Below are 72,089 nucleotides of genomic sequence, written 5' to 3'. Positions count from 1 at the left end.
TCGTCGGTGATGTGTTATGAGCGGAGTGGCCAATAAAGAAGATATGAATTGAATTGGTGTAAAAGTCGACATTACAATTTGGCGACGGAGGACGGGCAACTCTGCATGAATCCACATGAGGGGACCTGAAATAAGGTGGAAGAAGCAGTGAAATTGGCCAAAGACAGAGGCAAGCGGAACGAGGAAATATTGAATTCGAGAGAAATGAAATACTGGAATTGACCGTGAGCGGAGGTGAGAGAGATGGCGAAATGTTGAATTGAGCAATTTAAAAGGAAAAGTTAAACGACTTATGCTTGAGGAGTAGCGCGTGAGGTGTTTGAGTGATCGCGTGGAGCGGTGGCAGCAGTGAGAAGCACGTGGAAGGAGTTTGAGCCAACGCGCGCAGCAGCGGGAGCAGCCGTGTCATTGCGCAAGAGGATTGTGACAGAGAGGAAGGAAGGGGAATGCGCACACGCTGATTGGCGAGCGTGTGACATCATCAAGTGGCGGCCATTTTAACGAGTTGGGAAGACTCGTATTCGATTTGAAGCAGGAACCGATCGTAAAAGGGTCGGAAATAGAAATAAAAGGAAGTAAAAGAGACAGCAAGGGAATAAGGAAAAAGAAACATTATTAGAAAGTAGTGTTAGTGTTGTGATTCACAACAAACACTAACGAGGAAGGAAAAAGTGTATTACAAACTTTACTTTTAAAAAAAAGTAGATGATGTGTGCATCACAAACATTTACATTAACGCCACCAATACCATTTTTAACAGAACCTGGAGCACCAAAACTAAGATGGCAAGAATGGAAAGTATATTTCAATAATTACATGTTTACTATCAAAAATGAAGAAATGACACCGGAAATTAAAAAAGGGATTTTGCTACATTCCTTAGGACCAGAAGGAATCAGGCAATATGTGCGGATGCAAAAGAAGGAAAGAGGTGAAGATGAAACGGATATATATGAGAATGAGTTGGACGATTTAGAGAGATATTATGCACCAACGGTATGTGTGGCAATTGACAGATACAAGTTTTTCAGGAGGAAGCAAGAACAGGATGAGAAGATTGATGATTACTTGAGCGTTTTGAAACGAATGGCGGAGAAATGTAGATAATGGACAGATAATGGTCAGATAGAAGAGGAGTTAATAAGAGATCAAGTCATTATGCTCACAAACAATAAAAGGGTGCATGAAAGATTATGGACCATGGGAGATGGAACACCGAATAAGGTGCTAGCGGTAGTAAGAAAGGCTGAAGTATCAGTCAGATGTGCAAAAGCAGCCCTGGAAGAAGAGAAAGGAAAAGATAAAGAAGAAGTGTGTGTTGTGAGAAAAACTATAAGAGCAAGCAGCGTTGGTGCAGAGAAGAGAGATAAATTTGATGAAGAAAAGACGGAGAAGAAATATTTTCAAGCAACAAAAAATGAATATAGAAGAGGAAGCACAACTAATTTAGCATGTTTTAGGTGTTATATACATTTGGCGAACAGCCAAGCATGTAGAGCAAGAGATCAAAAATGTATAGGACCCGTACCCTCCAGATATGCCCCCGCCGCCCAACTACCCTAGACATGCAAGATCCCCACATTTGAAATCACCAGAGATTCAGGTGGGGTTAAAAAGGCCATGTTTATTCACCACATTGTATAAACATGACAAGCAATAACATGCATATCTAAAATCACAAGTTATAACATAACTACATTTATGAGCATATCAGCTCCATCACCTTCCCAACCCTAAGGGAGGAACACCATCTGGTTCGCATCTCGCAACTGGGTCTCCTACGCCAAGTGCCGTGCACCTGCCCCCTTGGAGGGGTGGGTCCTGCCCTTCTATCCTTGTCCGCCATTACCGGGGCCCACCTCTCGACCACCAGGCTGCCCCGGGTCGCCCGGGAGGCTCGAAATCTGTCGCCCTAGCCTCCCCAGCCGTTGGTCACTTCCTCCCAGTGGAGAGCTTTCCATATCCCCCCTCAGAGCTGGCCTATGGAGCCCGGCAAGCGGGCTCCCATCCATCTTGTTTAGCCACTATTTACTGATCGCAGGTCTCTTCTCCGCAGAACGCCCCCCAAACCATTAATCTAAGGGACGGGTGGGTGGGAGTTTCGGAAAGCCGGCCCGGATCACGAGAATGGCCAGGTGCCGGTGTGAGCAGTCAGGTATCCAGGAGTGATAGCGGGAACAGAGACCCCAGTCACAGGGAGTTGACCCTAAATAGGCCCAGAGTCTCCACCCCCTGACCCTCGGGTCACCCGATATCGCCGGAGCGGAAATGGGTCGGCCGGACGCCGATTGGGCCGTCCGCCCGACCAACCACCAGAGACCAGGAGCGGGCAGGGTCCGGAGAGGCCGGGTCCTAAGTGCGCGCGTCGTGATTCTCCACGCTTGTCATAGGACCCGTACCCTTCAGATATGCCCCTGCCGCCCAACTACCCTAGACATGCAAGATCCCCACATTTGAAATCACCAGAGATTCAGGTGGGGTTAAAAAGGCCATGTTTATTCACCACATTGTATGAACATGACAAGCAATAACATGCATATCTAAAATCACAAGTTACAACATAACTACATTTATGAGCATATCAGCTCCATCACCTTCCCAACCCTAAGGGAGGAACACCATCTGGTTTGCATCTCGCAACTGGGTCTCCTACGCCAAGTGCCGTGCACCTGCCCCCTTAGAGGGGTGAGTCCGGCCCTTCTATCCTTGTCCGCCATTACCGGGGCCCACCTCTCGACCACCAGGCTGCCCCGGGTCGCCCGGGAGGCTTGAAATCTGTCGCCCTAGCCTCCGCAGCCGGTGGTCACTTCCTCCCAGTGGAGAGCTTGCCATATCCCCCCTCAGAGCTGGTCTATGGAGCCCGGCAAGCGGGCTCCCATCCATCTTGTTTAGCCACTATTTACTGATTGCAGGTCCCTTCTCCGCCACAAGGGTGGCCAAGGCCCACAGATCTGATACCCTCCCCACCTGCGTTCAGAATAAATGATCAAAGTTCTCGGATAAAAGTATCAGTTTCATAGTCCGACAAATGCACCCCATCCTGGTGGTACATTGCTTCTCCGGAAATCATCCGGTGCTGCAGGTAGTGCAAGCGGCCCTTCACTGAGCACAACCTTGCTAGTTCGCCGTTCAATCGCCTCACCGAGACGTTCAAAGATCTAGGACACACTCCTGGGCCCCATGCCCTGCGTGATATTATGCCAGACCAGACTATTTTTGTCGAGGGGAACTCATGCCCCAGCCAGGCAAACTCTGCTCGTAGGGCTTCCTTGACAGCCAAGCGCCCTCTGTCGACCATGTCGTTGCCACCCAAATGTAGAATAATCCAATCCGGCGATTTGTGCTCTCGTGCCTTGAGCTCCTCAACGATCCGCCTCAAGTGTCGGATACGCATTCCTCCAGCGCCGTGCCATACGAATTCGGTCTCGCCCAATGCGGCCGGTTTCACCAACTCTCTTCGCTGCAAGCGCACCGCCGCGCGACGCACGAAAGAGTGCCCGAGTACCCATACCACGGAATCGGGCATACTAATCAGAAAGGAGAGAGATGAGGCCGTTAGACACTGCACACACATGTTTTTACAACAATTCAGGCCTCACATATCGCTTATAGCAGTCCGAGGTCCATCGACCCACACCTTTTACCACGTTGGGGGCGAGACCGGCCCCTGCCGCCAGAGTAGCGGCACCAATCCTAAAGGAATGAGATGAATAGCCCGCTGCTCCCAGACCCAGGTTCCCCAAGGCCAACCCAAATACTGCTTTAAATTGATACTGAGACAGGCAATCCCCGTTTTCATGGACGAAGAGAGCCGACCCCCCTCCTGCTGGGCGTCGGGCCAAGTACGCCTGCATACGGGATACGGGGCAGGCTGCTATCCCCGGAGCTGGCAGCAAACGGATGGTGACCCCCTTTCCTGTTTGGTCTGTCTTGGAACGTCCCAACCGCAGTACTAAGCCCCCAGAGGAAAGGAAGATATCTTTGAACTGCAACCCTCCACCATGATCTACCTTGGAAGCTCCAACTATCTCACCCAGGCAAAAGGCCCCGTAAAAAGCTAGGCAAAATGCCGCCCCCAGCATGATTCCCTCGAACGGTGACTGGCAAATGACAGGCAGTACCCCCAGAATATCGATCAAGGTCGGGAGATCCATAGGCCTACGACAGTCCCGCCGTGGCCCGTCCAATCGGGCCCAACCCTCTAAGGCCTTCCTGATCAAGAATGAAGCCCCAGGGTCCCGCTTCCCCACCAGTTTAGCGAAGAAGCCTATCGCTGCCAAGGCGGCCCTCGCATAAGACACTGATTTGCCCTGATCTTGCAGAACCTGTAAGAAGGCATACATTGTTTCAGGTGAGAAGATCCTAACCCCTCTGGCTTGTTCCACAAATGATCTGTAAACATTAAACTGTGACTGATAAGTACGTTTGGTCCGGTCACACAGAGCGGCACCTACCAGCCCCGCTAAAGCGGGGCTCCAATTCTCCACAGTGACGTAGGGAACGTTGTCATGCGCTCTTCCGCCTGCGGGTGGAACCTCCGGAAGTCCTGCAACTTGGAACGAGACAAAGCGTCAGCAGCATGGTTATCAACACCAGGTATATGCGCAGCTTTAAAGGTCAAATTCAATTTCAAGCATGCCAACACCAACAACTTCAGCAACCTCAGCACGTGTGGGCAAGTCGCCCCTTGCCGATTGATAACCTGAACCACTGCCATGTTATCCGACCAGAAGGCCACGACCCTGTCCCTGAAGCGCTCTGCCCAAACCGTAACTGCAACCCAGATGGGGAAGAGCTCTAGAAATGCTAAATTCTTAGTCAAGCCTGCTAAGTGCCACTCCGCTGGCCAGACCACCCCACACCAGGCACCCAAGATTGCCCCAAAACCAACACTACCAGCTGAATCGGTGTATAATCCTAGCTCCTCACTGGACACCGGCGGCGCGGGCCACACTACCCGCCCGTTGAAATCTTCCAGGAAGTCACGCCACACCTTGAGGTCCTCCCTCACCCCTGCTTTTAACCTCACCCGGTGATGTTTCTGGGTAAGACCCACCATCGCTCTGGCTATAGACCTCGAGAAAGGGCGTCCCATGGGAATGATCCGCAAAGCAAAGTTTAGCTGCCCCACGAGTACTTGTAACTGATGCAACGTCACCTTTGGACACGCCAACGCTACATCAATGGCTAGGGAAAAGGCCTTTACTTTATCCATTGGCAATCTACATTCCCCCGCAACTGTGTCAATTTCAATGCCCAGGAAGGACATGCACGTGTCAGGGCCGACTGTCTTGCTCGGTGCCAGCGGCACCCCAAATTCCTTTAGCATCGCCACCAGCTGGCTTAGGGCCAACGCTCAGGCATCCGACGATGCGGGACCTATCACCATGAAATCATCTAAGTAATGCACCACATCCGTACATCCTGACTTTTGCGAAAACACCCATTGCAGCATGGAGCTAAAGGTCTTAAAATACTTGCAGGAGACTGCACAACCCATAGGCATACATCTGTCGTAATAAAATTGCTGTTGGACCTGAAAGCCTAACAAATGGTAATCCTCAGGGTGTACCGGTAGCAAGCGGAATGCTGACTCAATGTCGGTTTTTGCTAGCAACGCCCCTCGGCCTAGCTCCCTCACTTTCTGAACCGCAGCGTCAAAGGACGAGTACGTCACTGAGCACACTGCCGGGTCGATGGCATCGTTTACCGATGCACCCTTCGGTGCGGATAAGTTATGGATCATTCTGAACTGTCCCGATTCCTTCTTGGGCACCACTCCCAAGGGAGAGCAGACAAAGTTCTCCCAGGGAGGAGCCGGGAATGGGCCCGCTACTCGGCCTAAGGCCCGCTCTTTCTCCACCTTTGTGGCCACTACTGAGGGATGGGTTCTTGCTGAAACTTGGTTCCTACACTGAGTAATAGGGGGGACATGCGATGCTGGGATACGGAAACCACTGGAAAAACCTTCAAACAACATCCTAGCAGCTGCCCTATCCGGATACCTGTCCAACCAAAAGATCAGTTTCTCAATGTCAACAGGAGTAGGCAGATGAGACTTGGGGAGGCTTAATATCCTTGGGGGCATTACCCCCCCGTTCTTTGGATTTCTTATTGCACTTTGATTCAGGATGGGACTAGTGACCGCAGTAGGCGCATGCGTGCTTGAACTTGCACTGCCCGGGGGCCATTGTGCACCCTTTACAATTGAATGCCCAGCATGTACCTTTCTTCTCGCCCGGCCCTCCCTGGGAAGTCCGAAAGGGCTGCCTAGCCGGGTGTTCCCTAGTGCTCACGCTCTCCAACCAGGCATTGACCTCAGCCTGATCCCAACAAATAGAGGGGGTTTCCTCCTTCGCCCAGCGAAACTCCCTATTGTATGTCAGCCAGGCTGAACCCCCATGAGTGGTGTGAGCCTTTGCAATCTTATTAGTATAAAACACCAGCAGAATCGCCAACTCTGGCCTTTTTTCCAACAACACTGTGACATAGACGTGGAAGCCGAACAACCAATTGGTTATTGTCTCCTCTATCCTAGGTCTCCGATCTCGGAAGGAGTGCTCTTTCCCATCCCTGTCCTTGTAATCCTCCGCTCGTCTCTTCGGCCTGATATGGGAGAATATATCTACGTAGGCACCTTTCCAAATCTTTTCTCGCATTTCCATACTCACATGCGTAGCTAACATCCCCGACTGAGACAACACGTTCCCCTGACTAGCTCCCACTTCGCTGCTCCTCAGTGTAGCGTCACCAGGCTTACTTCCTGCAGGTGGCACCGCTATCGCTGTCGCGGGGGGCTGAGCTCCAATCGCTACACTGGGCAACGCTTTGCGCGACTCGACTAAGAGGGCCAACTGCCTCTGAATATCCTGCAACGCGCCCTGTTCTGTGGCCTGCGGGGGCCCCCACGGTGCCGCCGCCCCAGCGCTCACTCTCTCTACTACTTTTTCCGGGGCTGATAATTGGCCCACTAGTGTGGAAACTGACGCCAGCAAGCTATCCAACGGATCGCCCCCGGCTGCCACTGCGGCCACCGGCTGCGGTGGGAGTGGGGCCGGAGGGACCGTGACTAATGGTACCGCGCCTCCCGGGGCCAACGCCTTCAGCGCCTCCCTAATCTCAGACAAGACTGAACCCACTGGGTCAACTGGCGTAGCCACATTCGGCATGGGATCCGAAGGGAAAACCCGCTCTGTATCTAACGGAGGCGTGGGGACGGGACCTACTGATCCCTCGTTCTGCTTCCCCCTGGCAGGGCTGGGCCTACTCTTCGCCCCTTTTCTGTTAGGCTGCGCCTTGGCCTTCCTCTTTAATGGCGGACAAGCGGCCTTCGGTGGCACCCCCCTGCGCGGCCGCTCCACTACCTCGGGCTGCTCCCCCCTGGAAGAATCGCTCTCATCACCGCTATCGGGAGCCTCCTTGCTCAACTTTTTTAGCAGCAATTTCATAATCTGCGCTAAATCAGGTTCAGAATCCTTTCGCTTTTGTCCTCCCTTTTTTGGTGCCATGCTAACTATATCGCGTTTCGCACAACTTGCTATAGCACCTAACGTGCCCCGAGTTCCCTGTTCCCGCACCCCTAAGCACCGCACACGCAACCCGGCAGGAGCCTGCACCCCGAGGACCCCCGCACACAGCCGTAAGCCCCATAAGGCAGCGACACTCCAATCCCTTCCCAGCACCCACCGTGACTCACGGCTGCCCACGAGGCCCCCCGAGGCACTCGACCCCTTACCTGGCTACACAAACGATGCTCGATCCTTCTGCTTCTAGAGTTTTGGAAAGCCGGCCCGGATCACGAGAATGGCCAGGTGCCGGCGTGAGCAGTCAGGTATCCAGGAGTGATAGCGGGAACAGAGACCCCAGTCACAGGGAGTTGACCCTAAATAGGCCCAGAGTCTCCACCCCCTGACGCTCGGGTCATGCGATATCGCCGGAGCGGAAATGGGTCGGCCGGACGGCGATTGGGCCGTCCGCCCGACCAACCACCAGAGACCAGGAGCGGGCGGGGTCCAAAGAGGCCGGGTCCTAAGTGCGCGCGTCGTGATTCTCCGCGCTTGTCACAGTATGTGGTTTAATTGGTCATTATGCAAGAGTTTGTTATAGAATAGATAAAACTACAAGGATAAAGTATGTGACAAAGGAAGAAGATGAGTTGAGGAAGCAAGCTAAAGAAGACGATTCAGATGAAGACGATGAAATTTTTATGATAAGAGATTTTATTTTGGATGTAAAAAGTAAAGGAAGAAGTAAACCCTGATGTGAAATTGAAGTGGCAAGGGTAAAAGTGATATTAGTGGCAGATTCAGGATCGCCATATACTATAGTTAATTTGGATATGTGGAAGGAAAAATTTGAGAAGGGAATTGATTTTGATCTAATGAAAAGTGACATAAATGCTAGAGGATTCACTGGGAAAAGCATTCCTATGGTGGGGTGTAGAGATGTGACATTTGTGTTTAAAGGGAGAGTAGCAGAGGGAAGAATGTATGTTGCGGAATATGGACTAAGTGTTTTAGGATGGAAAGATCAGGCAAGCTTGGATATAATACTAAATCCGAATGCAAAAGAGCAAGTTATGGTGTTGGGTGGATTCAAACATGAGATAAAATTGAAAGAGAATGATGTTCCTTTAAATTATAAAGTCAGAAACGTCACGTTTACAGGAAGGAATGAATTGGAAAAGGAATTAATAAGGTTGAAAACATCAGGTATAATTGAGAGATTTGAGTCATCGGTATGGATGGGTGCGGTTTTGACAAAAAATGAAGGTGGAGAGAAAAAAGTAGTTATTGGATTTGCATCAAGGAGTTTGACACCAGCAGAAGATCTTTATTCTGTAATTGAAAGGGGGACCCTTGATTTGAGTAGTATGCCCTTACCGATTAAGGAAGTACCTAGGAGTGAGTGGGATGAGTATCAAATTGATGTAGTCGAGGAAGAGTTCGAGAAGTCAATTAATAAAAAAGAGTGGCTTCTGCATTATGGAAAAGATGAGTTGATGGAGGAAATAAAAGAGAAGATTTTAGAAGGTTGGAGTGAAAGGAAACTGGATGCAGAAGAAGATAGGTGCTTTTGGGAAGTGGAAAGTGAGTTGAGTGTAGAATCAGGTTTTGTTTACAGAGGAGGAAAAGTCATACCACCTGGAACACTGACATTGATTTTGTTGGTCAAGTGCAGAGCAGGAATGGAGAGGGTAGGTTTATAATAATTTTAATAGACTACTTTAGCAAATAGGTTGATTTAGGAATTGTCAACAAAGCTTGTGCAGAAACGGTGATAGACTTTCTTAGTGTATTTTTGAGAGAAGGGTTGCCTAAAAGAATTATTAGTGACAATGGCACACTTTTTACAGCAGTAAAGGTAGAGGAGTTTTTAAAAAAATGGAATTACACATTGGGAAGTTGAGATGGAGAAAATGTTGTGGGGTTATCGTCTCACACCTTCTCTCACTGGTTTGAGACCATTTGTGACGATGAGAGGTAGGGAACCGGTAACGAGAGACAATATAGGATGGAGGAATGGTACAAAACATGTAGAATGGTCACCGGAAAGAGTTAAGGGAAATATCATAAAAGCACAGCAAGTGTACATAAAGAACTTTGACAAAAAGAATGTGATATGGGTGGAAGAACTTGAAGTGGGTGATTGCGTAAAAACTAAGAAGTGGGGAAAAGTGGCAAAAGGAGGAAGTGTATTTTCTAAGCCTTGAGAGTTGTGGAGTGTCTAAAGAACTCGATTAGACTTAGTGATGGTCGGGTATGGCATATGAGTCGAATAGCTAAATGTAAAAATGTAAAAAAGCGGAAGAGGAGGATGTTGGGGGAGCTACAGCTATGTTCTAGGATTGGTTGTGGGAAGATTAAGTGGAAGATTAAGTAAGAACTGAAGAAGATAATTGTATAGGAAATGAAGAGTTGTGTGAACAAACATGTACAGGTATAATGGAACTGGGAAGATTTGGAAGAGTCAACCATACTCCTCACTGACTTAAAGACTTTATGTTAGTTTAGTTTTGTGTATTTTCATTTTTATTTTATTTTTGTAGACCATTATGTTGTATTTCGTTTTCCTTTGCTCATTTATTATTGTTAAGAGGGAAGATGTGTTGTGTTGTAGTATTCTTAGTTAAGAATGTTGAAGTGTTCTTAGAATAGGAATGCATGTGTGGGGTTCCAGGGAGGGACAGTTGATGGGGAATGAGGACATGTAGACATCGTCGGTGATGTGTTATGAGCAGAGTTGCCAATAAAGAAGATATGAATTGAATTGGTGTAAGAGTCGACATTATAGCATCAGACGTCGTTATTGAGCTTGATATCCAGTTAGGAGAAAAACTGAGAATTGTAATCAAGAACCGACATGACAGAGTTCCCAGGATCTAATTACAAATCCTTTGTGCAAATGTTGGTCTACATTTCCAATGATGAAACGCCTAAATCTTCATCGTTCTTTTCTTATCAACTGACAACCAGGTTGCTGCTATGTTTTCAAGGCTCTTTCAGCCTCCTTCAGGAAAGATCATTGTTAGGGGATGTTACAACTGCTGGGTGAATATCCTGAGCAAATGACAAACATAAAAAGTTATGCAATATGTGGAATCACCAAACTTCTTCATCGACCCATATAGAAATAAAACTTCTTGGACCTCTTGATGTGCAACATGCCAACCTTAGGCTTAACTGATACACCCAACTGCTGGGTAGTTCATGTTTAAAACACCATTAAAATAAACGTGCAAATGTGATTGTAATCACAAAAGACCGAGAGCCTTACACCAAATCACTACTCATTTCCATGAGTACAGCAATATGCTTAACAAAAACAGATTTCGGGAAACATTTGTCTCCATCAATTAACCTTCCCTTGAAGAGACATTGAAGGAAGATTGACTTCTCTCAATGGCTCTTTCATTACCCATCTAGATGGTGGTAAGGTGTTGTAAATAGCTTTATGTTCTTGTGTATTCTTTGTAGTGTTTCTACAGCTTCTCTTATGTGACTCATTCATAGAATTCTACTGTTATCTGAATGTGATGATCTCATATGGTTAATATTCCAGTCTGTCAGTTGGACCCTGGTCAGCTGGTAGTTTACATGTACTTTCCTGTACTGCAATAAACAGAGAGGACTTCTGCTACTTATAGGTTGTATTGTGTTCCTTATAACTTACAACATTTGGCGACGAGGATGGGATTCAAACCCACGCGTGCATGAGAAAAGACTCAAGTTGGTACCTAGTCAATGAGTGGGCAAGATATTTGCGCCAGAGAAACTATGGCATAGTATATGCTTGGATTTTATGGTCCCATGGATGAGCTGCCATACAATCAGAGATTTGCTATAATAGTCATTGATGTATTTTCGAAATGGCTCACTGTGTGTTTTGTTAGGGAGATTACTAGTAACAGTACCATAATGTTCCTTAATGTTGTTTTTCAGAATGAGGGATTTCCTTCTGTTCTAATAACAGACAATGGGACACAATTAATGTCAAACAAAATGAAGTCATTTTTGGAAAATTGTGGAATTAGTCATCACCGAACTAGTTTATACAATCCACAAGGAAATGGCATTTGTGAGAGAGTCAATCGGTTAGTCAAAGGAATCATACAAATGACTGTTGCTTTAGGTTGTTTTTCAGAGGAGAAAGTATTAGAAATGGTTTGGGCGTATCGTTCTACTCCGCATAATCAGGATCTTAAGTCACCATTTGAGATGATGCATGGAAGATCTCCAGGAACAAAGCTGATTCCTTCTTGGTTAAGGAACTATGATGATGACAGTTCCTCTTCTAGAACATTGGAGAGGTTCTCTGGTGGTGTTTCTGCAGGAGATTTGGTAAAAGTTAAGCCAGGTAGGATTTCAAAAGATTTAACTAAGTTTAGAGGTCCATTTGTGGTAAAAAAAAAAAACATATCCTCAGTATGTGATTTTGGAAAATGGTGAAAAATTGAACTATCAGAGAGTTGCAATATTTAGGAGAGGAAACAAAAGTTCTCTTGGTAAAAATGATGGAAATGTGTCAGGTGACTTGTCTGACAATAGTGGTTACATGTTTTCAACTCAATGTGAGGAGAGTGCACCATCTCTTTCTATTCATAAGAGAGTGGATGGTGGTGGTGATGGTTCTCAGCATCTAGAAAGTATGCCTGTTCCTGCTCATAACACATTGAATGATGCAGACGTAGTGAATAATACTGTTACTATGAATACTAGATTACGTCGTCCTCCTTTATATTTGAAGGACTATGTTTGTTAATGTATTAATGTTTTATTTTTCATTATCTGAAATACTGTAGGGAAGGAGATGTGTTGTAAATAGCTTTATGTTCTTGTGTATTCTTTGTAGTGTTTCTACAACTTCTCTTATGTGACTCATTCATAGAATTCTACTGTTATCTGAATTTGATGATCTCATATGGTTAATATTCCAGTCTGTCAGTTGGACCCTGGTCATGTGGTGGTTTACATCTACTTTCCTGTACTGCAATAAACAGAAGAGGACTTCTGCTACTTACAAGTTGTATTGTGTTCTTTATAACTTACATCATAAGGCCTGCTCAAAGGCCTTCGAGAATCCCTAATGGCACTTCTTAAGGGAATCCTACATGCCGCAGCACATCTCAACTAAGCCCTGAAGAAATATGAACACTTTGCTCCCCCCCTATCTTGATGGAACTCCATTGGCTCCCTTTGACATAACATCTTCAAAACCAACTGCGCCATTTACAAAGCCATCACAACCAGCACTCCACCTTTTCTTGGAGAGAAGGTCACCCTCTCCAGTGGTTCTCTGCACACCTTCAGCCGGACACCGTCAGACTGCATACAAAAACAAGTGGGGGTGGGAGAAATAAGGCAGTAGGGCATTCATGCAGTCATGATCAGGAGCAACATTTAAGAAAGGGTTGAAGCGACACCTCTTTCAAGAACTCCACAAACCATCTACGTTTCCTATCACTCATTGGCATTATGCCTGTCTTTGACCCTGTACAGCACTCCGCTGCCATTTGGTCAGGTTCACATACATACATACATACATAGATGCATACCTACCACTCTTCTATATTTGGCCTGCTGATAACATATTCCATAAATGTTTCTCTTTACCAAAGTTGGTTCCAAGTGCAGTAAAACATTAAATAATCACTTAGGTACTAGAGACCTCCCAGGCCAACCCATTGGGCTCAGTGAATTACAAACTCATGTCTTACTTCACCTACATTACCACGGTTAAAATGAGAGAGTACGGGATAGCTGCAGGACTTCATGAAATGCAACAAAATTCTTCATGGATGCTAGAAAACCATGCACACATGCAATCATTTGAGTACATCATTTTTCATTTTTGGTGGCAGGAAGTGCTCACATTCTGATCCTTCTTGACCTTTTATTACACTGTGCTTCACAAAAGATGAATCTACCAGAAATGCCAAGATTATCAGTTCAAAACGTGAATTATTCAGGGTAGGAGATCCTCCTAATATTAAAGTTACCAGAGGAACAAGGGACCTTACCATGTCTGGACAAACCAGGAAATAATTATAGAGATGCTTCAACTCAGAACTATCTTTTTGTCATTATAACAAAGCAGTCAGAGCTTCATTTGTGCAGAGGCTAAAGTTTGTCAGAAGCCGACCACCTGCACTGCCAAATTCTAGGGTTGCTTATACACTGATGTCTATTCTTGGTTTCACGCTATTCCTCTGTAACCCACCACCATACACTGCATCTCCCTTTATCTCATTCTTGCAGGTACTTTCCGTCCCTCCTTTCTCTTTTTCTCCCTGTTTTCATGTTTTTCTTTTATTCCCCCCTTCTCTCTTTTCTTTCTTTTTGTCTCTTGTTCTGTGTCAAAGCCTGATGACCAAAATAAGTACTGCTCCGAAAAAGGTATTTGGGTGTGCTCTACAGTCTCAAATATAGAACAAAAATGTAGATTTTCCCCAACTTTGTTGACCAGAAAATCTGGATTTTATTAACAACTTGGAGGCCCATATTATTGCGATCTTCTTTATTTGGCTAACCACAGCCACTTTGAAGGACAAAGAGCATTGTGACACAAAGATATGCCAACCCAATAAAAGGTCAGAACACTAGTAACATGTTGCAAATTAAGACGAAGCAGGAAGATGGTAGTAACAGGTTTATTGCAAGGAGACAGCTTAGACAACCACCAAGGCCAGGGATCCAGACTTAACTGACCATGGCATATAACAGAATGTCCAGGCAAGAAGGAAACATAACAATTCTAAAAGGAATATAGAATGTGGAATACTACACACCTTCCCCCCTAAAAAAAACAAAAAAAAACGAGAAAAAGAAAGGACAAAAAAAAAGCTAATGAAAATACTCACGTAACTTGACAGGAGTATGTTTAGCTCGTACACTTTTCCTTTGAACAAAATCATTGGAAACATTAGGTAAGGGTATAGGAACATTAGAATCAGGAGACATTTCATCAATACTGGGTTGGTCAATTGAGATTTCATCATACATAGAACTAGCTTGAACATTGTCCAAATTGCAATTAGCAGTAGGATTGTCCAAACATTGATTATCACATGGAAATGTGTCAAGCAACGGAGAGTAAGATGCATCATTTTGTTCAGTAGGAACATTGAGCTTAGGAGTGGAACAGTCATTGGTTGAGGGTAAAGCAGAATTCAACTTAGCATCTAAGTGGAGACCAGAATTTAGACTTTTACATAGAGAAATTCTTCTAAAATTCCATATCTTACCACCCTCAACTCTCACAGCTTTGGAAAATACCTCAGTAACCTTACAGGGATCTGACCATTTGCACCACTTGTTATCGTAAGCCCTACCAAATTTGACACGTACAAAATCACCCACCTTGATTTTCTGGGAATGATCTTTGAAAGACAAAAAACTGTTTCTCATCTTCTCTTGATATCTCAAGACTTTGTCCTTAACCATGTTAGGGTCTACTGAAGATTCACAAGGAAATTTAACCTTTAACCACCAGGGAAGAAGTTTGGATCCAGGTTTTCTGCCTCTAAGCAATTCAAATGGAGAAAACCCTGTAACAGAATTGGGAGAAGTGCGATACGACAATAAGGTGGAACGTAAAGCCTTCTTCCAATCTAAGTTACTCTTAATGGCTAACTGGATGGACTCTTTGATGACCCTATTAAAACGTTCCGTTTGACCATTGGCCTGGGGGTTGTAATTCGATACTCTTTTGTGCACAATACCACACCTCTGGAGAAAGGACAAAAACTCGTTGCTAATAAATTGTGGTCCGTTATCGGACACAATTTCGGCAGGAATGCCTTCTCTGCAGAAAACTTCATCTAGGAACTGAACAATTTGGGTAGATCCAATTTTGTCAACAATCTTCAATTCTGACCATTTGGAAAAATAGTCAATCAGGACTAAACAAAACACATTTTGGTGAGAAGACAGATTAAGAGGTCCAATAATGTCAACGCCTAACTTTTCCCAAGGAGAAGAAACAAAATCAACAGGAGAAATATTTGTAGCCAAAGGTTTGACAGTTTTGTCACTTTTAGTACAAGGAGAGCAAGAACTAACCCATTTGTCAACCATTTTATCAATTCCAGGCCACCAGTAGAATTCGCGAATACGTCTCTTGGTACTGGACATACCCATATGTCCCTCGTGAGCCATAGAAATGATTCTTTCTCTCAAAGAAATAGGAGGAATGATCTTATCACTACGGATGATGAAACCTTGGTCAAACATAAGTTCATCTTTCACCTTAAAAAAAGAAAGAAGGTCGCGAGACAAATTCCGTTCTTGAGGGCAGCAATGCTGTAAGTACCTAGTCAATAAAGGCAAACTGGGATCATTCCCCATCGCTTCTCTCCACTCCGATTCAGAAATACCATTAGAACTTTGAATACCACAGTCATTGACATCGTCAATATTAAAAACAACATCAGAATCACAATTTAGATTGCCAGAAAAAACTGAATTGACTAATGGCAACCTAGACATGCAGTCAGCATGCACATTTAAACGGCCAGGGACGTACTCAACAACACATTGGAATTCCTGTAACTTCGCAGCCAGGCGTGCAAGACGTGCAGTTAACGTTCTGCCACCACCAGCCGCTAGCATGTTAATTAAAGGTTTGTGGTCAGTTCTTAAACGGAATCGGGTTCCCCAGAGAAATTGCCTAAAATGTTCAGAGGCCCAAGTGCACGCTAATAACTCCTTTTCTATAGTGGAGTAATTGTATTCTGCACCTCGCAAAGTTCTGGATGCATAAGAGACTACATACTCTTCACCTTTGTCTTTCTGCATTAAAACAGACCCCAAGCCAACGTTGCTTGCATCCACGCACACTATACACTCTTTCCCAAGATCAAACGGCCTTAAAAAAGGGGCATTGGTAATTTCTTGTTTCAACAAATCAAACGGTTGTTGCTGAACATCGTTCCATGAAAACTTTACATCTTTTTTTAATAAAGATCTAAGAGGATGTACCTTTGAAGCATAGTCTTGGACAAACTTACTATAGAATTCAGTGAGACCCAAAAAGGAGACTAGCTGATCCTTATTCAACGGTGCAGGGGCTTTGGAAATGCTTGCAATATGGTTGAGTTTAGGTTTGATACCCATTGCAGAAATTTCGTGGCCAAGGTACTCAACTTTACTTTGTCTAAATTTACATTTAGATAGTTTCAATGTTAGGCCATATTGTTGCACACTTTTCAAAACCTTTACAAGATTCTTGTCATGTTCCTCGAAATCTTTCCCATGTATTAGGATGTCATCCTGAAAGGCAATTGCTCCTTTGCAACCTTCTAACACTGTCTTCATAAGACGTTGGAAAACAGATGCCGCACTAGCTAGGCCAAAAGGCATGCGGCGATATTGGAACATGCCCTCAGGTGTAATAAAAGTGGTTAAAAATTTCGAATCTTCGTGCAAAATTACTTGATGGTAAGCACTGGTTAAGTCTAGTGTGGAGAAAACACAGGCACCTGCAAGAGTAGACATGAGTTCATGTATGTGAGGTAGGGGATGCCTATCAATCCAGATCTCCTTGTTTAGACTGCGGAGATCCACACATAGACGGAGCTCGCCATTGCTCTTAAGGGATAAAACAACTGGCGAAACCCATGGGGATGACTCGACTGGTTCAATTATTTTCTTGGAAACAAGATCTGACAAGATTACTTTAAGTTTATCCCGATAGGCTAAGGGTACATTTCTGACTCTATGTCGGACAGGAATGGCTGATTCTTTAAGGATGATTCGGTGTTTGAAATTGGCAAAAACTCCCAAATTGTCATTGAAAATAGAAGGGAAATCCTTTTTTAATTGGAGAATAAAATCATTTTCTGGAGGAACAACATATACGGGAGGAGAAGCATTATGGTCAAGTCTGATACCTAGATCATATTGATGGGGCCAACACAAGATAGACGCACCTTTGGTGGAGATATATACCTTCCCTCTGGTAGTTCTATCTTTAAATTTAATGTCGGCCCACATGTAACCCTCAAGATCTATTTTCTTGCCAGTATACCCCCCAGGATGTATATCAGGAGGTAGAAGTTTTGTTGAGCTCCAAAATTCATCAAAAACATTTTTGCCAATTATAGTGTACTAGGCACACGAATCAATAAGCATCGATATTTCTATACCATTAATAGAGATTAAATCACTGGGAAAACCTTTGCATTCGGTATCACCAACACAAAACATGGTATTAATTTCAGATGGTTGCTCAAGATCGTCACATTCTTCATAAGACAAATAGTTAACTTTTTGTGAAGACTTACACATTTTAATGAAGTGACCTTACTTTTTACATTTGATGCAGACTTTGTTCCAAGCTGGACATCCTTTATAATTACCAACATGATCATTAGCCCCACACCTATAGCATATTATTTGGGATTTTTTTTTAAAAGGTTTGTTGTCTCTACTAAAATTATCCCTTCTATTAGGAAAAAATGTAGGTTTCCTATAGTTGGAAGGATACCTTACTAGAGAGACTTCAGGGATAACTACTTTACTCTTTGCTTCATGACCTCTTATTTCATTTACAAACAACTCAGATTGCTCAATACCCTTAGCGATATTTAGTACAGCACTGAGAGAAGATTCAGTGCCCATCCACAAGCTTTCTTGAATCTTTTTGCTTTTGGTACGCATTATAATTTGATCCCTTAAAACCTGATCAAAATGTATGGTTTCAAAGGAACAAGAACCAGCTAGAGTGCGTAAAGCAGCTACGTAAGTTTCAATGGATTCATCTTCCTTTAGTACCCTAGAATAGAATTTAAATCTTTCCATAACAGTATTGATTTTTCTTCCAAACCTGGTACTCAGTTGCTTGACAACAATCTCAAAAACATTTACGTCTCCAGCACCTTCATTTTCAATGGGAGGTAAACTTTCTAATTCTTTAAGTCTAGCCCCACCCAAACAGTTTTTTAACAGAGCAAGTTTCCTTTTAGGAGAACAGCCATCTTCCTCCACTACATCTACATATGCGAGGAAAGTCGGATACCAAAGATCCCATTCAACTTTTGGATCACCAGCTGAAGGTAGAAAATGTGCTGGAGAAATAATGCTGTTAGACATTTTTTTTTTAAAAGTACATATAAAGAAGAAGAAAAAAAAATAATGAAAGTAGTCACCGTTGTCCAGGAGAATCCATAGTCCAACTCTGGTAATTGTTGAAAAGTAGAACGATTACTTGTAGTGGTTTCCTTAAATAAGGAGAAAAGTAATGATAATACAAGGAAATTAATTGTATTTAAACTAATAATGGACGAATTGTACCACAGATGAATTGGTACAAATTGCACAGCGTCAAACTAACATCCGAGTGATCGCCGGTTGCTATGGGAACAAAATGGTTGCTGGAACGCAACGTTTCAATGTAACACAAAGCGTGATGACGAGTACGTGTAGACACGCGCTATGCGTGATGACGAGTGCGTGCTGAAAATATGCGCTGTAGAAATGTTGAACGCGAAGAGTCTACAAGCGTGACGAAGAATATTCACAGCGTGCATCACCACGATCATGAAATACAGTAAGTTTTGAAAGATGCTGCTTTTGTTCTGAGTGTAATACGAAGGAAAATCCAACCCAGAGAAGAAAAAAAAATATTATTATTTTTTTTTTTTAAACGGGGATTTAAGCGGGAAGAAGAGAACATCAAATAATCCAATTGTACAATGAAAATGAACGAAGGAGGTTCCAAAATGTTGCAAATAGTTAAAACACAGCCGCGGGTGCAATCACAGCACATGGGATGGTACAAACTGCCGCTGGTGCAATCATACACACGCAAATAAAGTAAATAGTACCTTCGGTAGATCCTTAATAAGAGAGGTGAACGCTGTCTCCAGATTTCGTTTTTTTGATGAGGGTTCCTTGTTTTCAGGCTTTAGTATCCCGATCGTCGCCAAGTTATGTTGCAAATTAAGACGAAGTAGAAAGATGGTAGTAACAGGTTTATTGCAAGGAGACAGCTTAGACAACCACCAAGGCCAGGGATCCAGACTTAACTGACCATGGCATATAACAGAATGTCCAGGCAAGAAGGAAACATAACAATTCTAAAAGGAATATAGAATATGGAATACTACATAACACATCCTTCTTTGTTCATCCAAACAAATTAGAAGAGCAACAACAAACTAATAAAAGCAAGGAAGAAAGCTGAAGCAATCCAAAGAATTTTCTTTGATGGAGAAGATATCTTGTCAATGTTAGAGAAAAGTGAAAACTTCAAACTAATAATCCTTAATACACCATCCAAATTATTGTTGAGCACGACCTAAAAGGTAAAGAAAGACAAGTAAAAAAAAGGGATGGGATTAGGGAGGGAATAATATTAGCCTCTGAGTCTTTAATAAAATCCAGATTTTCTGGTCAACAAAGTTCGGGAAAATCTACATTTTATGGCAAGACCGGAGGCTAATCTTATTGCAAGTTTAAAGCATTTTCAATAAACATGAAGCAGCACTTTTAATAGGTCTAAAATAAAACTTGCGAAAAACCATACCATTTGACCAATCAGCACATTTAAGAATACTACCGCTAAACTCCAGAAGAAACTCCAACGAATCCAAAACGCCTCAGCCAGGATCATATTAGACATCCCGCGCAACGAACACATCTCTGGTCACCTGAACGACCTCCACTGGCTACCCGTCAATAAGAGGATCACTTTCCGACTGCTAACCCACGCACACAAATCACTCTACGACATCGGACCAGAATGCCTCAACTCACGACTGTCCTTCTACACCCCCTCCCGCCAACTACGTTCTTCCAGCCAAGCCCTCGCCACTGTACCTCGCATCAACAAGACCACCATGGGAGGCAGATCCTTCTCATACCTGGCTGCTAAAACATGGAACTCACTCCCCACTTACCTTCGCCTTACCCAGAACCACCTAGCATTCAGAAAGCAACTTAAACGTGGATATTTGACAAGTAATCCTCCCCCCCTCCCTAAGCGCCTTGAGACCCTCTGGGTATGTAGTGCGCTATATAAATTCTTTGACTTGACTCTTTGACAAAGAAGCTCATTGTAATAAGGCCTGAGAAGCAGATGTACCCAGGACAGAGTGTGCACCAAACAAGATAACATCAACATCAGACAATTTCATCACTTTTTTTACCCATCTGTCACTGTTTAAGGTTAGATCTCAGAGAAGAAGTATTCTGTTCATATTCTTTAACACATTTGCAAACACACAAATTGACATAATGATCAAAATAAGGATAGAAAATAGTATGAGAATTAGTTTTGGGTCTGTTGTTTAAATAAAAACAAATACCTTCTGGGGAAAAACTCTCTTAGAAATTTCTAAGGCTTTAACATCAGAGACTCTTCTAAAAGAGAATAAACAGAGAAGGGTTGTGACTGAGTTTAAAGGAAAGAAGTTTAAGAGATAATGAATTGGTGGAGCCCAGGTTATCAATATATTTCAAGACTTTAGAGACATCCCAGAGGGAGTTATACCTAGAAATGTGCGGCTTAGAAATCCTAATCTTTCTCAACAGTCTTCGAAAAAGTACATTTTGACCCACAGAGGAACCATTGACCAAGGCATGTCAAGAGGCAATAATGGCTTGAATCGTAGAGGACAACAGGCCTATAATCCTCGCAAGCATTCGAAGAGAGACATTTCTTAATTCCTTTTTTATACGCTTTAATTTTTCTCTTGGGAGTCTAATTTGGCCTTGGACAGTGTCTATCATGAAACCTAAAAATTGAGTTACCAGGTTCGGAATTAAGAAAGACTTTTGTCTGTTTACCACGAAACCCAGATCCTCTAAAAAGTATGGTCTAACACTCTGGTTTTGACTTGATCCATTATGAGAATGTTGTCTAGATAAATAATTAGGCGTACCGCTCGTTCTCTCAGGTAAACTGTCACTGGTCTGAGAACCTTGGTGAAACGCCAAGGGGCGGAAAAGAGTCCGAAGGGTAGGCATACAAATTCCCACATTTTTCCATCCCATCTGAAACAGAGGTATTTCTGATGATCCTTGCAAATAGGTATAGTTAGATAAGCATCCTTTAAGTCTAATCTTGCTAGCCAATCCCCAGGTTGGAGAATATCTCCTATTAGGTGAAGACCCTCCATTTTGAAGTGGTGGTATTCTACCCAATAGTTGAGACTCCTTACATTTATAACTTGTCTCATCCCTTTCTCTTTTTTCTGCACTAGAAAGATGTTGCTTATAAACGTAATGGAGTGGTCCAGACATTCCCTGATGACACCTTTCTCAAAGAGGTCTTTCACCTCCTGGTTTGCTAGTTTTGATAAATCTTGGTTGAACCTTATCAATTCTGGGATGTGATCTTTAATGGGCTCTCCCACAAAGTCTATGTGATATCCTGATACGGTCTGTAGGACCCAAGGGTCCTGAGTTATGGATAACCAATTCTCTGCAAATTGAGCTTGTCTCCAGCCTATCTTTATAGGGATAGCAGAAGGGTCTTGACTTACCTGAACCTCTTGAGCGACGGTCACCTCGCGAGCCACTTCCTCTAAAGCCTTGTCTCTGAGGGTAGAAGTTTGAACAGGAGTAGAGGTTTGATCTAAAACCTCTCTGAAAGTAGGCCCTTGAATTAACTTGTCCTCGGCCGGGAAATCGGCCTCTTGATCGCCCAGCCTTCCAAAAACACGCCTGCCGAAGACTCTTTTAATATTCCTTTGTGATTTTTCAATTGAAATAAAGGCCCCTACATATTTGGACATCTGTTTTATAAAATCATCCCCAAAGAGCAATCTGTTAGCCTCCTGCCCTCATTGTTGGCAAGCTCCACCAATTTGTGATCGATTTTTAGGAGGATACTCTTCTTTCTCTCCACATTTAAAGCGGTGTTGGCATTGCCAAGGAGGCATACTGCTTATTGTATCCATTGTCTTAGCTCTTCAATATTAAGGGGGAAATTATTAACAAAGGCGTGTTCAGTTAAGTCGAAAATGTTAGTCAAAGGACCAGACAGTCCATTTCTGGGGTCTATACCACCTTTAGCGATAAAGGCAATCATTTTTGGGTCCAAATATGGCGTTTGTGTAATCTTGTTGGGGAGGGAGGGTCTAGGACATTCAGACCTGAGATCTGATGTCCTTAGGAATTTGTTTTCTGAGCTAAAACTGCATATAGTTCACTACATGAGCAGCTGGGGTCCAACCGGGGATAAGGGATGTTTTAGTAATGAATGATCGAACATAAGTTCTCCAAAGGGGTCAGTAAGTTCCCCTAAATCTCGAACCTCCAAAATAATAATCTTATTGTTGTCTTTTGGAGATAGGGTCTCAGAATCGTCTGAGTCAAAATCTGAGGAACAACTCATTTCCACTTCGGCACTCCCTGAGGAGTTATCACATTGCACAACCTTGTGTTTGTGTTTGCGTGCATTTAGCTGTAGTTCTGATTCATTAGATAAACCCTTTCCATGGTCCCCATGTGTGTCCTGGACACCACCAATATTCATTGTTTTCTTTGAATCTGAAAACGTACCCCTTTTATATATAGAACCAGCTGCTTGTAGGTTTTTACGTTTTCTGTCAGCCTTACCTGCCAGCTCATTAAGCGTGTCTTCATTGGCAGGCCAAAATCTTTCCTCATCCGAGGTCCTATTTTTGTCCATGGATAAATTCTCTAATTTTGTATCCATCTTCTTTTCAAAGGTCTCTGGCATTTCCCTTAGTTTGTCCTCAAGGGTCTGATGGGAGGTTGAAGGCGTGGCCACACTATGTGAGTCTTGATGATCCATATTAAGGAATAAAATTGCTATTTAAAAATAAAACATTTGTAAGAGAGGAGGAGGCAGGACACAGCGAGTAGAAAAAACGAAGAAGATTTAACTGAAAGACAGCTGAATAACTGTCAATTACATTTAAAAAGCTAAGGTTGTGAAATGGATGCATCACAGTAAGAAAGAACCCAAAGGGTTAAGATGGCCGCCCAAACCATAAGGACGTAGCAGACTGAGTCCTACAACTATATCATCTATTTCAGTAAGAGGGCGACATCCTACAACTATTTTTACTTCCCTTTTTTTAAATTTATTTTTATTAGCAAGTACGGGCGTGGAAGGGGAGACGCGATGTCGGGAGGAGGAGAACAGCTAAGAGATCCTGACTGCTAGTCCCGCAAAGGTAAGAATTCGGGAGTCAAGAGCAGCATCATGGGACTACCCAGTGAGGCAGGAAGGAATCGACTGCACGTCCGCGTTCGGAGCATTATTGCAGCTCCTAGCAACGCGGGCGCGTGGCGCAAGAGGTACTTAGGCAGGGTACCATGGTGCGCCAGTCGCGTTGCCACGAGGGGTAGCAGGCATAATTTAAAATTAAATAAGATTAAACAGCATGTATTGAAATGACTTGGAGTACAGTGGTTTGTAGTAATAAATAGGTTTATTCAATATTACAACCCCAGAGGCAACCAAGGACCAACTTCTTCAGCAACAGTACATCTCTGGTCTGCTCCCTGGATTCCACACTCTAGAATCCAGTGAACGTGGCATAGCAACATAGAACATTAAAGAACCAACAAGCAAATTACCAAGATTCAACATGTATAAAGCGAAATAATGGCAAACGAAGGCACGAAGGGGAAAGACAGCAAAGAACAACAGAGAAGACAAGGCACAGAGAGAGCGCCTTTCAGGAGGCGTAAACTGTGGTTAAAGGGTAACGAGAAAGAGGGGAAAAAAAAGGTCCCAAGGCTATAAAAGAGTGGGCATATAAAGAAAAAGTAGGAAGGAGCGAGCAGAAAGTCGAAACACAGGGCAAATAGGCGAGAAAGAAAGATATATGTATTAAAAGCACAGAGAGTTTGAGAGATCACTTATCTGAGCTGCGGCAGCCAAAAAAAGAAGGATGTGTTACTAGTGTTCTGACCTTTTATTGGGTTGGAATGTCTTTGTGTCACAATGCTATTTGTTCTTTAAAGTGACTGTGGTTAGATAAATAAAGAAGATTGCAATAGGATTAGCCTCAGGTCTTGCCAAAGTCTGATGACCAAAACAAGTCTTCCTCCGAAAAAGGTAATCGGGTGTGCTCTACCATCTTAAAAATAGAACAAAAAACATAAACGCCCACATTATAGCCTAGATTTACAAAGAACTCATGCAACGCAACACAGTAAGTAAAGTTGCTGCACTGAGTGCCAACAGGAGACAGCAAAAACATGACATAGCTACTCAGATGTGCCACTGTTCCGCTCTCTGTATGCACTAGGCCACTTTAAGCTGCCATGTGTCAACGCAGACACCCTTGTGCAATTGCGGTAAGTATACATTTTGAGCAGGAAGGGGTCCCTTCCAGTACAAAAACGATGTTTTAATGCATTTCCTCTTTGTATGTGTGCTCATGAGGGGTTGCATGGGAATCCCCAAGCACCACCCGTGGAATTCCCCCTTGACGTAAAGTAATGCAAGCAGTTCATTGAGCATCTTCCCTTTACTTTTGGTTACAGACCAACGCAAATTCTATTTGCGTTGGATAGTTAATTCCAGCACAGCACTATCGTTCAGGTTTAGACTAGATAAAGAAATTGTGTGTTTTTTCACACCCAGACTCAAATTTTTGGACCTTTGGTCAGTGTAAAGGGTGCTATCATTTAGACTATCAAACGTTTTCCCATTGTACAGATTTGATAAGTTACAGTATTGTCAAATCTCTTGAACGTAATTCCAACTCTAGCTACTAACAGCATACGGTGATTGTAAGGAAATGTATCCAGCTGTTTGCTTGGTACTATAGTTACACAGGGCCCGATTCACAGAATGAACTTAAGACTCAATCCTAAACTTACTACTGTTTTGGTATTCACCGATTGCACTTACTACTTTTGGTATTCACAGAATGAACTTACTCATTTCGGTATTCACAGAAGTTAGGACTCCTAACTTTAGGACTCCTAAATGCCTTCTGTGAATACCGAAAGTATTAAAATTTGGATTTTTCTCAAATTTAGTAGTGGTAAAGTTAGGACTCCTAACTTTAGGGCTCCTAAATGCCTTCTGTGAATACCAAAAGTCCTACAATTACGATTTTTCTCAATTTAGTAGTAGTAAAGTTAGGACTACTAACTTTAGGACGCCTAAATGCCTTCTGTGAATACCGAAAGTCTTAAAATTCGGATTTTTCTCAATACAGTAGTAGTAAAGTTAGGAGTCCTAACTTTAGGACGCCTAAATGCCTTCTGTGAATGCCGAAAGTCTTAAAATTAGGATTTTTCTCAATTTAGTAGTAGTAAAGTTAGGACTCCTAACTTTACTACTACTAAATTGAGAAAAATACTAATTTTAAGACTTTCGGTAGTCACAGAAGGCATTTAGGAGTCCTAAAGTTAGGAGTCCAAACTTTACTACTACTAAATTGAGAAAAATACTAATTTTAAGACTTTCGGTATTCACAGAAGACATTTAGGAGTCCTAAAGTTAGGAGTCCTAACTTCTGTGAATACCGAAATGAGTAAGTTCATTCTGTGAATACCAAAAGTAGTAAGTGCAATCTGTGAATACCAAAACAGTAGTAAGTTTAGGATTGAGTCTTAAGTTCCTTTCTGTGAATCGGGCCCTCCATATTTTTCTGCTTAACGTACATATATAGTGGTAAGAGCCACACCCTCATTTCGTGCTCTTTGCAAAATTTGAAAAGTCGTGCTAATTGTGTTTTTTGTGCATTTAACATATTGCTTTATTAGGAGAAAAGTAATATGACTGCATTAAAAAGCATTGTAATACACTATCTCTGCAGTAGAAAGCCAACTCCATTATCAAAAGAAAAAGCTGGTTTTCTTTTCGGGCTTATAAATGCAAATATGAAGAAGTATTATTTATGCAAACTATTAATCAATTATACTTAATGATATTGCAGTGTCACAATTACTAGTCATGCGAATACAATTTATGCAAATTGCACAACTTTATTTGAGGGCCTGATTGCAATTGTGTCGTAGTGATGGGTACATACTGTGGACCCGATTCCGAGTTGCAGGCGTCGTCACGCACAAGATTTTGAGCCTGTTGGAACATCTGCCCAAAACTGTTACAAGCTATGTTTATGTTTATGGGATATTTTTTGCGCACAACTACCCTGGGGTGTCTCGGCGCATATCGAACTTCTTGGGACTGAGAGCAGCCAAATGAATCATTGATTGAATAACCAGGTTTTCAGAAGTTTATGGAACATGATGAGAGTGGGACTGGTTTTGACGGACAAAGGGAGAGAGTTCCACAGCCGGGGGGTTGCTACTAGGAAACGTCTATCTCCCCAGCTATTAAATCGGTATATACGCAAACTTGTGTACGAGTTAAACTCTTGTGCGAATATGCTGCAGAAAAAATCCTCACAGATCACAGATTAAAGCAAGGCTGTGTCCTTGCCCCATTGCTCTTTAATCTTTACACAGCAGACCTGGGTAGTGCACTGCACGGAGCAACTTTAGCTACCCCTAGGATTGGGGGAATTAGGATCCAGTTGATGCAATACGCTGACGACCTGGTGCTCTTGGACCACACCAAAGTCGGCCTTCAAAAAGTTTTAACAGCACTCTCAGAGTATAACACAAAAAAAGCTGGTTGAAAACCCAACCAAATTCAAGATAGTGATCTTTGGACGCCATCCGAAAAAGAAGCTTATGAAATCGAGTTTGGAATCATTAATACTGAACAGTACACAATCGTACAATTATCTCGGAGTCTGGTTCAGTGAAACTGGCCGGTCACAGGCCCATCGCCACAAGCTCCAGCAGAAAGGAAAAATGGTTACCTACGCCATCTGCAAACTTAATGCCACTCTGGAAAGTCCAACAACTACGGCCATCCAACGAGTCTTGAAGGCAAAATGATTACCTTCCCTTCATTATGCGATACAGGCGTACCCAGGCAAATTTGCACAGGACCTTAAAAAGATCCACTGCGCAGCATTCAGAAAGTTATATTGTCTTCCAGCATGCACTAGGAACACTTTAATTCGATTGGAATTTAACCTTAATTGACAATCTTTGGAAGAACTGGGAAGTCTGGCAAAATATTTTTATTTAACCACTGTCGCACCAGAGAATTTAATGAAGACTGTTATAAACAAAATATTTCAAAATCCGGCTAATCCATGGTCAACTGGTCTTGCCTCAGCCAAAGGCCTCCTGAATCTAGCCATAGAGAACTGGGATCCTAATATAATTAAGTATACCACTATTAAAACATCTATAAAAAAAGCAAGTTAGAACATGCTCTCGTAAACTGGACATCAAAACTGGACATCGAAGCGCTGACCCTTAGAGACTTCATTTAGACCCAAAGTTCTCTTCATATATCATATGGCCTTAAATAACATCTCACACAGCCGATGGGGAGGCAAGCCCTATAAATAATTTTTGCAGCCAGACTTCACCCACTCCCTTTAAAATATCTCTACCCTACTGTGAAAGTAAGACCAGCGATCATGGAGTGTCATCTCTGCTACTATAAGCGTGAAGCATTGGCTCACATCTTACTATGCTGTCCCGCCCTGCTGCTAGTCCGCCGAATCCATCGAAGGACCATTCTCGTCCAACTGGGCACGCGGACGGCAAAGGTGGCAGTCCTTCACTTATATGCGCTGGACACAGTGAAGCACATGGCCAATTTTGCTAAGTTCATCTACCACGCTCGTCAAGCCCTAATGGACAGGTCAACCTTGATACCACATGGAATCCACCCGGAGGAAGGTTCCATGCAGACTGGCTCCCGTTGCAAGTTCGCCCGGCGGATTTAAAGGATTAACATTAATTTCATTTTAGAAAACAAAACACCAAACGGTGGTTTTAGGAACAAGATGTGTACATATATTATTATATTATTCAATTGTAACTATCTTTTCTATACTGATCGTTCGTTTGTATTGGTTTTTATTAATCACACAAATAAAGAGTTATTGTCATTGTCATTGGCACAAGATTTTGTTCATTCTGAGGTGCACAAACTGTAAAATGTGCTATTTGCAGTCCTGATTTGCAAGAGATCCTCCCTACCACAAACACCTGTGTGGGGCACAATCTTCCCCTCCCTTGTAATCCTGTTTAGGGGCAGTGGCGTACTTTGGATGGGCCGGGCCATGGTACAAGCAGGGGAAATGCCCCCACTGACTACTGTTGTAGTAGTAAAACACAGCAAATATCAGAGTTAAATGAGCCCCCTAATGCTTCTGGGCCCTGGTGCAAGTGCACCTGCTGCACCACCTGTAGATGGGGAACAGGAGTAAAGTACAGCAATAAGCAGAGTACAATGGTCCCAAACCGGCTCTGGGCTTTGGTGCCACTGCACCTGCTGAACCAACGATAGAGGGGGAAACCCTGAGTTCACATTAGAAATGGCGTATGGAGGACCCAGATGAGGGCCTCACTGGTAGCATACTTATTGCTGCAGCCTGCTAGTCGTTGTCAAAGATGCTGGGTAAGCATGAACCCAATGATGCTCTTTGAGCTGAGAGAGGCCACCGTTGGGACTGCAGCCAATAGCCTTTCGGGGTCAGCATCCCCTGTTGTTGTTTCCTGCAGTCCCGCGAGTTCACCCAGACCCACTTCCTTGTTGTCCTTCAATGGCTGCGTAGTTTGGATGCCGGAGATATGAGGAGCAGCTTGTGAGTCATTGGAAATTTCCCAGGGTGCGAAATGTCACCTTATTTCCTGGAAACTGGCGCTTCCCATTGTTCGGACCTCTGATGCCAGAGTATTAAAGAACAGGTCTGAGAATCGGAACAACAACCTTTGAGGGAACGGCTGGGCTGGAAGAGGGCGCCCGGCACTGGCTCTGCCGGGAGTAAAGTAGGAGAATCCTGCCTGCCTCTCCCCGAAGTGCCACCGCCATGAGCAGCAGTGTGGGCGCGTGACAGCATCACTCGACCCCGCAGAGCAGGACAGACATCTGGTGTCCATCAGACCCGTGGCTCCCTCGCGCCAGACCCGAGGTATGAGGCACATCACAGGCTGCAGGCGGGATTAGCGTCACCGCTCCGGGGGTCAGGAGAGCAAGATCCCTGCGTGGCTGTTATTTTATGCTGCACCTGTTTTGTTGCTGGCCTTTCTGAGAGACTTGTGTTGATTTGTCGTTGTGAGCCTTGGCTGTGTGTCAGTGAGGTGCACCTGTTTTGTTGTTAGCGCTTCTGAGAGACTTGTGTTGATTTGTCGTTGTGTGCCTTGGCTGTGTGTCAGTGAGCTGCACCTGTTTTCTTGCTGGCGTTTCTGAGAGACTTGTGTTGATTTGTCGTTGTGTGCGTTGGCTGTGTGTCAGTGGGGTTACCACAATGTGATTCAATGAGTGTATATTTACGACGTCAAGACTTGCCTAGCAACGCTCAAGCGTGTAGTCTGATGCCCGTGTGTTTGTGTTTTTATTTTTTGAGGTCGGTCACACGCCTGGCAGTTAGTCTGTCAGTTTCTGTGCATAGTTGTCCCTATATTCTAGTAGGTCATTTTCTGTCCTATTGTTAGTAACTGTGTCAAAACATACGTTTCAGGGTGTGTTAGTATATTAGAAAGGACAGACAGCGATGTAATCCAGAAAGGGATTTAGTAGCACAGTGTGTTTACGTAATATTACAAAACAATTACTAGCAGGACAGGTTGTGCCAGGTAGACGTGAGCTGCCAAACCAGAAACCGACTGGCTTGAGTCCAAGCGACATCTGCGTATCCTTCCAGAGACCAGTCATGCAAATGCTGGGCGTAAAAAAAACATCGTAGAGTTTCGCGAAGTGGGAAAGTCTGGACAGAACGCCCGTAATATCGACCCATGAATGTTAATGGATTTGCCTCGGGAAACTCAGGTGCTCCAAGGACCCTCACGAGTCATAGCAAATCACCCACCGCCTGAGGGGCACCCGAGTCATCTGGGGACTCAGGTCCCCTTCTCATCTTGTGCATTATTTTATTTTTCACGCCCATATGAGAGAGCAAACTTGAGGGGTGTTCTGTATGTTTTAATGTCCATGTTTCCAAGCCCCGCTGAGGGGGGCATGTCCTCTTGGACTGTCCATCTCTTTCAGACTCTGCCCCACCGGTGGTTCAGGATGTTGAATGGACCACATTTCCAGTAGACAGGACCATAGGGGAACAGACAAAGAGAAATGCGACCAGTGGCTCCGGTACAGTGAGTGCCATTGTCACCTGAAACCCTGATAGTGGGATTTCTCCACAACATTCTTTCCTCTACAGGCCTAAAGTCTCAATCTATAGACCACCAGCTGCAGAAACCATAAAAACGGAGGTGAGAAAAGTGACTGGAGAAGAAAAACTCTGGGTCAGCGGCTGCACCCATTAGGGATTTTCAGTCAAATGGAGAAGAACCATGGCCCAAGGTCAGGATGGATAAAAAGGTGATAGCAGCGAGGAATCTCTCTGCCCTGCCTTCGAGAGAACCCTGGTCAGCAACAGAATGGGAGTGAAGGCCAAAAGAAGGTTAGGACATTCGCTCCCTATGAGGAAAGAGTACTGTACAAAAAACAGGAAGAAGGGATTACCTTCTGTTCCAAAGAGATCCATCCAGGGCCCGCTCCACATCCAAGAAGTATGATAAAGCCTGGTATTGATACAAATCCACAGAGAGCAGCACAGCCAGCAGAGACAACTCACAAACCCATTCCTGGAGAATGGGTGAGTGGAGGTCCATACAAAAAAGACTGCCTGACCCAGGAGGCATGTGCCAAAAATAGAAGTGCATGGGACGATCTGTGGCGACCTCTAATCTCAGGACCGGGCTACACCTTGCTCGATCCACCCTTCCTAAGGTTTCAGCATTGCACCCTACCTCTTCCTGATTACATGAGTAGGAACAGAATCAACAAGGTCTACCCCCTTCCCCTCAGTAAATGGGATGAGGTATGCCACCATATGAGAGCCTTTGTTGCTTACCTGGAGAATGGGATAAGGGAGTTTACATAAGCATTCTCCAGACCAGAGGAGACAATGCAGGTTGATGCACACATTGACCTCTGGAACAATAGCTATTTCCAAATGTAGGCTTGTTGCCATGTAATCAGAGATGGGTGGCTCCTGTGCAACAGGTTTGATCTGTTTGTGGAGATAAACACATTCCTCACATGTGCCCTAAACTGACCCTTTACCTTGCACCTGGGATAGACAAGGTTTCTCTCAGATGATAAAGAATATGTGTATCAAAAGCAGCTGGCAGATCTGCTGTAAATTTTGCAATGTCTTGAAGAGAGAGGAAGTAGACATTGGACAGTTGTCTAGACATGGGGAGACTATGACATACATTTCTTGTAGGACCAAAGCAGTTGAATTAATACCTGTGTGAAAACAGGGCCAAAGGGAAGAGCCACAAACTGGTGGAGACCCATGCGGGTACACTTGTGATTCTTGCACGAAAAGAAAATGAAGAGTCACCAATATTATCAGCAAATCGCCCCATGTGTAAAATTGATCTTATCAGGTCAGACATCCTGCATCCTTCCCCAAAGGCTGTTAGTGCTCTCTCTGCCCCTGAATTCTTATCAATTATGACTTTTTGACTCAAAGGACTAAACTAAAAAACGTCTGACCATTCCACTATCCTAACAAATGGGGGCATTGAAACTGCTACCCTAAAGATTTTAGACATTTTGATACACATGCTGAATGAAGTACACAACTGCTTTTTCGAGATCTCACTGATGTCTTTGGTACAATTAACTTGGAAAACATCTCACCATTCTGCAATTCCTCACTGGGTTGCAGTGTTTCATTTCAGTAGAGGATCAACTATAGAGCAAACACAAGGAGATGATGGATTCAGTGCTGAAACCTTTCAAGCACTCACCCCAGTCACACATCTGGGTTGAATCCATCATCATTCTTTAGCTCACTTTGCCACCCCAGTTCAGACACATATGAAAATCAGTCTTGACACTGTGCTTCATGGAAACAGTCCAGCCCGAACTGCGAAGCCATGTCTTCCCTGGACCGGAAACAAGCATCCTGGGACCGGTTCCGGGCTAACAGCCCTTATCAGCCAGGCTAGTTTGAGTCCAGTGGCAAAGTGAGCAAGGGACCCACGTCTGGGCATACCCTGCCAACTTAGGGCGAACAAAGCAAACACAAGGGGGTGGGTGTCTGAAAAGTTTCAGCACTCCATCCAACATCTCCTTGTGTTTGCTTTGTTAGCCTTAACTTGGCAGGGTATGCCCAGACGTGGGTCCCTTGCTCACTTTGCCACTGGATTCAAGCTAGCCTGGCTGATGACGGGTGTTACCCAGAAACCAGTACCCTGATGCTTGTTTCCGGACCACACTGGAATTAAGGTCATGGCAAACAAGCATCATCATGAAGAGGCTTCTGTGAGAGGCATCAGGCCATATTAAGGGGTCAAACGATCAGAACATCCTAAAACAAAACAAAAGCTGTAGGAATACGTTCAGTATTGATAGAATGTCTAACAAACTAACATGATTTTTCCTGGAAAAGAGGAAGAGTTTTTTAAATGTCTATATAGATCGTCTTCAGTGATAAACAAAGTGACTTATGTGTTTAAACTGGGTTAGGGTGATGTAATGGCCTAAATGACTATCAAAATTAGGGATAAATACATCTAGAGAGTTGTGAAATCCGGGGGCGGAGCTAGCCGGCGTCAATGGCGGACGCGTAAGAGCAGAGCTCCGCGTCGGCGCCACCGAATATCCGACAAAGATCCTTGCCCAGCAGAGAAATCCCAGCGAAAACGGCAGGAGTTGACGACCCTGCCCCTATCGCACCTCCACCCGAAGTTTGGGAGTGATTCGCGCTCCGACACACTACTTTTCATCGTCTACGAGGTGGCGAGAGACCAGGCCAGGATCCCCGACCTCCCCTGAGAGCCGGGGCCGAGCAGCGTGATCCGACGTGCGGCCACACGGACCGGACGACCTGGGCCCCTCCGGGTCCCAGCGAAGGCTGACCCTCAGACTCCACAGCGACACATCGCCACGCAGGATATCCAGCTAGTGGGGGCTCCCGGAGTCGCGAGACCTGGAAGAACACCGGACCGACCGCGGAGAAGGGGACGCACCACGTGGCACCGGTCGGGTCCCGACGGGGCACAATCACCCAGGCCCCCTTGACGAGCGAGCCCCTCCAGCACCAAGAGGGCCAGCAGAACGGTTTGGAACGCGAGGGGTTGCCTGCGTGTCGAGGACCCCTCTTCGCATGTGCCACACTTCACAGGGGATTCGGATAATACCGCTGGGACCGGGGAGCGGTCGCCCGGCTAGATACTAGCTCAATCGATACCCCGAGCGGAGCCCGCCACGATACCCAGGACACGGCGGCACACCCACGGCCCTGCTGCAACGGTCAACACCCGGCGAGAGCAGCGTACGGAGCACTAGCAGCACTCTCCTTATCAGTGAGGCCTTTAGGCCGTCTGAGAAGCGCGACAATGGTCAAGGGGGACAGGACCCAGTCGAAACTGTCGTTCGACCAGCGCCGACAGAAGGAACCAGGCCCTCCGACCTCCCAGTCTCCGGGAGCCACCAACGATCCGGGTTCCTCGCTCTGCGCGGAAATAAAAGGAATGCTTACGACTATGGAGAAGGGCCTGCAGGAAGGTATGTCGGCCATTGGCAACAAGATGGATGCGCTGGCGTATCGAATGGACCGCATGACGGAGAGGGTGGATAAACATGCGGAGCGACTTGATATGGCCGAACGCAGACTGACGGAGGCTGAAGAGGCGCAGACGGAGTGGGATGCTGACCGAAAACAATTTGGCCGCCTGCTCCAGGTAATACAGGAGAAGTCGGAGGACTTGGAGGCGCGTTCAAGGCGATCCAACATTCGCATAACGGGAGTGGCTGAGTCGACCCAAACGGGTAAGATGGAACTCTTTGTTGAAAAACTGCTGTAGACGCTCTTGGGAGACAACACCTTTTCCCCAATGTTCATTGTGGAGCGCGCCCATCGCACCCTTGGACCTAGACCTCCACCGGGCACAAACCCCAGGCCGATAATAGCGAAATTACTGAACTATAGGGACAGGGACGCTGCGCTCCGCGTGGCCCGTGAGAAGGGGTCACTGCAATACGAGGGGATGAACATATCTTTATACCCTGATTTCACCACCAAAGTGCAGGAGGAACGTCGGCGCTTTGTCCCGTACAAACAACAGTTGAGGGACCTTGGTTTGGACTACGCTATGTTATACCCGGCGCGGCTGCGCATAAACAGACAGGGTCACTCGCACTTTTTCACAGATCCCAAAGAACTACAAAAATCCTTGAAGGTGTGGATGAGGGAGAACAGGGGAAGCTCGGAGACGCGTGCAGCGGAACAATCTGGCGCTGAGGACCTGGAGGAACAGGACTGAGGAGAAGAGCGCTTTCAGGGACACACCGGAGAGCCGATGCTCTGGGGGCACCCATGGCACCCCTCCGCTTTGACACGATGCGAACTCCCCCCTCAGTTAATACTGCTGGACATCTTGATCTGCTGGACGCCGTCGAGTGGGTGAGATCCGAATGATTTGGCTGGGTGCCCCTGGGTTCTCACATTTGCGGCACAGTGCTGCCCTAGGCGGGCTCATCCGCCCTGGAGCCGGACACGAGACAGGTCAGATGCGATTGGAGGGGCGGGGGCTCGGACAATGGGCCGGAACTTATTATGTACCCTTTGCTTGCTGGGCTTCTCCTCTAAGGCGCTGGCGTGGGAGCAGCTTATAAACATTGTACGGAGGTCCAGGTGGGACAGTGGACGACGGACAGATCGAATAGGCTACCTCTGCCCTAGCGCTGCCAGCAGTTACGGCTCAGATTGAGCATGTTTGGGGTGTTGTTGAATGGGATTGCTAGAGGGTGGGGGGGGGGGGACACAGGGGATTCGGTCACACCAGGTTGGGGTTGGTTGGCTGTGGGAGGTGGGGGGGGATACCTGTTCTGGATTTCGGGAAGTTCGGGGGGGGGGGGATCCAAACTGTGTTCTGCAATGTTTCATACCTTGGAGGGGACTGGTGGTGGGGGCACATACCGGAGGGCGGGATATGTACTGTTGGTGCTCATTAGATGTTGCTACTTCCCCAATGGCTGATACGTTACTCGGAGTCCCACTGAATAACACCGAGACCCTTACTGCGCTGACATGGAACGTAAGGGGTTTGAACGATTACCGGAAACTCCGCAAGGTGCTGCACTACCTCCAAAGACACCACATAGACCTGGCCCTGCTGCAGGAGACACACCTACCCAACAACAGTAGAATGCACACACATAGAGGCCTTCAGGGTAACTCCACTTATGCAGGCTTCACCTCACACGCTAGGGGGGTTCTCACGTGGGTAAACCCTAAATCCAAACTATCACTCACACTACTGAGAGCAGACCCGGAGGGCCGATTCGTGCTAAGCAAATGCACGGGTAAGGGACATAACCTCCTGCTCATGAATGTGTATGGCCCGAACTATGACTCCCCTGACTTTTATGCAGCAGTAGCGGGACACTGTGTCGACTGGCCCACAGATAAAATGCTTTGGGGGGGGGACTTTAATTTCACCTTTAGCCCGGAACTTGATAGATCGGGGGGGCCCCCCAGGCGCCCGGCAGCAGCTGCGCAGCAAATGCAAGCCGAAATGGTGAGACTGGGGCTGGTGGACGTCTGGAGGGAGAGACACAGCGCGAGGGGGGGTTACACACACTACTCAGCGTATCACAACCTCCACACCAGGATTGACTACTGGCTGTCCGCTTTTACCCTGCTAACGATGGTGAGGGACTGCAGAGTACTTCCACGGACGCTATCGGACCACTCCCCCATACTGCTGGTTCTGAACACTCCACAGCCAAGAATCCCCCCATTCACGTGGCGCTTCCCACCGTACTTCCTGTTAGATGAGTCATTCCGGGCAGAACTAGGGGAGGACATAGACACGTTCTTTTCTACTAACGTAGGCACAGTGGATAGCTTCGGGACGGTGTGGGAAACGTTTAAGGTCTATGTTAGAGGTGTCGTCATGGCCAAGCATTCCAGTGTCCTAAAAGCTATTAGGAGCAGACTGTCACATCTTGAGGGGCGAATTGCGGAATGTGAACGCCAACGGCTGGCAGACCCGTCCCCGGAGGGGGATGTGACGCTGCGGGAGCTCCTGACAGAGTTCCACGAGAAGGCAGACAGAGAGGTCAGGCATCTAGGGAAATACGCGACGGCCCCCGCGTACGGTGAGGGAGACCGGCCAGGTTCACTGCTGGCCAGGATTATGAAGGGCGCCAGGCGACGACAGGGTGTCACAGAATTGCGCTCTGTGGACGGGGGGACACTATCAATGGAGGAAGATATACTGGCGGAATTTAAGGGATTTTACCAAGAACTGTACTCCAGTAAGATCTCGGGAGTGGAGAGCCAAATTGACAATTATCTAGACTACATCAAAATGCCGTTCTTAGAGAATTGGCAGAGGGAATTCCTGATGTCCCCCAGACTCCGGGAGGAGATTGCGGACGCCCTAGATAGCATGAGGTCTGGAAGCGCGCCCGGAATCGACGGACTAACTGTCGCCTTTTATAAGGCGTACAAGGACAAGCTGCTGCCCTATCTCTCCACCCTCTTTGACGAGATCTGCGAGTATGGTGCTATGCCGCCCTCTATAAGAGAAGCACTCATAGTGACGATATTGAAGCCAGGCAAGCCGCCTGACCTCCCGGGGTCATACCGCCCCTTGTCCCTTATCAACGTAGACGCGAAGCTATATGCTAAGGTACTGGCAAACAGACTGGCGCTCGTAGCCCCAGAATTAGTGGCCCCAGAGCAAGCAGGTTTCATTCCGGCCAGAAACCTCACGTACAATATCAGAACGGTTATGGGAGCCATGCAACACACCAAACATGACACCAAGGCAGTTGCTGTCTTCTTAGATATGGAGAAGGCGTTTGACTCCGTGGAGTGGACGTTCATGCGCAAAGTCCTCAGGAAGCTGGGGCTGGGAGACCTTTTCCTCCAACTCCTTGGCGCGCTTTACCACCGGCCTACCGCGAGAGTTCGGCTGGGTGATGCAGTCTCGGAGGCGTTCACTGTAAGCCGGGGCACAAGACAGGGATGCCCCCTCTCGCCGCTACTGTACGCGCTGGTTGCAGAGCCGTTGGCCTGCGCGATGCGGGAATACCACTCCTACGAAGCCATCAACTACCCTACCTACAAGATCGGTATCTCCACATACGCGGACGACACATTGTTGTACGTCAGAGACCCGGTGAACAACCTCTCATCGGTCTTGAGGGAGGTGGTACGGTTTGGGGCCCTTTCGGGACTGAAAGTGAACTGGCCAAAGTCAGTGGCATTCCCCCTGACCCCTGTTACCGAACCCTTCGAGATGGAATATCCACTACAGTGGTCCACAGACCCGATCAGATACCTGGGTATAAAGATACACACGGACCCTGACATTGTGTTGCGGGAAAACTACGGGGTTGCATATAGTAAACTCGCAGATGATGTTGAGCGCTGGATCAAGCTCCCGCTTTCTTTAATGGGCCGCATTGCTTTGATGAAAATGGTGGTCCTCCCGAGATTTTTGTTCCTCTTTAATAACCTCCCGATAGTCCTCTCTAAAGCTTTCTTCACAACCTTAAACAAACTCCTTGTTAGGCTCGCCTGGGCCGGGAAACAACCTAGAGTTCAATGGAAGGTGCTTCAGCTCCCATACGAGCAAGGAGGGTTGGCGGCCCCTGACCTAGAACGTTACTATAGGATTGCGCAGGCCTCCCATCTCCATACCTGGATACACGGCAACCCGGACATCCCGCATGTGATTCTGGAGCGCCTATTCGCTGCCCCTACTTCGCTCCCAGCGACTATCTGTAGCCCTTGTGACCGCAGAGTAGGAGTCCTGGATTCTATCCGGTCTACTAACCACGCTTGGCATTCCATAGTACAGAGGCAAGATAAGGTGCTGCTGTATGCCCCTAATATGCCGATACATTGGGCACTTTGGCTTCCTACATTGACGGAACCGGGTGTACACTGAGAACTTGGCGATCTGGGTGCGCACACGCTGGGAGATCTTTTCGAACATGGTAGGGTTAAGACGTGGGACCAGCTGGTGCGGGGGCGTGACCGCCCCTCCCTACTCCACCGCTTCCAATATCACAGAGTGCGTAGCGCTCTTCTAGATCACTTAGGCCCTGATATGGAGGAACCCCCTGTGATACCAGAGCTAGAGTATGTCATTCATACAGATTCTCCGAAGAAGCTCACTTCTAAGCTTTATAGTATGGGACATGCACATACGGCATTGCAGTATACAAGGGCGCGACTGGCCTGGCAGACCGATTTAGACACGCACATTGACAACGGGATGTGGACGTACTGCTGCGCGGCCACCAGGCGAATCTCGTTGAACGGGAGACACCGCCTGATTCACTTTAAATTTTTACAACGGGTGTATTACACACCGGAAAGGCTACATCGCTATGGCCTTCGCGACTCACCCCGTTGCGAGAGATGCCGCGCCCCAGTAGCGGACTTTATACACGTGGCCTGGTTATGCCCGGGGGTTCGTAAATTCTGGACCAACATATTTGCGGAAATAAGCAGAATAACGGACCAAGAGTTGGACATAGACCCCGCTCTCGCCCTGCTGGGCTATGCGAGGAATGTGCCGGCGCCGGTGCGTAAACTGGTCAGCATGGGCATGCTACTTGCCAAACGGGTCGTTGCTTCATGCTGGATGAGGGGCCCGCTCCCGACTCTGAAGCGATGGGCCAGCGACATGCTGTACTGTAACACGCAAGCGGAGGCGTATAGCAAATTACTCCCTCCTCGGAGTCGCCCCAAGAACTTCTGGGAGCTCTATCGCACTTATCTCAATTCCAGGTTGGACGAGGATGACTCAGCCTCGAGAGGGGGTGAGGGACAGGAGGGCGCAGCGACCTTAGATCCCCCCTGATTTCAGCGGCGTCACCTTTAGATGGACTGCACCACCAAGCACTGTAGACATTACGCCACTCCCAGCTCTACAGGACCACGCATGCACCTGCGCACACAGCAGGACGTACACTGCACTACACGCCACGTCACTCCAACAGATTACATCTTACTTCTCAGGGAACACGCAGAATAGGGACCAGTTAAGGGGTGGTGGGGTTTGGGGTTAGGGGAACATGTTGGGAGAAAAAATAAAATCTTACGGATATGTCCAAATATGCATAGTGCACGTTACATCACTGATGGTATTACCATAATGGAACCTTCACCGCTCGAACTGTACACTGGACTGTTCCAATGTTGGGGCTTCTTCTTTGTGATCTCCATTCGATACACTACTGCCTCATTGATAAGATGACCTGGCCTACTGCCGGCCCGAGATGGGATGTAGGTGAATGGCCCTGTGTGCATTGTAATGTGCTGTTTTCTGATAAATAAATCAAAACAAAAAAAAATAAGTTGTGAAATCCAATTTTAAATTAAGGCAAAATATTCATTTGTGTTCCAGGATTGTGGATGAACAAAATAGGTATAAAGATATGTATACTCAAGAGGACAGTAGGGATGGTATGTGAACGCAATTGAATTAGGTATGATCATCTCATCAGTCTCTTGGGGAAATCAGTGATCTTTAAAAGTCCTACTGAGTTTGTTTATTGGACACAAATAGATTTTTCAGCTTGTCTTCGTAACAGCTAGGGCTAGTCGATCATCACTGAGGGATGCTCTACTGCTCAGAGGCTGTATTTGGGTAGGCAAGAGTGAGGCAAAGTGGACCTGAGAGGAAAGGACCAATGAACATGTGAACATTTTGGAGGGGAGACCCTCATCTTCTGCTCCCAACAATTTAACTCATTAATTTGCCAACTCATATGCCAAGCAGCTTCACTCGGTCACAGATTCTCCCAAGTCACAGAGCTCTCTTTCCATCTCTGCCTATGCTGCGTGCAAATTACTACTCCGAAGGATTTCATACTCAGGGCTCCAATGAGCAATAGGTAATCCCACACTAAGTAGGCTTTAGCAGGTCAACTGGCTCTGTATGCCTCACCTTTTAGTACCACCACATTGCCTCTATGATGTGAGAAAATGTATTGGGAAATGGTTCCTTAGGGACTGGCACATGCAGGTGTCTGGCATTTGCTATGTATTTTCTTTCTTATGAATCCTTGAAGGCCACTTCGCAGCAATAGATGTAAGCACAGCCCCTCAGGAAATGTCAGACACTGAAGACTCTGAATTTCCCTTGTCAGAACTAGAAAAGAGGGCAAAGGGGCCGATAATAATAATCCACATTTGCAAAGCGCGAACAATCACCCGTAAGGTTCTCTAGGCGCTGGGGGCCAGCGGGAAGATTAAGCAAGCTATTGCCCAGAGTCACATGGTGCTGGGCTAATCTGCCGTCAGTACCGGGGATAGAACCGTGATCCCCAGATTCCGGAGTCAGTCGCCCTGGCCGTGACTCCACACCTCTTCTTCCGATTCACAGAACTAACTTAAGACAAAACCCTAAACTTACTACTTTTGGTATTCACAGAAGGCATTTAGTAGTAGTAAAGTTAGGATTTTGTCTTAAGTCTGTCTTAAGTCTGTCTTAAGTTTGTCTTAATTTTGTCTTAAGTCTGTCTTAAGTCTGTCTTAAGTCTGTCTTAAGTCTGTCCTAAGTTTGTCTTAAGTCTGTCTTAAGTCTGTCATAATGGGAAAGGAAACAAGGGAACCCTACTCACTTGGAGCCTGGGTGTAATTTATTAAAGGAAACAATGGCTCCTGTGGATAGATAAGAACTTATTGTAATATATATGCTGCAAAATGGCAATGTGGGTGATTTACAAAAAATGTAAAACAAGGAGGCTACGCATATACAGTTAGAATTCATAAAGTTTATATAAGTATGTTTCAACAATTTACACAGATCATCAGCAATATTATGTACAAACATATAATCACATAGGTGATAGTGTGTCCCAAGTGAATATTATCAAAAAAGAACCTAAACTACTAAAGTGTGACATAATATTGTATGGAAAACCAGGTTTCAGGTTTGTATTCAATTTGCAAGAGATGACCCAGTAATGTATAGGCAATCAAGAATACAACAGTTGAAAAATATAAGCCCCTGCTGTATAAAGTCTGTCTCTTTTTTAATGTCGACGACGGTTCGACCTGAATAGGATATCAGGTCTCTTCGGGGCTTGTCAATGTGGGGCACCTTTCTAGGGCTTGCGGAACTCATGGAGTGAATTAGGGTGGCACCGTGGGGTGAAGGTGAAATAAAAAACTTACAGGGACCCCAGCCGGGACCCCTGGTAAGTGTGAGTAGGCAAGCAAGAGTATAATGTCGGTCCTTAGATCCGTGTAGTAAGCAGTGTGATGGCGTAGGAGGAGAGGCACGGGACAGGATACACACAATGGCGCTCCTGGTATAGGAACAGTGGAAGTATATCACAATTTGGAGTTTTACTCGGTCAATGATACGAAGCTCAGACGGTGCTGGCTCTTAGTTTTGGCACGAAAACAGCGGTCAGTCCAAACGATGTGTCCTCTCCTCTCCGTGCAATGATGCACTATCACCTATGTGATTATATGTTTGTACATATTATTGCTGATGATCTGTGTAAATTGTTGATACATACTTATATAAACTTTGTGAATTCTAACTTTATATGCGTAGCCTCCTTGTTTTACATCTTTTGTAAATCACCCACATTGCCATTGTGCAGGATATATATTACAATAAGTTCTTATCTATCCACAGGAGCCATTGTTTTCTTTAATTAAGTCTGTCGTAAGTCTGTCTTAAGTCTGTCCTACTACTTTTGGTATTCACAGAAGGCATTTAGTAGTAGTAAAGTTAGGATTTTGTCTTAAGTTTGACTTAAGACAGACTTAAGACAGTCTTAAGACAAACTTAAGACACATTTAGGGCAGACTTAGGACAGACTTAGGACAGACTTAAGACAGACTTAAAACAGACTTAGGACAGACTTAAGACAGACTTAAGACAAAATCCTAACTTTACCACTACTAAATGCCTTCTGTGAATACCAAAAGTAGTAAGTTTAGGATTTTGTCTTAAGTTAGTTCTGTGAATCGGGCCCTTCGTTATTATAAGGTTGTCATGGGTTTAATTCTTTAAACAGTTTCAGTATGTATCATTCTATATTATCTGCTAAAATGTATTTTTCCAGTGTCAAGTTTTGAATTAAAAGTGACCCAATTACTATTTGTTTTTTTTACATCATATCTATCATGGCTAGTTAACAACCTTTCCTAAATCATCCGGATAGACACATTTTCACTGTACTGTAGGATGCTACAGGGATCAAGGATCATATTCCATGGATCTGTATAAACTGACCATCTATAGCAGGATGGAACTTGATGTATATATCTGTCACTTAATATACTTCTAATAACTCAGTATTTAAAACTGCTATTAAAAAGCAAAGATTTGGAACTAACCATATGTTCTCTCTTCCACCAGCAGTCCTTCTGAAGGCATCATCATGGCAGGAATAGGAAACCTGACCCTCAATTATACAGATCTTGTGGAGCTTAATCAGACGGTGCTGGACAATTCCACAACCAGTTTTATAATTGCGGCTAGTTTCATTCTGCTCATATCTCTTTTTGGGATAATTGGGAACATTATGGTCTTCTGGTACTTGAGCTTCAAAATTAAGAGCACCAGCAGTACAATCTACATCATCAACCTTGCCGTTGCTGACCTTATCTATCTCATCTTTGTCTCCATTGTGATGTGCATTACAATTTCTCTTTTTGTGAAGCAAGAAGGTATAGCCAACCCATTGCAAGTTTTATTTGCACTGGAGATTATAATGGGATTGGCAAACTATGCAGATATGTTCATCAGACTAGCCATTAGCTTGGAGAGGTGTATAGTAGTTCATTATCCCATCAGATGCAGTTACAAAAGACAGAAGACACTATCCACCCTTGTATGTGTCTTGATTTGGGGGGTTTCTATCGTGGTGACTCTGGTGGACAACCTGGGATGCCCTCCAGAGCTTTTTGGCATAATAGCAGAGCGGTGTACTGCTGTTCAGATATTTCTATCAGTCCTGGTCTTGTTGGTGAGTATCCCCATAATGCTTATATCTAGCTTGATCCTGCTCCTCGGCACCCGGAGGACCTCAATGAAAAACCAGTCATCTAGGCTGATCATCATCATTGTGGCAACAATCTTTGTCTTCCTCCTTTCTGTGGCACCCATGAGGGTGTTATGGCTTTCACTTTACCTACAGTTGCTCCCATCAGGTTCTTTTGCTGGTGCTTTCTTCTTCACAGTGTACCTTGTTATCTCCATCAACAGCAGTGTCAATCCCTTCATCTACTACCTGGTGGGCAGACACAACATGAAAGGCATTAAAACATGCCTTGAGACAGCCCTGAAGAAAGCTTTTAGAGAAGAAGAAGGTGATGATCAAGGAGAGGAAGCATCAAAAGATCATGAAATGGAAAATACTACATATTCTGAAATTAGCTAAACCTCATTTTCAAATCATGATGATCGATGGACAGAAAAGTATAGAGCAAGGACCTATATCCGGCACTATTTTGAACTGGCAGACTAGAGCTGTGCTTCTGAATTTCCATTTTACTATTGCACCATGGTTCAAGCTTCTGATGTTGTGATGAAGTATAGAAAGTTCAATTGGCTCTGTTCTTGGTGGAGCCTTCCATTTCGGCATATTTGACGGATCAATGTTGCAGCACTGTCAGAAGTACTGCGTTTGGTAGGGCCAGGGCAATCTTAACTGAAAATGATATTGCCTGCACATGAGTGAATGGGGGGAAGGGATACAAAATCAAAAACATTATTTGTTGTAAGCAAGCTTGATGGAACACCATAGTGGTGGAAATACTACTTATAGCTAATGTGTGATGTGCCCTGATCAGGGTAAAACTTCTCTTCTATTGATTAAAGCATATCTATTGAGCTACCAGTGGAAGACAGCACATATCGTGACATCTGCTAGGATAACAAGGAAAGCATGGTTTCATGCATACGTGAGAAGGCTGCTCCTGCAACCTTTAAACCTGCGGGTGAACCTGTCAAAATAATCCTTGTGATTGGAGGGAAGCCCTGCCTTTAAATGTTAATTAGGTTACACAAAAGTGGGCCTTGTAGGCCTCGATGTAGCATTCCTATAATTTAAAAGAGGAACATGCAAGAATCTCATGTTGGCTTGTTCCTACAGTGACTAGTCGCTAAATGCTATAATCACTATACAGGGCTGTAGTTGATTCTATGAGGAGAATATAATAAACACTATTAAAATACTATTTTTCTTCACTCTGATTCGGGATAAGATGCAGAAATATTTCAAAAACAGTTTTAATATTTATTAAAAATCCAATTAAATGGTAAAAAGGTCAGGAAGTAGTAGCCAAGGTTTTGATAACCTAGCATTAATCCTGACCACATTTGAGCTGGCTAATAATCTATTGACTTAGACCATGGGACCTCTCGACCCACTAACTCAATTTAAATAAGGTAGAACACATCCCATTGCAGCACTGAGCCACTTGCATCAGCACTCAGGTGTAGTGACTGACTTAAGAAAGTACCAAATGTCCATGAAAATCCATTCTGGATGACTTCGCCTAATGCTAGTCATCCTCTTATTTGGAAGGCTACTGGGGGCTAATTTATGTAACATGCAACCCCTCCCTGTGCCCAAATGCATACCTCCTACCACTATATATGAGTCTGCATGTGTTAGTAAGGTTTCTATAAATGATCCGACTCCATGCTGGTGCACCATGCTTGGGAAGGCACTCTCAGGTCCTGCTAGTCCAGGAGAAGTTCTTCGGGCTGCCAAAAGGTAAAATTATCATGTTATCAATAGTTACCTGGAACATAGCTGGTTTGAGGAATAAACTGCTGCAAGAAGACTGGGGGGCTTTTATCGTCAAATGATATTTTATTATGTCCCAGGAAACTTGGGGTCTAACACCAAATCACAAAGTTGGCTTTAAGACCTTTTTAGTACCCGGAGTAAGTTCACAAGCCAGGTAGACCCTTGGGGTGATTAATAATATGGGTCAACATTGTATTAGGCTTCCGGGTGAAACAGCTAAATATAAACTTGCCAGATATTCTTGCTCTGGAACTCTTATCTTGGAACGGGAGAAAACTCCTTTGAACAATGTCTATAACAGAAGCTGCCCAAAGTCAAATGAGTCCACAGCTTTGCTGGTACTACTATTTGTTGTCGTGGGAGGAGATTCTAACATTAAATTTGATCCATTAGAACTTCTGTGGGGCATTGCGTATGAAGAATACCAAGCCAAAGCCATTCCCCAAAATCAAGGGCCTTGCGTAAAATCAATGATGAAAGAGGTTCTGCAGATAATAGACCTTTTATTATGCTGTCATATGAGAGCATGTAATGGTAAAAAAACTCTGATCTATCATTAAAGCCCACTTTCAAAATGGGAAATTACTTAAGTAACATCAACTAGGTATTTTCAGATTTGTAATTTTGGCCAAATCTTAATGATATGGAAGTGCTAGATTGATACGAAAGCAATCACCTTCCTTCATTGCTTACCCTTCAAGGTAAGCCTGACGCCCCAGGTCAGCAATCCAGAGTACAAAATAGGTAGCTACCAACAGGAGAAATGTTAAATCGGGAGTGATAGCTTTAAATGACGTGACTTATGCACAACTTTATCATAATCTGGGTGTAACTATGTCAGAAATTGTTGAGCAACTTTTTCCCCTCATCTCATCATGGATTCATATAACAAGTGCTTTGTGGTTTTTAGAAACCGTAGTTTTTTACTAACTCTCTCCCTGGGTGGATCTCAAACCCTGATACACAGTCTACTTGGTATGATAAAACCTGTAGAATATCTAAGTCTAATTTGATTAAAGCCATTAAAAGCAATGTTGCTAGTGATCTCAAGATAGCTGGGGAAAAATATAAGGAGGCCCAGAAACAGGACCAAATTACATGGGGTACAAACCTTTGGGGAGAAATAATGGGCACTGTTCATGACAGAAATCAAACAGCTTTTTGGCTTTTGTTTAGCTATGGCAGTGAATCATATAAGATGAGACCTGATAGTAATATTCTCCCAAAAGAGTAGACAGGCCACTTTCAATCCGTTTATGGTGGAGGTGATAGGGTTTCCCGACACCCCTGTCCTTCAAGATGAAGTAGTATTGCTACTTGACAAAGGCGCCAAAAACACCACTGAGAAGATATATTAACAAGGGAGTCTAATGGTAATTCTGTTTTTTCACTTTAACGGAAACACACTGTGCGATCAATGCCCAGAAAGTAGGTCCCAGGCCAGATAAGATTCCTGTGGAATTATTTAAAGCAGAACTTGATATTTGGACACCATACCTAAATGGTATTTGTAATGCCATAATTGGCAGGTACCCAAATATCTGCTACCTGGAAAGGATCAGTGATGGTTCCAATTTTTAAAAGGGCTCTAGATCTGACCCAGCAAGACTGAACCACTTACTAACATGAATTGAGCATAACAATAGCCTCTCCCAGTTCCAAGCAGGGTATTCCGACTGAAGACAATTACTGTGGATCAGGTTTTTAGACTTCAAATGTTAAGGTGGAAAATAGTGGATATTAACCAAGGAAGCCTTTACGTCGCATTTGTTGACCTAAGTGCAGTCTTTCATATGGTACCTAGAAGTAAACTTTGGAATTCCCTGGGAAGTATGGGGATACCACTTCCTCTATTAGATATAATTGTGCGGCTCCACACTGAAAAATATACAAAGATTAGGTGGGGAGCAGATGGAGAAGGTACACACCCAATAAGGGTGGACAATGGGGTGAGGCAAGGCTGCGTGCTTGCTCCAACATTATTTTTGTTGTACATAAACAGCTGTGTGGATTTCCTTATGGACTGTGAGAATGACTCACCAGTGTTGGATGGCGTAAATATACCGGCTTTGGTATTTGCCGGTGATACTTTATTGGTTTCTATAACTCCAAAGGGCATTGCTACCCTAATCACTAGATTTTATAATTTTTGTATTAACCACGGTCTGGCAATTAATACCAGTAAAACAAAATGCATGGCCATTCACCTCCATAGGCATTTTTGAGGGATTCTTAGTTTGGAGAGAGTTAATTTAGAAAGAGTATATGGGTACATTATCACCCAGATTTCTAGATTTTAAGCCATCCCCAAGATTTGAGTCTTTTCTTATTAAAATAGACCCCCCTTTTACAAGGTCTTTATATATGAGGTTTAGGTTGGGGACCTTATTACGTACCACAGTAACTTGCAATTGGACGGGTTCCAATATAGGTAGCAAGGTGTATGAAGCATGCAAGAACGCAGAAGAGACTGAGTTTCATCTTTTATTCTTCTGTCCCACTTACCTCAGGCAACGCAAATGATGGATAGTGCCTCTTTCTCGAAATTTGGGCATTTGCCAATATAAAGTAGCACTTAGAATATGCAGGTCAGATACTGCATCGAACATTGTTTTTTCTGTTGCAAAATACCTAGAATGTATTTGGCCTGTTCATCAAAAATCATTTCCATGCTGCAACACTCTGATCGCCAGGTCCTAAAGGATACGTAGATGAGATTTCAAGAGAAGAATAACCAAACTTATTTGCATAAGGCCTGATGTAGCACCTGGAAATTATATCTCATCTGGCATTTTACTGTAATTATATAATGAGTTATGTTTTAAAGGATTTTAATGTTGAGTTAAAATGTTATTTTTATTATTGATTTTACTGTATTTATTATATTGCTTCTAAGATCTTTGATTGAAATAAAGTGTTTATAATTTATTGGTGAATGAAAATTTTAAAAAGTTACACTTTGCCTGACTGAAGCCTCAGAAGACTAATTAGCATTAGCCAGCATGCATCTGCACCCCTATCAGCGTTTCCCCTTGATGAGGTGGGAAAACTACTTACAGAGTAGAGACTATGGTTTATGTCTTTTGGCAGAACCATTACGAAGGACAAAGAATAAAGGTAAGTCCATCAGCCTCAATCCTGCAATAAAAACATCAGGGCGTGACATTATGCATTAGGCCGGAACACCTGCAATGGAAAATTCGTGGCATCACAAAAGGCATGAAAACTCATAAGGCACCAGAACCCATAAGGCTTATAACATTAGGTGTAAAACCATGAGTAGGGGCCACAACTCCATTAGCATAAAGGCACTAGGTCAGGCATGAACATTTGCATGAGGCATAACATCAACAGCATAAATCAAGGTATGAGCCCACCCTAGGCATATAACATATTATGCTTCATATCAGCAGCAACCTAAGTACATGGGGTATAAATCACATTAGATTAGGCATAACATCCGCACTGCATGACATGACCTGGGGCGTAATTCTATTAGAACAAATCACCCTCGCATTTGACAGCGGAGGCAACACCAACCCCATACAGGCACATTATGCATTCATATCAGCTGGAAGTATATTAACAGCAGGGCATCACACCTAACATTAGAATGGGTCACCTCGGGCCTGAAGTAGGACAGGGCAACCTTAACGGTATTAACATTGAGGGAACAGCATTAGCCTCTGGCCTCTCCATAGCGGACAACACTAGGCCCAAAGTCGTCATTAGCATAAATGCATTAGGTTAAACCACATTAACAGTGCACTTAATGTAAATACACCTGGAATAGCTGCCCCAAGGTTGCAGATTCGCTTCAAGCACTACTGCTCCTGGGGAGCCCCTACTTGGGGGCTCTCAAATTACCAATGGCCCAAAATCAGCACTGCAAACCGGAGGGAAAAGCATTAGGTATCATCCTAGGTACAAATGCATTATGTAACAATGTTATGCAAGAAATCATATGGGGCAATACGCCTCACCAGCATAAACACAGTTCGCCCCAATCAGGGGCATAACACTCTGAAACTGGCCCCAGGCCAACTGGCCTCAGTCCGGGCCTCAAATGACCTATGTCCCGCAAAGTCATGGCTGGCTGCAAAAACAGCAAAAGCAAAGTGCACAAAGCACTGGGGCAGGGCAGGAGTGTCTCTCACTCCTCTCTCTCTTCTCCTGAGGAGTACATTGCCCCCAATACGTTGCAGCTGGCCACTGTCAACCATGCAGGCAGGGGGAATCCCACCCCCGGGATCCCCTTGTAGCGCTTTAAAATCCTGGCGCTGCAGACGTCCGCTCCTCTTCTCCTGGGCACAGTTGTAGCGCCTTGGCAGCAAGCAGAGCACAGTCAAGGCAAATATGGCACTCTGGTAGCACCCTAATGCAGCAGACACAGGGGAATTGAAATATAGCGCTTTGACAGCACAGCGCTGCAGGCGTCAGCTCCTCTTCCCCTGGCACCTTGAATATAGTGCTTGCGAGGCACTAGGTCCCACTAGAAGCTTCAGGGACAGAAGATAGTGTACCTCTTCTGGTAATCAGGAAAACAGTGCACACCAGGCGCTAGAGTGCAGGTAGAGCATCACAGTCACTTCAAATATGGCGCTCACCAGGTGCTAGGTGACTCACAGTTCCAGGGGTCTTAACCATGGGAGTAGCGCCCACACTCCTCACCTCCAGGCAGTCAAAGTATAGTACTCACGAGGCGCTAGGGCAGCAGAGAAGGCAGGCCAGGCTGGGCAGGACCAGCAGACAGTGAGCACTCATCAGTCCAGGACCGCAGCTCCTAGAAGCAGTCATCTCCCATGAAGTGGCGCTCCTCCTGACACAGCAGTCTTCACTCCAGCAAAGGCTCTCACGGCTCCTGTGGACAGCACAGGGGTACAGATGGGCTCTGTGGCCAGCACACAGGTCCATGCGGCGGTACCTCCTGGCAGAGTGTCCCCTCTCAATCCAGTCCACACTCAGTCTGAGCACATGCCATCTCTACTGCTCTACATATACACCCCTCCTCCCACCTACCAGAAAAGGCTGGAAGCTTCTGGAAGGTCCCTGGCAGTTCCGGTCTCACTGTCACTGGGGGAAGTGTAGAGCACCTGGTCACTTCAAACACTAGACCGCCAACCCCCCTCTGGCAAGCGGCACAAGCAGACAGAAATGGCGTCCATTTTAAAAGTGACATTTCTGCAATGGTGAAAATAAAGGTGCGTACACCATTAGACAGCATTTATTATTTTCCGCTCACACCACACATGGCATATACATTTCCTACCATGGGGGAGGTGTCCACTAAAGGGGGGAGGTTCCTAAGATACCTATGTAAGGCAGAAAGCACACACACTTTGCACTGCTATCCAGCGCCAAAGTGTCCAACATTCTGAACCCACCAATTCCATCACAGCCGAAAGGGCTAGGGGAAAGGCAAAACAGTTCGGGATGACCCTGCAAGCAGGGCCAAGTCCAACAGATAATTTTAGAGTAATTTTCTAATCAAAATGTTCTCTCTTTTCAGAATATGTTTATGGGATTTTTAATGGGTTGTGTTTTTTTTAATTGTTTCGGTACTGCTAAATACTTTACACACTTTGTTTAAGCCTGCTTGCTCTGTGACACAGCTACCAGGGGTTGAGCCCACTAAGAACCCATGTTCATACAGATTAGAAGATGTACATGGTAGTTGGCTGCTGTGCTTCACAAATAGTATTAGCTGTGGCAAAGTTGATACAAGACAAATTCAAATATAAAAACAGATCAATGGGGGAAGTTATCAGTGATGCATTAATGAAATGCCAGAGATTGTGAACAGGCTCTATTTGTAAACTTAGCACATCCCTAAGAAGCCAAAATAGACACGACTATGGTTTCTACTGAAGGAACATCAATGTTGATGTGATCTAGAATAGTTTTTACTCAGTGTCTAAGTGAAAAATGAAACAGTACAGTGGACACCAATAGAATTCTTAGAGACTGAAAGCACCCAGAAGCTGCCAGAGCTCCCAAAAATCCCAAGATGGGCTCCTCTATCAAATTAACTCCCTAGTAACTGGTACTGCCAAGGAGGATTGCATCCCACAATATCGTAGATGAAATATTTATGTACAGATAGATCTTAGCCAAAAAATTGACTAACAAAATGTTAGCATAGATGACTAACTCCCATGCAAATATTGTGGGAGTCAATGTGGTCAAAATATATCAGTAGGTCAATGTTTTTACAGCAATGTTGTGATACTGTGGACTCATTACAGCCAGTACTTGAGATAGTGCTGGAATAGAGGCATTATTAAAGTGACCTATATTCTCCAGCTTAAGGGACTTGCATTAACGAGGAAACTCCTACCCAGGAACTGCTGATAAAAGTCCAAAAGCACTCCTGTTAAATTTCAAAGTGACCAGAAGCAATGTTTTCAAGTCAAGCAATGTTTCCAAGTCAAGTAAAGCACACTGAGGGCCAGATGTAAAAAGTATTTGTTTGGTCGCAAGCTGCCAATTTAGAAAATTGGGCTGTTTGCGACTGTAAAAAATGCTTTTCAGATCTCCAACACAAGACTGCGATTCTAGTGAATCACAGTTTGGGTTTGCGACCAAAAACAGAATCGCTATTTGGAAGGGGTGTATTAAGGGATTCCCTTCCAAATAGGGGTTCTGAATGGTATGGACTAATGTTTTGCGGCCGAAATGCGTTGAAATGTAAATGTGGGTGTACTTGTAAAGCGCACTGTGACTCCAAGGAGTATCCTGGTGCTGAAGACCGCTGGGGAACCCGTCCTGGTTTTCCCTGTGAGATGGTCCCTTTCTGGGTATCTCCAAGGTGAAACCAGGCATCCCCGGCATCTGTGAGGGGCATTTGTAGAGATGAGGCAAGCTTAATGCCCAGAGTTGCCGAGTGTGTTCCATGATTAGAGTAGGCACCAAGGCGAGAATTATCACGTTCGTTTGACCCTAGTCCACGACCCTGCAGCGTCAGGGATTGAACCCTGGTCCCGGGCCGTTCTCTGCTTACGGGTCTGCCGCCTCTAACCAGTGAGCCACACCACTCCACTTAATATTTGTCCTTTACCACCAACTCAAAGTTGGTGGTAGCCCATTCTCTAGGGATGCCTTCCCCTTTATGAATGTCTGAAAAACAAAAAATCAAGATGTTTAATTAAAAAGAATCTAAATTCCTCCCGTTTTCATTTAAGGAAAAAAAACTGCATTTAAAATTAAAGATTGGTTTATTTAAAAGCAATCAGAGACAGTGTGGTCTGCTGACCCCAGCAGGCTACCAGCACTGTGATGGCATAAAATCCTAGTGGGTCTCAAATTGCTACTTACCTCATTAATATTCATGAGGTAGGTCTACTTGCGACCCACTATGAATCACTCATTTGGAAATGAGAGCCAAATATAACTCTGGTATATTAGTAATAGTAATTACCAAAAAGTGATTCGCACAAAAACAGTATTTAGTCATCGCTATTACTATGGTTGGAACATCTGGCCCTGAGTGACTTCCTGTTTTACATGGCTCAATGCCAAAAAGCCTGATCAGAATCAGTGCTTCCCAGAAGAGTATCCATACCATTCAGCTGTTACTTTAGGTCCAGTGGAAGGGATAAGGATAGATGTAGGTGGAGCACAGGGTCTCGTTCATGGAACATGGAGAAGGGAGAATCTTTGAGAAATGTGTTTTCTGCTGAGCTACGGAAGCCCAACTTTGAGCTAAATATAAATATCTAACGCAAGAGGTGGATGGAGTGAAAAGAGTGTAAAGCATCAAAGGTCACTGATTACTAGGGATTCCTTTTTAAGTAACTATGAAGTCCCATGTTCCGCCTCAAAAATATCACAGGCAGACCCTACTAAGTTCAGATAGGTATGAGTAGAACCAACAAGTATCAGGAGCAAATAAAAACTATTGTCAGGGGCCTACCACAAGCAAGATATCTGTCTGCTCAGGATTCAGCTAACAGCACTGCCAGTTCAACACTCTCAGTGACTAAGCCTGGGCGGTGAACTATGCTGCGCTTGCAGAGTTTATGGAGTTTTTTGCACTCCACAGAGCTTGCGGAGTCCCGAAAAACTCATCCCCGTGAAGCGGAGTGGAGTTTTTTGCCTCACTCATCAACGTCAAGGTGGCGAGCCAGGCAGGAAAACTACACCTCCCAGTGAGATTTTTCCTCGCTTGTGCACTTCAACATCTAGTTGTCGAGCAAAGAAAATCAACCTCCTGATGAGATTTCTCAACGCGGGCAGTCACATTTCTAAAGGCGAGTGGTTGCTTATGCTCGTGCCACTCGCGTTCAGAATCCTTCCATTTGCATTGAGAAAGCTGCCACTCGGGTAGCAGCAAAAAGAATGCAGCACTCTCTTGCAGTGCACATGGTGCCATTCGTGATGATTTTCCAACATGGGACAATCACCTGGCACTGAAAATCACTGTGAACGGTAAGACCCAAGCGCACTCCACTGCTTGTGGAACTCCACGTAGCGCGACAGAGGATTTTGTCACTTCGCGAAAAGGCTTTAACCACGCCTCTAGAAAAAGACTAGAATCGTCAGATGGAATCCGATAATGAGGGTATGGTGGTGTCTGGGGATAACAAACTCAGAAAACCATCATCAACATATAGCATGGTTTTAGAAACACTGGCTGGGGACTGTATGGCTTTAGTTGCCAGATCTTATCTATTCAGAATTGCCACTGGTTCCAGCTCTAACAATAATAGTAGATGGGAAATGAGACAGCTCTGTCTCGCACCCCGCCCAACTGGTATTGGGTCAGAAAGATATCCATTGCAATTACTTCAAACTGTGGGAACAGTAAAGAAAGAGTGTGCCATTGTGATGAAGGTATTACAAAAGCACATCCTAGACATGACTCAGAACAAGTAGCTCCATTCGACTCTATAAAGACTTTCTTTGCACTGGGTCTGCCAGAGGAGGTTCTTAGACTGTCTCTTGTAGATCATCCTGGAATGACTCCCAACATGATTCTTATATATGAAGAGTTGGCTCATAGGTCTCAATCTGTTGGCAAGCACTATCATCATTATTTTCATACCATTGTTCAGCAAAGAGATGGGTCTATAATTTGTAATGAGTAATTGATCCTTTCCTGGTTTATGAAATAGGGAAGTCTGTGCCTTGGCAAATTCTGGATGGAATGACCCAAGCATCTGCAGATTCTCAGAGCACATCAGTTAGTAATAGGGCATTCCATTTAGCTGTGATTTTCTAAACATTGATGGGGAAGTCAATGCCACCTGGCACCTTCCCTGAAGGTATAGTCTTTATCGCCTCTATACTTTCCTCCTTTTCAATCATTCTGTCCAACACGTCTGACAGGTCTTTCCTCAGATTCAGCATTGGTATCATATCCATAAAGGCAGTTTCTTCAGCACTACTCCCATGAACTGCGGATTCCGATGCATATATGTTGGTATGTATGGAAGCAGGTGTTTGCAAACCATTTCTCCAACTTGTCATGTGCGCAAAGTATAGCTGAGTGGGATCCACACTGTTTTAACTAGAGGGTGAGCAGTCTACCAATTTTCTCTCCTCATTCATAATGTTGACACTTTACTCTATGTAGGGCCTTGTCTGCTTCCGCATAATCGATGTTGTGTAGGTCATACTTTTTGTAGTAAAAGTCCCATCCAAAAGTGTCTGTCTGTATTCCAGCTGCAATACTTTAATCTTGGGTTCAAGTATTTCTCAGTGTTGGTGTACTTAGGTTCGATTAGATCGAATCATCATACCTCTGAAGTATGCCTTTTTAACTGCCCATAAGTTTTAAAGAGATTGTATTGAGCTTTTGTTGGTTTCCAGATAATTCAGATAATCCAATGAATGAGAACAAAGGTTTTTCTTCTCCTGAGGTTGCCAAAATTGAGTGCATTCATCTACCACATTCTCGTCTTTAAGGTGATAATATTAGGGTTAATCAATACCATAATTAGGGAATGGTCTTAAAAAAAAGCCAGGAATCCTATGTCGCTATGTAGTTCACTGATAGAATATCGATGCTAAACATATCAATGTTCAAAATATTGAAAAAAATATATAGGCTACAAAAATATCGACTATCATACCTACCCAGGTAAGTACAAAAAATATCGAATCAAAAATATCAATGAAAAAAATATAGATGTAAAAAATATAGATGTGAAAAATATTGATTTAAATATATATAGTATATGTATATAATAAAATGATATATATTAAATATATTACATATTAATATTAATGTTAGCATAATAAATTACATTTAATATGCATTTTACTAAATATTACAAATAACCATAATTAAAAAATAAACACCCAAACATAATAATTTATAAATATGTATATTTAATTTAAAGTAATTAACAAACTATTATCTCCAATTTATTTTAAAAGTTTAAAATTATATAAAAATAAAATATACCTATATAAATAAATTAACATATAAAAAAATCTACAATAAATTAAAACATAAAACTAATAACAAATATTTAAACTAAAATTGCCCAATACAATCAGTGCAACAGTAGGAAAAGTATTGGTTAGCAGGGAAAAAAATACTATTCCCACTCCAGTGAGAGCAACAGTAGGGAAAGTGTTGGATAGCAGAGGGGTACAAATTACTATTCCCACTCCACTGAGTGCAACATTAGGGAAAGTGTTGGATAGCAGAGGGGTACACATTACTTTTCCCACTCCACTGAGTGCAACAAGTAGGATATGTGTAGAATAGCAGAGGGGGGACAATTACTATACTCACTCCAGTGAGAGCACCAGTAGGGAAAGACATTTCAGTCACCCCCAGTGAGGACTTGTTGTTCACTAACATCTGTCCAGAGCTGGGAGATCTTGAAGGAAAAGATGCTTCTCTGTATTTTTATTTTGAGTATAGATGGAGCCCAGAATGATCACATCTTTCTGGATAGATAGTTCTGTGAAAATTGACCTCCCATCGGAGTCTGTCCATGTCTGTAAAATCCTCACCTTCAATTTCTTATGGATTAGAACAGCTAGCAACTCCTCTTTTCTTTTAGAATGTAGGGGGTTATTTATGAGAGCCTTGCATCTTTTGCACTACATAAAGTGGTACATGCATGACATAGAGTTCTAAATCAGATTTATGAATCTGTGCAAAGCCACCATGCATTGCTTTGCTTTGCATTGCTTTGCATTGCATTTTGCAGGCAGGTGTCCCTGCATGCACAAAGCGAAAAATATCCCTGCATGGAACACAGAAACCCTTGCACCATGGTGGAAGTGTGCCTGTGTTGGCCCTAGCCAAGCTCATTGTGCACCAGCGTAGGGAGGAAAGTCAGGCATGCACTGTATGCCTTAAATATGGCACATTCCTTTCGGTTGTCAGTGATGTAGCAAGGCGACTTGCTGTCCTGTGCCACTTTTTCATAAATTTGCCCCTAAGTGAAGATTGTTGGAGGTGTCTCCCAATGCTTTGGATGACATGGTAATAACAGCCTTCTATGTCTGGGGGGGGTAAATGTTTGAACTGTTTGTATCATTGATTGGTCAAAGTTTAAACCATTTTCTTTGCAAATTGTAGTTTTTATTTTGATCTGACTTAGAAGTTCATAGTATGTAGCACTTTCCTTCTCCAGAAGCAATGCATACATTAGGGGTATAGTGCTGTTATGATATTTGCCATGTATGGTGTATGCCTATGTGAATGTGGAGGGCACAATCTAAAAGTTCCATCCATCATCCATGTTTACCTTTGGGTTAGTCTAAATAAGTTATTATTATCCTCCTTTCATTATTATTATCACACAAGAAGAAGGGTTCTTCATGATGTGTTCATGAGTATGTCTTGGTATCTTTTAGGCAAAGCAGGGATTATCTACTGTGACCTTTCTAGTGTGTGTTATTGACCTTTCTAAATGAGAAATTGACTGCAGTTGCCTTGTAGTGTGCTCACGAATTTGGAGTAGTATTTTTTTAAAATAGTAACTGCAGCTTCCTCGGAGCTAGTGCTTGCCTCTCTGAGATTTTGTAAAACATATGTTATTTCTATATTACACCACCAGTAAAGGTATACATTTAGTCTAAGTTAGACTTTTGGTCTTCACTTAGACCAAAAGTTTAACTTTACCAGTAGTAAAGTTAGACTTTAGGTCTAAACTTAGACTTCCGGTCGAAACTTACACTTTTGGTCTAACTTTAGTCACATCAGTGAAGGTATCAGAGTATGCAAACAACCACAGCATTAACTTGGTGGTGAATCAAAAATATTTTGCAAAGGCATTTCTCCACACTTTTTAGTGAGTGAAAATCTTTTAAAGTTTTGCGATATTGTGAGTCGTGCTCCTTATCTTTATACAGTTTTCTTTTTAAATCAGAATTTTCCCAAAGTTGCAAAAATGACCCCAAATAGCTCACATGAGAATTGTGCGTAAAACTCTCAGAAAAAACACCGATTTTGGGGCACCTTTGCTTGACAAAACATTTATGAGAATATTCTGTCACAAAAACGTACATTTTCACAAAATTACTCCCAGTGGCAAAGCTGTGGAAACAAGCAACCTCAGAAAATCAAAAAGAAAGTTGTTTAACTTAATTTTCAAAGGAGTTGTAGGATGAAGAGGTGGTCTTGAGACAACTGATTTGAAATAGAAAATGAAATCAAGCATTAACATGCATAAAGTACCCACACGCATAGTAATAGAGAAATAGGCATGAAAGAGTTTTGAAAGCATACATGGGAAGGCTTTATGAAAGTTGTGCATTGTGGCCTTACAGGTGGTCTATGCTCACCACCGACGGGACACGTCCAAGACAGCAAGATGTTAAGCCAAACCCACATCATCGATCTACTGTTCTTTTGGTGATAATGTTTGCCTGGATCTAACATGGCTGCCTATTGACCCAATGCCAGGACCTAAGACTTCAGCCAGCTCACTTATTATACATGCAGATATTATTATTCCTTGCTTAAGTACGCAATAATCATGAACGGAAAAACAAAAATTAAAGTGATCTTTATTAAAATACACACCCACTTTCACAGCATCGGACCGAAGGTCTTTTTTGGGATACGTCACTCCATTACTTTCTACGACGGCACTTATTTTATTCTGTGCTGTGGTATTTGTGCTTTAGTCCGTCGTTGTTCTTTAACCTGTTTCTTTAAGCTTTAAAGAGTGGAAGAATAAATGAAAACTCAGCAGTACGCCCATACCTTTGAAAAAGATATCAAATCAAAATTAATAATATGAATCTGTTATTGAATTAATGCTGTCACCTAAGTACTCTGTGTGGTGACGTTCTAGTCGTTTGGGGCGGCCATTTTATGAACCCGCGACTTCAGAGCCCGTCGGACGCTCTCCCCAGCGCTCAGTTTAATAAAAGAAGTTGCAACCACTCCTGAGGCTCCTGAGTGGTTCTTGAGTGTAGAGGCGAGCCTCTACAAATCGCGACGAGGCACGGCATACCTCAATTAAGGAAGTAGAGAGAAACAAAAAAACGAACAGTGGATTGAGCATCCTACAGCCCACAAGACTGAGCATGGCAGAGGGACAGGAGGTCACCAAAGAAGGACCCAGAGGTGAGAAGCAGAGCAAGTGCAGAAAAGCACAAGTCGCCACACAACCTCCACTAGGGCACAGCTGGTGAGTGCACGCCCCCCAAGCCAACCAGCACATTGCTGGTACAAAAAAATAAAAAGAAGCAAGAGAACAGGCGGCCACAGCAAACAAAGATATGAACAGGTAAAAGTGGAAGAGGTGCCCAGCACGTGGTCCCTAGACGCAGCCCTTAAACTCTCAAGCACGTCTGGCAGTGAGGAAGGAGACGCAGCGCACACACAAGGAAGTGGACATGAAGAGAGACAGGCGCCAGGAAGCCCACTAAGCGCAAGTGTGCCGCAAAATCAAGTCCCACGCAACGCGGGAAAGATGAGTGCACAATCGTCCTCCCTCACCAACTTGGTCCCGTTCTTACCCAAGAGAGGGGAGCCAGCTATGCCATTGGAAGACTGGAATAGGTACTTTCTGATTTATCTATCAGCCCTAGAGGAAGAGAGCGAAGCGGCATACTCGAGCGCGAGGAGGAAGAAGATACTCCTGCACAACCTTAGTGAAGAAGACCAGAGACCCTACAGACACAGATGAATTCCAACACGCGGTAGAGGATCTAGACTCGCACTAACGACCAGTGGTGTGTGAAGCCATAGATAGATGCAATTGCTTCCAGAGGAAGCAAGAAGGAGGGGAATCGGTCGACGAATACGTAGCTGCCTTACAAAAACTAGCGGTGACCTGCAAATTTGAAACATTGCACAACGAACTGATAAGAGACCAAATAATAATGCACACATCCAACACAGCCGTCCAAGAGAAGCTGTGGGTGAACGGCGATGCCCCATTCAAAGAAGTAGTAGCTATGGTGAAGAAAGCGGAGCTTTCGAAGAGATGCGCAGAAGCAGCTAAGAAGGACACGATCAGCAAGACGACGGTGTGCAAAGTGACAGATGGGTACACGCCGAACAAGAACCAACAAAGAGAACCAGTCAAGAGAGCCCCAGAAAAGATACCTGCAGAGAACTGGAGGAATGCAAAGGCCCAGGTGAGACAGCAAGGACAATTGCTACCGGTGTGGAAGCTCGACACACGTTGGCAACGACAAAGTCTGCCCAGCATTCAGGGCTAGGTGCTCGTATTGTGGGGTCATGGGTCACTATGAAAAGGTGTTCCGACGCCGGCCCATGAAAACTGAAGTGAAATATGTAACGCAGGAAGGTGAAGTGGAAGGAGACACCCAAGGAGATGAAGAAGACGAAGAGGAAGTTGTGTGCATAAACGACCAAGTCCTGGGGATAAACTGCACTAATTCCAAGAAACCGGTGCTGAGAATGAAAATTGGAGGTGTAGAGATCGACATCGTGGCAGACTCGGGCTCCCCCTACACGATAGTGTAACAATCGGTATGGGAGAAGAACTTTCAGAAGGAGACGGCAGCACAACTAATGTCCCCAGACATACGCCCGGTCACATACACCGGTGAACCGATACCCATGGTAGGGCTTTGCCCCCTCACCTTCGAATTCAAAGGACAAAAGGCGGATGGCAAGCTGTATGTGGTCAAAAAGGGGACTTCAGTGTTAGGTTGGATAGACCAGGGAGCCCTGGGCATTCAACTCAACCCAGGAGGGGTCGATAAAGTATTAATGACAGACACCGACAGTGGATACAAAAAGGAGACGTGGAGAAGAGAATACCGAGAGGTCTTCAAAGGAACAATTGGCCGAATGACCAAGTTCACGCACAAAATATGTCTGAAGGAAGGCGCACATCCAGTGAGCCACAAAGTCTGCAACATACCGTTCCGAAGCAGAGAGTCTGTACAGGAGGAATTGAGGCACTTGGAAAAGAGCGGCATCATAGAGGCCATTGAGAGTGCGGAATGGCTTGCACCCTTGGTCGTGGCGCAGAGGCCCAACGGGAAAGTGTGCCTGTGTGTGGACCTCTGGGAATTGAACAAGAACATACTAGTTGACAAGTTCCCTCTACCAAGGATCAACGAAATGTTGTCAAAGATAAAGGGAATAAAATGGTTCTCCACAGTTGACCTCTCTTCCGCGTATCACCAGATCGCATTACACCTGTCCTGCAGTCACCTAACTTCCTTCATAACCCCGTTTGGGTGTTATAAGTTCCTAAGGATGCCATTTGGACTAGCGCCAGCTGCAGCGGTTTTCCATAAACTAATGCACTAACTATTTCAGAAGGAAGATGGAGTGCAATACTTCCAAGACGACATACTCATCATGGGAAAGTCGAAGAAGGACCACAACACGAAACTACATGCAGTGTTATCTATACTGGAGAGGAACGGACTCACGGCGGGATGGACGAAATGCAAAGTCGGAGTAAAGTCTGTGACATACCTAGGTCACGAAATCAGTGAGAAGGGAATAGAACCGAAAAAAACAAATGTGACGTTCATCCAAGGTGCACCCACACCAACGAGGAAGGAGGACATTCGCTTATTTCTAGGAATGGCTGAATTTTATAGCAAATTCATTCCGCATTTTGCCTCCAAAACCCATAACCTGAGGCAGCTGCTGAAGGAGAAGAACGCGTTCAAATGGTCAGGAGAGGAACAAACAGAGTTTGACGCGCCCTGAAGCAGGAGATGTGCAATGCAGTACCCCTCAAAGGATTTGACCAAGCAGCTCTGTCCATATTAACGATGGACGCGAGCGACAAAGGTTTAGGAGCTGTATTAATGCAAAGGTCACGAGAGGGAGAGATTGCCTCGAGGTCGCTTGCACCGAACGAAGAAAAATTCAGTGTAATCGAAAAGGAGATGCTGGCAGCTGTGTGGGCCATGGAACGGTTCCGACAGTTCCTATGGGGCTCCAGTTTCCTAGTTCGCACAGACCATAACCCTCTAGTGAAGGTACTCACTTCATGCGGACATGCCCATGCGGCGCCCCGCATCGCCAAGATGACCTTGAGGTTACTAGACTTTGTATATGAAGTTGAATACATCCCGGGCAACAAAAACAGAGTGGCTGACTTCCTAAGGAGGGCGGCGGCTATGGAAAGAGCAGAAGACCAGGAGCCCTCTGGATGGGAAAACTACATGGTAGCAGTAACCCAGGACCATGAAGAAGTGATCAGCGAAAAAGGAATGGGCTGAAGCATATGCCCATGATGAGGTCTTAGAAGCGGTGAAAGGCTACGTGGTGCATGGATGGCCGGACAAGAAACATCTTGACAGCCAATTGAAGAAATTCCGGGAGGTGCCAGAGGAACTATCAATTGGAGACAACCCGATCTTCCTACTAAGAGGGGACAAAGTAGTTCCCCCTCAGACGTTAGTAGAACACCTCCTGGCTATCATACACGAAGGACACCTCGGCATAATGAAAACTAAAGCCAGAGCAAAGCAAGCTTACTGGTGGCCAGCCATGGACAGCCAAGTCGAAATGCATGTAAGGTCGTGCGAGCAGTGCAGCAGAGCGGACAAAACACAGGTTCTGTTGAGACCACCCTTAGGAAAGTTCACCGTTCCCTCCAGCCCATGGGAAATGCTATCCGTGGACATTTTGGGACCCATCCTCAACACCCATGGAGTGCCAAAATACGCCATAGTCTTGGTGGATAGATACTCAAAGTGGCCTGAAGTGGAAGTGCAAGAAGTGGTAGACACGGAAACAGTACTTTCCTTCTTAACTTCTACTTTCCTGAAGGAAGGAATCCCTAAGATAATTACTTGTGACAATGAACCACAATTTATATCCGCTAAATGGGACGCTTTCATGGCGCGAAACGGAATTGAAGTCAAACATACCCCCATTTACCACCCAGCGGGGAACGGACATGTAGAACGATTCAATAGAGTAATAATGGGATCGGTACAGGCCGCAATTGGCGCTGGACAAGATTGGGAAAATTAACTCTCGGAAATGTTGTGGGCGTACCGCATCACACCAGCCAGCACAGGGTACAGCCCCTTCCGCATACTGCGAGGGCGAGAACCATTCACGAAAGACAATCTGGTGTGGAAGCATCTAATCATCCAGAGCAAATGGTCCCCTGCTGTTGTGAGGTACAACATCGAAAGGGCACAAGCAGTGTACCCCGAACATTACAACACAAAAAGGAATGTCCAGGATGTAGCCCTGGAAAAAGGGGAATGGGTGAGAGTGAAGACTGCCGTAATGAAAAGAAAGGGGGAAAGCAAGTTCACCCCACCACTGCGGGTGGTAGAGCCATATGATAGATCAGCGCTGCTCAGCGACGATAAGGTATGGTCTCAAGACAGGATGGCGAGATGCAGCAAGATCCTAAAGTGAAGGAAGAAAAGATGGCGGCCGGCTGCTGAGACCGGTCGGGAGCTCCGTGCCTGAGCTCCGTTGCGGTTCTGTGTTTTGAAGGATGCTCGGGAATATAATGATTTTCGTGTAATGCAAAATGCGAAAACGCATATAACTGTGACTAGCGACTAGCGAGAACATGAAGGTCTGAAAGGTAGGAGCTTGTTTGTTCCTTGTTCCTTGTTCGTAGCTACTGAGGGCATCGGTGATTTTTAATGGATGCGGGGGACGCGGAGGAGTTTGTTTCTTTCTTTCTTTTTCCAATTGACTTCTTTCTGTGGCGGTGGTTGCTTCGTTAGACGGCGTGTTAAAGAAAGAAAAAAAAAAGTATCCCCATCTCTTACCTGCCGTGTGTGCCGTGTGTGCAGCGCTGTCAGATGTTGACCCAGCTCAGCGTTTGCGCTCAGGATTTCCTTCCAGCCCTCACCTTCGGGACAGAGAGCATTGGTGAGAGACGCCTTCCGATCAGCGGCTCGGGGCTCGATTCAGAGTCCTCTGACTTTGGAAAGTGGAAGGTAGCCCTGCGTGCTCATCAGACTTGCAGGAAAGCAGTGAGTCGAGTTTCCTTCTGCGCTGGAGGTAGGACGGGAGTTGTTGAAGTATTCAGAAACTGGGCAGTTTGCACAGCGAAGTGCTTTAACTTTAACTTTAACTTTGACTTTGAGACTTGCTCCTGTTTTTTCATTGATAATTCAGTTCGGGGGGGACTAAATAAAAGCTACAGATTAATCAGCTTAGGAGATATACCCCAGCAGACTTTTCAACCAGGAGCCTATGAAAGTAATACACAATTAAAACCTTCTCAGTTTCAACTTCAACATATCGCTTTAGGGAGACTGGCTGGAATAAAAGTGGAGGGAAAAAAGGAAAGCATAGTCTGCACCACCACACCCCCAGTAATCTCAGAGATAACAATACAGACAAGAGTTTCCTCCAATAACAGTCCCCCAGGTACAGCCAATATTAAACCCGCTGTTACAGACTCTTTTGATTTGGATGCTAAAGCTGAGCCTCAACTTGATTTGTTTTGTCAGGAGAAATCCTCCTACTGTCTAAGGAATAGGCTTTTTCTTAAAAAATTAGCTCCCCCTGTACCTAAACAGCCGGTAATTCCGCGAGTTACAAAGAGAGTTTCACGTAAAGCCCCTAAATCAGATAAAGGGGTTCCAATAAGCAAGAAAGGAGTATTGGAAGTAAGGCAGGAACCGGCGGAAAAAATGAAAAAAGCTGTAATAAAAATTACACCCTCCTTGAGGACTTATTTCAAAGTGCAGGATAAATCCCAAGATAGAATACAGTCCATATCAACAATGGAAAAGTCCGCCTCACCAGAGTTACCAACGTTATCTCAGCCAATGATGGGGGATATAAACAATCCGGTAAATTTCTTGTCTGAGTTCTCAATGAAGGAACTAGAAAGTCAGAACCTAGCAGAATCACAGATGATAGCCCAACCTCAGGATCAAACTTCTAGTCAGAAGCATTCTCACACTACGACTACTCCTCAAGGCTCCCTCGGAAATAAACCTCTCCCTGGTTGTTCCACTATGACGTTTGCTCCAGAGCCAGAGAATGATGCAATTTCTGTACCCCCTGACGCCAGTACTGTTGACATATTTAACACTAACTCTAACTTTGATAAATCTGATAACTCCACTAAAAATCTCTGTGAGCCTAGCAGTAGTATGGAGATCCTTATGGAAAAAATGTTCGCAGAGATGACATCCAGATTTAGGATATCAGAAGAAAATCAAACCAAAGTTCATGAAAGGTTTGAATCTTTGGACTCGAAATTATTGGCGCTAAATGAGAGAGTCTCTTCGGTAGAAGCTGTAACCGTGGGTTTGACAAAGAGGGTGGAAGCATCAGAAAAGAATATAAGTGGGTTTGACAAAGAGGGTGGAAGCATCAGAAAAGAATATAAGAGAACTAAGAGCAAAGGACAAAAGTATGGAAGAAAAATTGGAAGCCTTGGAGAACCAGTCTAGGAGATCAAACCTGAGACTCCTTAATGTGCCTGAAGGGAAAGAAGGGTCAGATGTAAAGAAATTTATTATCTCGCTACTAGAGGAATATTTTCCGTGGTGTAAATCCTCAGACCTAGAAAATGATATCCAGCGGGTTCACCGTGACCCTTTTGGGAAACCTAAAGAAAGAAAGAACCCTAGGAAAATTCTGGTGAATTTTAAATCATATAATATTAAAGAGAGGATTCTGAGTGAGGCTTTAAAAATAGGGACATTTAACAGAGATGACTGGTCTTTTAGAATCCGATCTGACATTGCGAAGGCGACACAAGATAGGCAATGGGAGTTGGGTCAAAAAATGCCCGAGTTAAAATCACTTGGGGCTACAGTCCAAATGAAATTCCCGGCATCTCTCAGAATTATGTGGAGAAACAAGATGTATAATATCAAAGATCCCCTAGAGGTTGATAACTTGTTAGCACAAATGCGGGACCAGATTCAAATTCAATCTCAAGCCCACTCCTAGACATAATGCTAAATACACTTGCTGTGGGAGACCACATTTACAATGATTTACAATGATCCTATGAATTCTAGATTTTAGAGGTTGATAACGTGTTAGCACAAATGCGGGACCAGATTCAAATTCAATCTCAAGCCCACTCCTAGACATAATGCTAAATACACTTGCTGTGGGAGACCACATTTACAATGATTTACAATGATCCTATGAATTCTAGATTTTAGAACCAAGACATACTTTTCACACACTTTTCATACTAGCATCCTTATCTAGCCTTTTTTCTTTTTAGGCACGGAGCTCAAAGAGGGCCATAATTAAGGCCCAAAGGAAAGGGAGGCTTTCCCAGGGAGGGCTTGTGTCTCCCCGTCCCTCCTTTTTTTCTTTTCTTTTATACATTCTTTGTAAATATTCACAAACACAAGTGGCTTTCAGCCACTTTAAGAGGGGAGGAAGGAGAGGGGGGGAGCACATGGGGTTTGGGAGAAAACTAGGGAAAAAAATAAAAAAAATGTCCTCAGTACAAAATAAAGGAGAAAATCGGGAACCTGATGATCAATACAATACAGTGCGCTATATACCTTATAGAGGGAGATGGAAAAAAATCTGAAGAATATAAAAATAATTACCTGGAATGTTAACGGATTAAGAGTCAAGAGCAGAAGAAGGAAAATCTTTGAATACCTAAAAATTGCCGATAGCGAAATATTAATTTTACAAGAAACCCACTTAATGAAAAAAGAATGGGAAGAAATCATTAAAACTCTTTATTGGGTTGATGACTATGTCTGTACTGATCAACAATGCGCCACAAAAGGGGTTGTTATTCTTATAAAAAAATCCCTGAAGGCAAAAATACTATCCTCCGAGATAGACCCTAAGGGGAGATGGGCCCTGGCCAAAATTACTTTTTTCAACAATACCTTTATTTTAGCCGGGTATTATGGCCCTAACATAGACGACCCCACCCCATTACAATCTTTATACTCCCATTTAATCTCGGTAAACTATCCTGTGATACTAGGCGGTGACTTTAATATAATATTAAATCCAAACACAGATCGGATACCAAAAGGGAAACAGAACACCTTGCCTAAAATGAGAGAATGGCTGGCAATATATAAAAGAGATCTAAATCTCATGGACGTCTGGGATGGAAAAGGTTCCAAACAGGACAGATTTACTTTCAACAATAAAAAATTGAGAATACAATCAAGAATCGATTATTTCTTAATAGATCAGGGACTTGTAGAGAGTACGCATAAATTGACCTGCCTTCCAGCTCATCTCTCAGATCACTCGGCCGTCCAATTAACATTAAAAATAAATGAAGGTAAAAATAAATCAAGATGGACTTTAGACCGTTCGATCCTCCTGGATACTACAGTAATTGATTTACTAATACAAGAGACAGATCAGTATTTTCATGACAACAATGGGAGTGCATCACCCCAAATGATATGGGACGCATATAAGGCAGTAATTAGGGGTAAGATTTGCAGCCTAGCTATACATAAATCAAGAGAGGTAAAAAAAAAAATCCAGACAATGGAAGAAAATATAAAAATTTTGGATAGACAGATCTTGTTAGATACTTCCTCCCCGAGATGTCAAGAATTAATGAGGGAAAGGCTCAACTTGAAGGAAAATTTATCATCTCTACTAGAAGAAAAGATCCGGGAAAGATGGGAATGTAGTAAACTTGCCAATTATGAGTATGGAGAGGGGTGTGGGAAGATGCTCGCATGGAAGCTCAAATCAGACCAAGTTAGAAATAAAATAAACTACATTCATCCAGCAGACAATTCTCAAAATGGGTTTGAAGAGAAAATAATAAAAGAAGAATTCTCGGCCTTCTTTTCTAAACTCTACGCTGAGGATTGTAATCCAAAAATTGAAGAAATAACTAACTTCCTACTAGCACAAAATCTTACAGTCTTAACCCCAGAGGAAAAAATAACTTTAAACAGTGAAATAAAATTAGAGGAAGTTGCCCAAGCGATTAAAGAGCTAAAGAGAGGAAAAGCAGCAGGGCCGGATGCCCTCCCTAACGAATTCTATTTAAAGTTAAACGATACGCTGGTTCCCCATTTAACAACACTAGTCAACCAGATTTTTATAAACAATGCTAAAATTCCGGAATCTTGGAATGATGCCACAATTTCTATTATATTGAAACCAGGCAAAAATCCAAAGCAATGTGAATCTTACCGCCCAATATCCATCTTAAACTGCGACTATAAGATTTTTACTCAAATCCTGGCAAAAAGGTTAGGGAAAATAGCGGGAACGTTAATAAATCCTAATCAGAAAGGCTTCATGGCAGGAAGGCACTTACAGGACCTCACTCATGAGCTGATCGCCGCAATTGATATCTCTATAGCAGAAAAAATCCCTCTATCAATAATTACGATAGACGCTGCTAAAGCATTTGATAGAGTAAATTGGTCCTATCTTAGGGAAGTATTAAAGAAATTCAATCTAGGGGAAAACATCGTAAAGGCAGTAGACAATATTTATAATTCACCCAGAGCCAAAATACTAATTAATGGTCACCTAACTAACAACATCCTGATAGGTAGGGGTACACGTCAGGGTTGTCCTCTCTCCCCCCTACTCTTTAATTTTTACATTGAGCCGATCGCAGAACATCTTAGGAATCTCCATTCAATCTCCCCATTTTCTTACCAAGGGTGGCACAAGAAAGTCGCATTATATGCGGATGATCTTATGATCTTCACCTCAGATCTAGAAGAGGCTCTTAAAACAACAGAAGAGACCTTATTAAACTTTGGGAGGCTATCCGGTTATCAGATAAATCAAACAAAAACCGAAACCTTAAGTTGGAATGAAAACTTCGTATCCCCCTTTAGTAAAGATAAAATAAGATACCTGGGTATTGATCTGGTAAAGGAGATTGATAAAATCACCCAAATCAATCTACATAGGGTAGAGGTTGAAGTAAAAAAATTATTGAATGTCTGGAAAGCTCTGCCCTTAACATTCCTGGGGAAATCGAACATCATAAAAATGGCAATTCTACCAAAGTTCACCTTTATTTTTAATGCCATCCCACTTGAGTTCAATAGAGAAAAGATAAAAAAGATCCAGGGAGACTTATCCAGTTTCATATGGTCATCTAAAAAACCAAGAATTGCATGGCGTAAATTAAGAAGATCAAAAGAGCAAGGAGGAATAGCAAGCCCAGATCTACTAGAATACTGTAGAGCCTTCCAATTTAAAAGTAGTAGGGTATTACTGGGTCCATATGAAAATTACCCGTTATTCTTATGTGTATTAACAAACAATACCAGCCACTTTCTATACAAATTTGGTCATCCCAAGTTCTTTAAAAAAATTAAACTAAAGGTCCTGAAATCTGCCGCAAGAGTATGGTACTGTATCAGATCTACGTTGGATATCCCATTTTATAGTGAAAAGGCCCCAATCTGGGATTCTCATACCACACCAGACTGCCTTAAGTATAGGTTAGCAACATCGCTAAGATCAGCAGGAATAAAGGAATGGGGTCAACTCCTGTTTCAGAATAACCTGCTTGACTGGGATACATTATCTTATTGTACGAACTTTACTCTTTCCAAATTCAAATACTACCAACTACAGAGTTGGAGTAAGTCTATCAAAGAAACTAGAAAAGGTAATACTACCCTGGAGACAAAGATGTGGACGCCTAATTCATTTTTGAAAGAAACCTCCTACTGGTACTGGGCCCTAATCTCGGCCGGGGAGGAAGATTTCCGAATTCCAGAAGATATCTGGGGAAAAGATCTGCCGACGCTGGATACAAGTAATATATGGCAAGTATCTATGAACATTTGCTGGTCAATTGTAACTTCTGCCGCACTTAAAAGAAATCATTTGCTCACTGTACACAGAGCCTACTGGACCCCGAAAAGATTATCCAAATTTAACGGGGCAACAGTGAAGAACTGTCCAAAGTGTGGTTTGCAGAAGGCTGATGATTTACATATGTTTTGGCGTTGTCCCAGCTTGGATGCCTTTTGGAACGAAGTGGGTACTACCTTAGAAGGGGTATTTCGAAGACAACTTACTGTAAGTATGGATCTAGTTATTTTCGGGATCTCTAGAACAATTGTGGGAAGGCCTCTTACTAAAGTCCAAGAGAATTTACTTTTCATTCTGATTCTTTTGGCAAGGAGGGAGATCTGTGTAAAATGGATAACTCCGGTTTCCCCTACTCATAATGAATGGTTGGCCTCAATCTTGAAAGTGTTTAATTTAGATAAAAATAAGAGGCATACTTCTAAAAAATATAGATTCTGGGACCTGTGGGAAGAATACCATAAGCGGTGAACTAAAGAATGTGGTATATATAATGTGTATTCGAAACTTGAAGGCAACATTCCTGGCTCTCCAAAACACCTCCTCTGTTCACGGTCCAATGATTACGCTATCGCAACAATGATGAGAAAGGCTTGTAAGAGTAGCTATGATGGCTAGCTCAACCCACTATGAACAACCAAGCCATCTCCCTATAAGTATGGACGTAAGGGGTTTCCTCTCTCAAGGGCGCCACGAATATCGAGAAGGATCCCTGAAAACTCCTGACTTTTAAGTAGTTGCGTAATGAGGACTAAATAAAAAAAAAAAAAAAGATCCTAAAGTGGGAAATACCAGAAGAGACACGTCCCCTGAGTGGAATAGACGGAGAAGAACAGAGTTCCGAATTGACGGAGGAGATGGACAGGCTGGGAGATCAGGCACGTTGGGAAGGCGAAGACAACCAGCACTAGCCAGAAGAAATTGACAGAACCGTGCCCCCCATGCCAAGGATTCCCGAAGGGGAAAGACTCAATCGGGAACCAAGGTCATCTACAGGCAGTCAGGCGGCAAGCCCGGTAAAGACACAAAGCGAGACCACAGGAAAAGCTCAGTTGAGAACCCGGTCGGGCAGAATGGTCAAGACCCCCAAGAAGTTCGAAGGGTTCAGCATGGAGATCAAGTAAGACTGTTCCTTATACCAATTTCGCATCCTGATGCTCATGGACTGATTGTGTTCTATTGTATATTGGTTGAGGGCACCAAAGGGGGGAGATATGTGGTGACGTTCTAATCGTTTGGGGCGGGCGCCGCAGGCGGAACCGGAAGTGCGGCCATTTTGTGAAGCCGTGACTTCGGAGCCTGTTGAACGCTTTCCCCTACGCTCAGTTTAATAAAAGAAGTTGCAACCACTCCTGAGGCTCCTGAGAAGTTCTTGAGGGTAGAGGCGACCCTCTACACTCTGCTGAGAGCATTTTCCTACACGTTGATTATAAGACAATTTAAATCAGTATTCACTTAATGGACCCCAGAAGAATGATTTTTTTTTATTCAGCTGTCAGGATTTGAGGGTCACACACAAACTGAGCATCAAGAAATCCAAACATTGAAATATCTTCTCAGAACGGACGTCACACATTCACAAATGAGAGCTACTGAGGATCCGTTCACTTTTAACTACGTCAAGAAACACTGAAACTTCACAATAGCCCGATTGCTATACATTGCTTGTTTATAGAATTGGATGGTAGTTATTTTAAACGCACACGATTTAAAGAACTGATTAGTGCGCTTAAAGTTTGGAAAACTAACCGAAAATTAAAGACACTCGGGAAAATCTCATATTATACTACCCTGAATGCACTTAAATATTTGCCTGGAATATTTAGGGATAATGTTTCTCAAAATTGGAGGAAGAAAGGTATTAGGCAATTAGGGGACTTGTATTCTCCTGACGGTTTGTGTAAAACATTTGATGAATTAGCCATACATTACGATCTGCCCAGAGCACAGTTTTTTTTAATTTTTGCAAATTAGGGACGTTTTATTTCGAATCAAGGTTAATATGCGACCTGATGATGTTGTAGAGGGGGTTAGACGACAGCTTAAAATTGAAACTCTATATCAGATTTTGGAAGGCCAGATGATCTTGATAGGCATAATAGGAAATGGATTGAAGGACTGGGAGAATCAGATATTTTGATTAAGGAACTCATTGGTATGTTTAGAGAATTATTGATGTCCGCAAATTTGAAAATTCAGTTTTTTAAGACTTTATTTGATTTATATTATACCTCCGCATGGATGGCTAAGTGGGGGAGCGGGGACGAGCGGAAATGCTTTCGATGCGGGGAGGGCGATGCAGACAGTATTCATGTTTTTTTTAAATGTGATAACTTACATAGATATATCACAGATATAGAAAAGTTTTTGTCATTGGTTATAAAGTTTGCTCTGACCATTACTCCTGCTATGATGTTATTGGGAAAGACGTCTACAAATAGTTCTCTGAATGTTCTTAATCAACATCGATATTTACTCTTTTTCTCTATGACTGTAGCTCGCCTTTGCATTGCAGCCGAGTGGCTGCAGAACGACCCTCCAAAATTTGAAGTATGGAGAGCTCGAATGTATAATTTGTATAAATTGGAATGGGGGCTATTTTCTGTTAAAGGTCTTAGGA

The 72,089-nt window shown here is 44.1% G+C and overlaps 1 protein-coding gene across 2 annotated transcripts; it reads left to right on the top strand.

Moving 5' to 3' along the window:
- Window positions 1-29,218: 29,218 nt before the first annotated feature.
- LOC147734902 (proto-oncogene Mas-like) lies at window positions 29,219-46,901 on the top strand. Of its 2 annotated transcripts, none has more exons than XM_086953094.1 (2): window positions 29,219-29,446; window positions 42,903-46,901. In XM_086953094.1, the coding sequence occupies exon 2, from the start codon at window positions 42,922-42,924 to the stop codon at window positions 43,921-43,923; it is 1,002 nt and encodes a 333-aa protein (XP_086809220.1). In that variant the 5' UTR covers window positions 29,219-29,446; window positions 42,903-42,921; the 3' UTR covers window positions 43,924-46,901. The 2 variants fall into 2 exon arrangements, with proteins under 2 accessions (XP_086809220.1, XP_086809219.1); XM_086953093.1 differs by having other exon boundaries at window positions 42,900-46,901.
- The last annotated feature ends 25,188 nt before the right edge of the window (window positions 46,902-72,089 follow it).

Source organism: Lissotriton vulgaris, chromosome 1_2, assembly GCF_964263255.1.
Source record: "Lissotriton vulgaris chromosome 1_2, aLisVul1.2, whole genome shotgun sequence".
NCBI lineage: Eukaryota > Metazoa > Chordata > Amphibia > Caudata > Salamandridae > Lissotriton > Lissotriton vulgaris.
Note: the sequence above shows the minus strand (reverse complement) of the source record. Positions and strands in the feature narration are given on the sequence as shown.

Coding starts and splice junctions, on each gene's coding strand:
- LOC147734902 (XM_086953094.1), top strand. CDS start 42,922: ATGGCAGGAATAGGAAACCTGACCCTCAATTATACAGATCTTGTGGAG.